The following is a 72,089-nucleotide window of genomic DNA, read 5'->3' on the forward strand; positions in this document are numbered from 1 at the left end:
CTATCCATAATAATTCCAAGGCTCTGTATCTGTGTAGGATTTGAATCCTGTTCCCAATAACAACATCACCGCACAGCTATGTTAATAAATATTTTTGTATCTGTATAATTGAATCTTGTACCTAATAACAAAAATATTGAGTATCTTCATGGTAATCACCTATCCATAATAGTTCCAAAATTTGAATCCTGTTCCCAATAATTATATCACTGGTATCTTCACTCTAAGCTCAGCAAAAATCTGTATTTGTGCGAGGTTTTGAAGCTTGTTCCCAATAATTATATCACCGCACAGTTTTGTTCATGGCATAGTTCTAAGTTTAGCAAGAATCTGTATATTTGAATCCTGTTCCAATAACAACATCACTGCACAGCTCTGTCAGGTATAGGGATATTGAGTATAGATTTATGGAAACAACAGCTCTGTTAAAATTGTTTCCCAATAACAGCATCACTGCACAGCTCTGTCAGGTATAGGGATATTATTTCATGGCAATCACCTATCCATAATAGTTCTAAGCCCAGCAAAAATCTGTTTCTGTGTAGGATTTGAATCTTGTTCCCAATAACAGCATCACCGCACAGCTGTCAGGTATAGGGATATTGAGTATAGATTTATAGAAACCACAGTTCTGTATGCATCTAGATATTATATCTGTGTCTGTGTAATTGAATTTTGTACCTAATAACAGCAGAAATATTGAGTATCTTCCATGACAATCACCTATTAAGCTCAGCAAGAATCTGTATCTGTGTAGGATTTGAATCCTGTTCCCAATAACAGCATTATTGCACAGGGATCTAGATATAATTTCATAGCAAAAATTAATTCTTCCATAAATCTGTGTAGGATTTGAATCCTGTTCCCAATAACAACATCACTGCACAGCTCTGTTAGGTTTAGGGACTAGATATTCATCATCACAACATGCAGCAGAGCTGTTCATAATTGATAAGATATAATTGTACTCAGAACAAACCTCTATACCAACAAATATTATAAACACATCACCTCTTGCTCAAATATATCATGCAGAAGCTGAGATAGACCCGCTTGTAGAATAGCTTCACTTTTATGAACTTCCAGACAGTTTGGATTCTGTTTCAAATTTAAGAAACCTGAAATACATAAGCTTTGGGAGTTTTGTTTGCAACCCGTACAATATTATTTTTCCTACATTTGTAGACAATATATTGCTGAAGCTCCAATTGCAGTATGTATGATATGGAATCGTGGAATCCATGCCATCGCTTGGAATTATGATTTTATGCGGTGCGTGCCTTGTAATAGTACTTGTGATATTAATTGTATTAGAATAGGTGTGACAGAATCCATGGACTTAACTTATAATCTGGTGGAGGTTCCATCTACAAAAAAAATATTTTGTGTAAAAACTCTAATTATTTAAGTCCATCTTGTATTGAATGAGCCAGAATTGATATTGTTTTTAAGCAGGTACATAATCAACTCATTAAAATATAAACCAGAATTTACATCCAATTTTCCTGCCTCATCAAGTATGGAAATTGTTGTGTTCCATGTTATGTCATCAACAGGCCACCTGCTGTTTGTATAAATTCTATGATCATGGAAAAATTTGTAAAACCTAAATTTTTCTAAACTTGAAGTACTTTTTGTAAAAAAAGCAACATATTTTCCCCAATAACAATGCAACAGGTATGCATCAATTCTATGCCAGTATGTATTGGATTCAAATTCATCATATTCAGAACCCAATTCTATGCTCACATACCCAAACCCAACATCACTGTCAAGTACCCATCTTGCCTCTGTTTCATTTTGCACTTTAAAAAAATCATACTCTGATAGATTTTTCCCTAAAACAATCCAACAGGTGGTCTGATTTTATATATCTTGCAATATTTCTTCTTTCAAAATATGTTTGCATGTTCAGGTATCTATATTATATAAAATTTCTTGGGGTTCAAATCAAAATTCTATGCTTAATAAAAAATATCAGTTGGGTTCAGCAGTGTGCTTTGTATATTTTGTGTGTGTGTGTGTATGTGTGTGAATATTTTTGGCTTTGGTATTTATATACAATTTCTTGGGGTTCAAATCACAACTCTATACTTAATAAACCTATGACAGGTTGTCAAAAATTCTGTATACAAATCTGCAATATTTTTGTGTTTAAAAAATATGAGCAGCACTGCAACAACACATTTTTTCTCTTCAACAACTCTCACAATACTGGCTGATATGCAATACAAAATCTCTTTATATAGCCTAAACACAGACCGCATTGAAAATGCCACAACTTGGCCACAAGTAGACCGGAAGTAGGCAAACCGGAAGTAGACCGGAAGTAGACCGGAAGTGGACCGGAAGTGGACCGGAAGTAGACCGGAAGTGGACCGGAAGTAAACCGGAAGTGGACCGGAAGTGGACCGGAAGTGGACCGGAAGTGGGACCGGAAGTGGGTGTGGGTGGCCTCTTGCAGAGGGGTAGGCATAGCCTTAAGTTGCACTTCTTAAGTGCCCGATGACAAGTTACACTTGTATAACCAGTTATAACCAGTTTAGCCCAAGATGCACTGTTCCCTACTGGGGAAATAACATGTTCTAACATGCATGTTCCAAGGGCACATGACACATCCCGACACAGGGTCACCTGATTGCACTTGTTAAGTGCCCGATGGCACATGACACTTGTATAACCGGTTATAACCGGTTTGGCTTTAAATGCCCGATGGCACATGACACTTGATGTTTTTAGCCCGATGGCACATGACACTTGTATAACCGGTTATAACCGGTTTGGCTTTAAATGCCCGATGGCACATGACACTTGATGTTTTTAGCCCGATGGCACATGACACTTGTATAACCGGTTATAACCGGTTTGGCTTTAAATGCCCGATGGCACATGACACTTGATGTTTTTAGCCCGATGGCACATGACACTTGTATAACCGGTTATAACCGGTTTGGCTTTAAATGCCCGTTTTATATCTACTTGTAGGATCGAGGACAGAGTGTTCTGGAGAGTCAGCAGGTCGCTGCGAAGTTTCTTCACTCGTTGGTCGAGTTTTAGAATTTCAGTGTTGTCGGGTGGCTCGGTATCCGTGGCGCCTCTGGAGTGACCGAAGATATTGTTTACTTACAGATTTGAATCAAATCAATGGCCTCAATGTGTATATAATAGTCTATTGCTTATCCCTGAAAAGTTGGCTTTCTCTGTTGCAGAAAAATGTCGCAGCCACAAGACACATCCACTGCGTCGTCAGTTCCGAAGACGAAACAACCCCAAGTTTCCTGCCCCTTCTGTAATATCCCTCAAACCAAGTCCAACCTAAGTCGGCATAAACAAAGATGTATTCAAGGGCCTGGTTCGTCGAAAGAACCCGCCAGCATCACCAAACCTTCCCCAACATCCAGGAAAGTGATAACAACAGATAGTTTGACCGTCAATCAGAAGAGTGGGGTAAAGCGAAAGCAGTCTTCAAACGATGACCAGTTGAGCCATGGAAAGAGAACGAAGATCATAGAATCGGCTGAAGCACGCGATCCAGAATGCATTAAGCCGAAGAGAACGGCCTTTAGGAATATGTTGGCAAATTACAGCCTCAGCAGTGAGAATAGGGGTTTGCCCTGTAGTGCCGAAATTTTCCTGGAGGAGAAGAAAGCAGAAGTGGTTAAGATTTTGGTTTCCACTCTCGACAAGGGCCCCTTCAAATTCGACATGGTTTTGGATTCATTGTTCCAGAAGCATTCGTCGGAACAAACTCACGTGTTCTCCAGTAGAACAAAGCAACAACTTCTGCTGGAAAGTGATAGGGAGGCGATAAGCGAACTTTACAACAAGCTAGTGAATGAGATCGTCCGGAAGCAGGAAGAGTTTCAAGGCAAAGGATCGGGTTGGAGTGTTTGCAACACTACACACATCATCAACATCAACATAAGCAAATACAAGCCTCTTTCGGGATCGACTTACGTGAAGCTCCCGCAGATGATCGAAAACAAGAAAGCCGTTCTTAACATTGAAAACAACGACAACCAGTGTTTCAAATGGTGTCTTCTGGCCCATTTGCATTATAAAACAAAAAAACTCTGTGCGCGTTGGAAGTTACAGCCAGTACGAGAATGAATTGGATGAATATTTCGAAGACGTTACATTTCCTGTGCAGCTGGCAAAAATCGAAAAATTCGAAAAAGCCCATCAACAAAAAAACGAGATTCCAATCGGTTTAAATGTGTACGGATATACAATCAGCAACAAAAAAGTAGATATTTTTCCGTTTCGGATCAGCAAAATTGTAGGTGATGAGGTGAATGTAGTGCTCATGTTGATGATAAAAATGTGAAACAGCATCATTATTGCCTCATCCGTGATCTTTCGAAGCTAGTCAGAAGCGGGATAACGAAACATAAACAACAAATCGAAATCTGTTATCGATGTATGGCATTTTTCAGCAATCTAGGTTCAACAACCGCCAAGGAGAGGCTGCAGGAGCACCTCAGAGAATGCCTGCAGCATCAACCATCCAGGTGCGTGTTCCCTGGTGGTTCTCATTTCTTCAGAAAGTACAAGTCCCAGCTGGAGGTCCCCGTTGTCATCGTTGCGGACTTCGAGGCATTCTTGAAGCCCATGGCGATCTGCGACCCCGATCCGACGAAATCAACAACTACTGCCTACCACGAGCACATACCTTGCAGTTTCGCATACTACGTGCACTGGATGGCAGGAGCGGACGAAGATAGCAAGGAACCGATTCTTTACCGGGGACCCGAGGCTGGAAAACGCTTCCTGGAATTCCTAGTCAAGGAAGTGGAGGAATGGGGTGATGTTTTGTTCAGGACTAAATCCATGAATGATCTTACCGAAGACGAAGAATTGAGGTTTGTTTGTGCAACACATTGTCCAAATTGCGGGTCCAAATTTGATGATTGTGTGATAAAAGTGGCACACCACAATCACGTAACGGGCCAGTACATCCGTCCGTTATGTCATATATGCAATTTGAAGCTTCAAACTGCCAAGTTTGTGCCGGTATTTTTCCACGGGCTCAGCAATTATGATCTTCATCATTTCGTCAAAGAGCTGGGCTATGACAAAAAAATCCATCCGTGTGATTGCCGAGACCGATGAGAAATACATTACTATCAGCAAGTGGGTGAATATTCCACCGGGCTATCATGGTAAGATGAGCAAAATGATCCCCTGCGACGATGAGTGCACGTTGTGCGCTGCTGGCAAGAAGCCAAAATACAGAAGAATTGAACTTAGATTCATCGATTCTTACCGCTTTTTCCAGGCTAGCCTTGAAAAATGCGTCGCCATGTTGGACGTGCCGGAAGTTACCAGAGATCATTTCCCAGATGTGTCCTTGGACGCTATTCGAAGGAAAGGAGTGTACCCATATGAGTACGACGACGGGCCTGAAATGTTCGACGAGACGGATCTTCCGTCGAAAGACGCTTTCAATTCAACTTTGAGGGACTCCTTGTGTTCCGACGAAGACTACGTGCACGCCAAACGTATGTGGAACGAGTTTCGATGCTGCTCGCTGGGTGATTTCCACGATCGATACTTGAAGCTGGACGTACTTCTCCTATTCGACGTGCTCCAAGCGTTTCGTCAAACCGCTATTCGTGATTACAAAGTCGACCCTGCGCACTTCGTGAGTCTTCCGGGATTCACCTGGAATGCCATGCTGTATTACAGTAGCATCCGATTGCAACTTTTCGCGGATGATCAATGCGACATGCAGCTTTTCATGGAGAAATGTATCAGGGGCGGCATCGTACACTTCGCAACATCTTATTTGACCGCAGCGAAAGAATTCTAAGTCCCGAAGTCGTAAACTTAGCAACATTGCACTTCAGCTCCAGCTGAGAGTAGCCAACTTTGAGTAGGTCCTTCCACTAGACGAAAAACGCTGCGGTGATAGGTTTTCAATTTAACACTTTCCATGAACTTAGAAACTATAAACCGCTATTATAATACACAATCAAACAGAAATAATAAATTGGAAAAAGAACCTTGAAGGATATTTACGATTCTGCTTGCTCGGCTTGAAATTTGGGGGGTTTGAAACAATGAATAGAGTTTTTCTCCACCTGGAAGAAATTGCCATCAAGTTTGTGCAGAAAGAAGCAAATTTGTGAGGAGTTTATGCGACATTTTATTGACAATACCTTGCATAATAACGAACAGTTCTCAAAAACATATATTTTACACGACTTGTCGAGAAAATGTGCTTGAAACACAGGAAGGTGGGAGTCTTCATAAACGTCAACATGTTTTTAAGGGTATAACGTCAGTAATTTAACGTAGAGCAGTTGGTTAGGCGCTGATATCCTTCTTTTTCATCAAGCGTGAAAGGTCGCGGGTTCAAATCCCACCCTCTCCTCTTTCTTTTTATTTTTTTTGTTTGCTGAACAGATACCGTTGATATTAGAATATTTAAAAAATGAATCCGATGCACACTAGAGGGACGTCCCTTCTGCGCATATTTCCCCTTAGAAGTTGGAGATTTCCAGGATTTAAAGTTAAAACTTTTCTTTTTAGTTATTGTTCATATGTTGTGTTAACGCACACATCATGATTAATTCACAAATCACATATATGTATTCAGGATGCAAAAATGTGTTTGTTCTGCACTGACACCTAAAATATTGATTATTTGATTTCCATATACTAAAAAATAGATATACAGTTATGTTAAGTAGTGATGTAGTGCAGTACTGTAACGAAGGAGAGCGTTTAATGAGTTCAAATTGCTAAGATTGGTAATTTTATGTCCGTTCCTTCGTAATGACTGTTGTCAATCCCTTCACCACCATCTTACCATGCGTCTAAAACTAATAGTAAATCGCTAATTAATGTAAGTAAATTGTTATTGCGACGAAGGCCGATTCGATAAGAAACTACTAATAAGTATTTATATAGTGAGTGACAAACAAAAATTTCAAAACCTCATAATGATCGTTAATTCATCACTGCTTTGTATCTAAAATGTTTGACTTCTTTGAACAGGAAGTACGAGTATCAGATATAACAAACTTTCCGCACTAACTTTGCAATATTCGAAACCAGCATTACAGACTTAGCCTACGTAACTTGATTCTGCGCATTCCACGTGGCATGTGACTTCCTCCTATCATCGAAATAACTTTCTCTTACTATTTCCTTTCCTCTCGTGAAATACAGAGACCAATGTTAACTTCTTAGCACGGTGGATAAACTTTACACCCAACGATATACTCCTGAAAAAAATCCTTCCTAGGTGGAGAATCGAACCTACGACTTCCCTCGTAAGAATCAAGCACGCTACCTCTTCTCCAGGTAGCTCATGTTAAAATTTGCTACCAGTTTGAAGAAACCAATTCACACATAATGTCATATCAATAATTTCCTCATGGCAATTTTCATGAAGAAACAAATTCAGATAAAATCGAGAAACGCTGAAAGGGAAAAATGATGAACATGTCTATTAGCGTTTTGTCATATTTTGTAAATTGTGTAAAAATTCCGTGTTTTGAACAAGCAATCGTTTAGTTACGAAGTATTTTGTTGTTTGTTTAAAGTAGGAACAGGAGAGCGAAAAGGAGTCATTTGAACCAGACCCCGTTTGACAAGAAACTTCAGCTCTTTTCCAAAGACTGTATGAAAAGAGAGAGGAACGTATGAAATATAAAATATGTGTGAAATTAAAACAATGTAAACCTTGAAAGATAATACTAACGAATTTCAAACTATGAAAAACATTTTCGTGGTGGAAAACTGCAAGTCATTTTCGAAATATGAACTTGATGTTTTTCTTTATTATGAAGTGGAGATATGGGACTATACGATCCCTCAGGAAGAAAAATTTTAAGTAAGCTACCTCCAACTTTTTCAATGGTCATAATTACTAATTAGGGTCCGGAAGTTGATGAAAAATCAACTTTTTTTTCTGACCATTAAAAACAATGCTAAACCTGATATCATGTCCGTTTCCCTTCAGTTAGAGCCAGAAAACACTTTCTATTTTACTTTTTTTTTCATTTTTCAGCCTTTTTTTGGCTTTTAGTTTATTTGTCAGTATTTTAACAGTTTTTGTTGCATTTTTTCTTATTTTTTAGGTTTATTTTTCTTCTCTCCTGTTGTTTCGTGCATTTTAAATGCATTTACTAGTAAAACTTACATATTTAGATTTCTTGACATGGTCCTTTTAGCAAATTCACCATGAATCGAAAATACGGTCAAGGGAAAAGCATAATATTATTCTTAACTGAAATGTTTGGCAATGGATTAAAGTACTTTGTGTGAAGATTTACTTTGAGGTTCTTTTTCTGGACAATATTAAAGCTTTAATCTGTAGTTTTGAAGTCAAATTAGTCACAATATTAAATGCAATTACACTCTTTTATAGGCGAAGCAGAACTGTATTTTCGGATGCTGGCCGACTACAGTATCATAGAGGGTAAACTCTGAAAGGAGATGAATTGGTTGGTTTGGTGTTTTAAATCAACTTTATGCATATTAAGGCTAATCGGGACTGGACCTACAGTTTAAAGTGGGATCCGAACCGAGTGCATAAAATAACGTGAACCGTGTGGTGTAGGGGGATCGTTTGCTTATGGAATGGAAGGTCATGGGTTCAAACCTACTTCTTTGCAAAATCATTTTCGGGAAGTAAACGGCTTTGGACGAGAATGCTTATCTACGTTTCTTGGATATTTCCGTTGATATTTATGCGATTTATGTCCAGCATTTTCGGATGCAGAAAGTTGACATGTAAGTTCTTAATATGTGTTAACTTATAACAGCTGAATGAAAGGAAAAGTATTTCCTAAAATCCTGCCAATCACTGAAAGATTAAAAACATTAGTAGAAGCATTACTTGAGGCATCCACAGCGGCAACGATTATGGAGTGTGGAGGGGCAGATGACCCAGCACTATGCTAAACATTATCTACCAAGGGAAATAAACTGTCCTTGCCCTCCCCCCTCCCTCCCTCCTTGCCCCATCAGTTTTGAAACCCAATCGCCGCCACTGAGCATGCATCGCATAAATATTGACAGTAATATCATATAATATTATATTACGTTATTAGAACACTTCGTACTCGGTAAATAAAAAGGAAAAAATAATAAGGAAAGGGTGGGATTTGAACCTACGATGTTTCGATCTTGACGAAAACAGTAAAAAAACGAAAGTGCTGTCATCTAACCAACTACTCCAGGAGATTGCTAACAAAGAGCTCATTAAATCATATTAATCTCCGTTGAAGCAACATTGCGCCGGAGTTTCGAACCATTTTTCGCCAAGAACCAAGGAAAAGACACACTTTGCAGAATCGTTTGGTGTTGTGCAAGGTATCTTTACTAAACATTTCGCATAAAATCACCATAAATTTGCCATCTTGCATTCAAATGAGACCGCAATTCTTTTCAGGTGGATGAGAACCTGTTCAGTGTTTCACAATGCACATACATTTTCCTATTTTCAAATTCAGAACGAAGAATCTCGAAATATTTTCAATATTCGTATTTCTACTTAACATTTTTTTTGTCTACTCATATATTTTATTACTGCTTTAGGGTATCTTTACTTTATGGAATGTGAAAGAATGAATAAAAAATCACGAGCGTTTTCATTCAGGAAGAAGAAATGTTGCAAAGTTGGCTACTCTTAGTTGGCTCTGAAGCGCTATGCTGCCAAATTTACGAATTCCGGACTTTGAAATTTTTCAGGGCGGTCAAATAAGATGTTGCGAAGTGTACAATGTTGTTTAAGACATACGAAAGCAAACAACAAGTACATGGGAGACGAGTACGATCCCAATCAGGAGTCCAGCTACATAATATACTTGGACGCCAACAACCTGTATGGTTATGCGATGACACAGAAGCTGCCACAGTCTAATTTCGAGTGGTCGGACATCACCGAAGAAGGACTGAAACATCTGCTTCAAGAGGATAATTTTGAAGGATCGACAGGATACTTCGCGGAGGTAGACTTGGAGTATCCTATAGAATTGCACCAGCTCCATTCGGATTTTCCTCTGGCGCCTGAGCTTAAATGTCCTCCTCGGTCCAATCAACCAAAACTGCTTCTGACGTTGGAGAGGAAGGATCATTACGTAGTGCACTGAAAACTGCTGAAATTCTATCTCCAGCAGGGCCTTGTTTTAACTAAAGTGCACAGAGTTTTGAAATTCACGCAGGGCAAATGGTTGGAACCATACATTAACATGATCACCCAGAACCGACAGGTGGCGACATCTCACGTGGATAAGGATATGTATAAATTGATGAGCAACGCCATCTACGGAAAAACAATGGAGAATGTAAGGAAATACAAGGACGTCAAGATAGTTTCGGACGAAAAAAATGCATGAAGTGGGTTGCCAACCCACGCTTCAAGAGCAGGAAAATTTTCACCGAGAACCTGACGTTGCTTCCTCTTGACAAATCCTGCACTACATTCAACAAACCGACGTACGTGGGGGCTGCAATTCTGGAACTGTCGAAACTGCAAATGTACGAGTTCCACTACAACATCATGAAGCCACGATACAAAAATCAAATCCAGATCGCTTACATGGATACTGACAGTTTCGTTTATGTGATGAAGGAAGATCCGTACAGGGGCATGGTAACCGAATTGAAGGAACATTTCGACACTTCGGGCTATCCACAGCCGAACCCCTACAACATTTTGAGTAGTATAATTGGTGATACTACTGGGGCGAGAAAGTATGAACCCCCCTCAGGCAGATTTGGCTACACTTAAAACAAGCTCAACATGCCCATATGAGCTTTTTGCTCAAGTGTGAAACCCTGTCTAATCCAAGATTTTTGTAAAAATGCCCTCGGGAATTTCCCGTGAAAGTATGACCCCCTCAGATTGATTTGCCTACACTTATAAAAGGCACTTCTGTGAGATTGTTGTCCATAAATTTGTTAAAAATATGCCCCTCTTGATATTTTTTTGGCTACACTTAAAACTAGGCCAAACGTATTAACACACACACACACACACACACACACACACACACACACATATTTACTTCCAGGTTTAAGTTCAATTGGGCACCAGGCTCAACTTGTATATCTAGTATTAAAATAATGTAATTCTTCTAGAATTGCTCTGTGACTCTCTCATTTCTTACATCATAAACATATGATTTTTCACCTATGAGAATAACACTACATATGGTGTCATCAGGGAGTGTATCGTGGAATTCACAGATAATTTTAATGTTTGTCCTGTCATTAACCACAACTTCTTTCCTTTTTGAAGTGTTGATGACAAACATGGGTCTCTGTGCTTTGAATTCATCTGGTGTGTAATACATGTCAGTATTGCCAGTAGTGACCCTTTTGTATGCTGTAAATGCTTCATATAATTTAAGGAAATCATCCTTGGACATGTCTAAATTATAATTTTCTCTGGGAAATACCTCATTTCTGCCATTTTTAAGATATATGTTCTTGATGTTGCAGTTATCAAATCTACTTGAATTTTTTTCCTGATTATTGTGTCTTCCAGTCTGAAACAGTACCACCACAAAATCCGGCATGTCATATAGTATACTGGAGAATGAATTTGTAGCATCAAACTCATAATAAGTACCAGCGGCAGGCTTCTGTACACATTGATATGTATAAAATTGTAAAGGAATCTGTGGATTTTTTATTATATCTGCTTTGTATTTAAGAGCATAACTGGCTTCATATTCAACAACTGGGATTCTTAGCTCCATAGTCTGAATAATGCATTTGCCTTCATGAGGTAGGGTATTGGGCGGAGCTTCCCCTGTAGAGTTTAATGTGCTGTACCTCATCAAAGCATTATTATCATTGGCAGCTCTTCTAAATGTGATTCTTAAACCACCCTTCCACATAATATCTTTGTAATCTGAGAAGAATCCTGGCAACAGGCGCATGGGGAACAGCACTGTGTGGCTCTTAGATATAATTTTATCACCAGCCTCAAATCCACCTATTTTGTAGTAAGAAGCCTCGGTTTTGGATAATTTTAGTGTGGCCAAAGCTGTGGAGGTAATGCCGGGATAATCCACTCTGTTTATAACAACACCATGCTTTCTGATCTCAATTTCAGAGAACAGATGCGGCACAAAATTGTCCACCAATCTTATATTTGAATTTGCCGGATAATCTGTTCCATCGAGCTTTACAACATCAAATTTGATGTATAGATCTGCTCTGTGGGGGTGTATAAAGCCATCCCCTACATCAAGATCAACCTCAATTTCTGTGTTGGGGTTGATTTAAATTTGCAAATGTCCTCTTGTTTGGGGGGAATGATTGTAGCTCATAACTCTCAATATTTTCCATTTTTTCTTGTATGTATTTTTATTTAAACATTAATCTCTATGATAGCAGTTGTTGTGGCTCCAGCAAAATCAACTAATTCTTCTTTTTCATTAGTGACCATCAGTTCAATGTTATCTATTCTATTATGGCACACAGGAAAATATAAAGTTGGGGATGGAGTGTAGATGATTGGCTCCATAAATTCAGAATTAGGTTTAAATGTTGCAATGATGCCAGTTTGTTTGTGAGTGCCTATGCCATTTGATTTGGTGATCATACCCTCAGCCACATTACAGTGAATATTTAGAGTCTCTATGGCTAAGAATTTAGGTATATTAATAGCAGTGTGTTTGATGGCTGGTTCAAGTTTTGTGTTGTTCTCAAAGCCTAACAGCTCTCCTATAGTACCCAGATCTACTGTTTCTGTAGCAGATACAATCTCTACTCTGTGAGTGACAGAATTTTGAGTTAATACTATACCTCTGGGTAATTGAGCATTTAGAGTGGACAGATTATATTGCCCTGGAGTGATGACAATTTTTTGATCCCCTACTGCAATTTTGTTGTTGTGGTGTGTAATATTAGGGATCAAATACATGCCATAAAATGCTCTGAGAGCTATTGTTTTGGGATACACTATATCATCATGTAATTTGAGTTTCAATATTGAATTTTGGCTGGTGAGATGGAATACCCCCATGATGTTTCAGATACCACAGGGCCTTTTGAAAATTTTCAATTGATGGTTTATTTATTTGAGACATATATCTAAGAACAGATAAACACAGATGTCCACAATTAACATCTTTGAAGTTTTGAACACGGGCATTATTGTAATAAAGATTAGCTGATTTTAGATATTTTATTAAATTTTCAGGTGGAACACCTCCAGATGAATCAAACACAAATGCCTCATTGTTTAAATATTTAAGATAACAAATCCAGTGAGTGCCCTGATTTTTGTACTTATCCAAATTAACAATACCACACTCTTTCTTGAGTGGTTGCTCTGGTAAAGAATCAGACATGTACACACCTCTAAAATGTTTGATGCCCAGTGGCTTGATTAAAGATTCAATATCTTGGTTTGTAAGCGGCTCTTGTTTTCTTTAAACTTATTCATGGCTCTCTTAACACCTTTGCATTGTTTCTCCATGGCCAGGTTATGGCGCTTCAATTCATCTAATTCTGCCCTATTCTTCTTGGCATCTATTACTGTTTTTGCTATGGCAGCTGATCCCCCAGCCAAGCTCCCCACAGCCCCAAGTGCTGCTAAGATGGCCGGGATAGTAAATATGAAACCCCCCACATGTGATTTTTTTCTAGATTGTTGTAATTTTTTTAATTGGGGGTACTAAGCAACAATTTCATACCATGGCCCTTTGCAAGACAAGAATTTTTTTTCTTCCGCTGCTTTTTGGTTTAAAGGATATCAATAGTTTTAAGAGATTTAAGACCTGCATAAGGTATTTGATACATAACACCCTTGGCCTTCATTGTAGGTTTATTATATACATATTCACAACCCCCACCCCAGTTTTTGTTTGGTGTTCATAGCTATGGTGGTTCCCAATGCTGATATTTTTTCACTCAAAGAAGCATCTTTGCTTACAAATCTACCAAATGCAGCCTCTTCTAATTTCTTGTCTGCAACATGTCTCTTGTCAAGATCAGTATGTGTGTTGTATGCTATGTCATGGTCTCTACAAGCAGCATCTAGGGGATTAACACCAGGATCACCTCTGTTTAATCTATAGTCCAATTTTGTACCGCGACTGATATCCAATCCCCTTAGTGTCATTCACTATAAAATTAGACAATTTTGTGCTTATCATGTCCATAATTCCAACCTTTTCATTGTAAAAACTGTGGTTGCCAGTATTTTCCTCCCCAGCTATCACCAATAACCTATCTACAAGTTTCCTGACATCATCAACCCAGACAAATTCTTTAGGCAGGGTGTTGTATTGTTTGATTCCACTGCCTGTCTTAATTTGTGACCATATGGGCTTGATTAAGTTGTTATATTTTGCTCCACTGCTAGACTTGACTCTTTATTGTGTGGGATCATTGTTCTGGTATAGAGCATCTGATTTTATTAATATTTCTTTGTAGTGCTCATAATCTTGATCTGTATAGTTGCCAGGCCTTTTCCTAGTCATCAGTTCCCACAATCCAGGTGTTCCGAGATACTTAACAAAACCACCTCTTTCTCCAAGATGAGATTCTGAATATACAATTATATCATCTCCCATAAATGTTACTCTGAAATTGCCAATTCTATGTATGATGCTACCATCACGCTCTGTGTCAGCATATAAGCCAAAGACCTCATCTTTGTTGTCTTTAGGTGTGCTTAAATATTTTTGAGCAAGAAGACCCAATTCAATAGGATCCAGAGTAGCTTCAATTCTTCGAGGAGCAACAGGACTAGGTGTATGAATACTGGAAAGTGGGGTGATTGGATAATCTAATATGTTCCTTGCAGCTACAGGTACAAGCTCTGTGATCAAATTTTGATTTTGCTCTGTAACAGTTTTGATATTTTTACCTAATTCACTAATAGCATCAATAATAGGCTGTTCTGTTTGTTTGTGTTGTTCATAAATTCCTCGCTTCTGTGATTTCCATCCCTTAAATATTTTTACAAGATAATCTCTTAATTTAAGATCATCAATAGTTGGCCTTTTCATGGTTATTTATATATGCTTCAATGTCTAGAAAATTGTTGATTTTATTTCTGTATTTGCCACTATTGGGTTTTCTTGTCATATCAATTGTGACAAACCCATAACTGTCCTGGTTCCAGCACCTACTGCAAAACTTGGAAAAATCATTGTAGCTCAAGTCCCCACCTACATATTCATCATGTATGTGTTTGAGGTTGGTATGATCTTGATGAAACACACATATAAAATTGCTGTTGTCTCGGATCAGCTGCTTCGGTATTTTTGAAAAAGTCTGTGCCAGGTAGAAGCAATCTATATTTTTGTGTCGGCCCTGTGTAAAGAAATTTCTAACCTTGTTTTGATTATCCAGTATAATGTCATCAAACACAACAACAGAGTTATCAAGACATTCATGGAGTGGCTTAACATCTGATTCAAAAGTGGCAATATCCAGCCCATCATATAGCTTCATCAGCTACTGATATTTTAATTGTTCCAAGCTCTTAGAGAAGACATACAAGTGCCCGTTTTTCCAATCTAACCAGTTGGGTGCCAATAAAAAATTATCAATCATTAGTGTAGTTTTACCACAAGCTGATGGCCCAACAATAAGACATCTAATATTATCAGGCAGCAACTTGCCATTTCTCTTAATCTGCTGTTCAGGTTCTGGCAGCCTTTTTATAACATCCCAGGTGCTCATATTATCACTTTGTCTGCATCGATCCAGCTGTGTTCTGGAAGTCCTAGCCATTTGACAAATAACTTGTTGCCTTTTCTGCGGATGATTTTTTCTGTGAGATATGTGTCAGGCTGTTTAGTTTTGTTGAGTTCTTCTTCATAGAACCGACCTTTGAGAATTTCTCCTCGGTGATCTTTTATTATATATGTGTTAAGGGTCCCAGGTTTAACTTGAACCACTGTAAATAATTCAGTGCTCCAGTTTCTTGTAAAGCCTCTTTTGAATAAGTGCTTATATTTGCTGATTCTTACTTGATCACCCACCTTGTATTTGGCCGTTCTTGTTGTTGGCTGGTATCTAGGATAATAAACAGTCCTGATCAATTTTTGCTCATCAGATGAAGTTACTTCAGAGGGTTTCATGTTGATTGTGGAATGAACCGAGTTGTTATATTTATGTAGAAGTTCTGGAAGAATATTAAGCCATTTATAATTACCTTGAAGTGTAAATTGTTTATACATAAGATTTTTTAGGGTTTTGTTGAATCTCTCTACAATTGAGGCTTTGAGATCACTGTAACTCGAATAATGTTGTATTGACTGGCTTTTAATAAATTGTTGGAACACAGAATTATAAAATTCTTTGCCATTATCTGTTTGCAAATATCGCGGTGATCTTCCACTCTGATTGATGATTGTCCTGAAGGCTTCTGTAACACATTTTCCAGTCTTGGATTTGAGTGGCACAGCCCAGGCGAATTTTAAAAATGTATCTATGACGGTGAGTAGATACTTGTAGCCCTTGTTGATTTTGTCTAAGTTTTTCAGCTGTCCACTTGCCATCTCAATCAAGTGGCTCTGCCATAAATCATCTATGCCTTTTGTGACTACTGGCAGTCTCTTATAATTATGTCTGGCTTGTCTGTGTAATTCATCAACAATAATTTCTCTAGACATAATATGAAAACAAGAATATTGCAACTATGGGGTGTTCAGCAGCTGATACTACAGGATTTTCTAAATATAATTTGTCTCCTATTTGTATATGAAATTCCAGAGAGCCATCATCTTCAGCAAAAGATGTTTCTAATGTATTGGGATCTGTAAAATCCTCTAACTCTACACTGGTGATTTTTGGTTTGTTGTCAGCATTTGTTATTGATAAGGTGGGGTAGAGGTGTGCCTGTGGTTGAAGCCAATATTTGATCTTGATTGGTCTCCGTGTGCCCCCAACAAAAAACTGTTAATAAAATTGAGCAGGGGACAGCATATATATTTTGCCACCTGGTGTAAATGGTGAATCATATTCTTTGTTGGGGATGCTGTACAATTCAAGAATTACTGTATGTTTAGGAATGTCGGTTATGCCTGTTATTTCTTTTTCTGCTGTAAGCAATCTGCTTGTTACAGATTCAAGGTGCTCATTGATGGTCTTAAAAACATCATCATGGCCTGGCTTGATTTTTATGTCCACAACAAGTTTCTTGTATTGTTGCACAATCTCTTGAAGCTGGGTGGCAAAAACAGACAGAGCATTTGCTTGATTGGATTCCATGGTCCCTAGCTGTTGCTTGATATTAGCTACAATTTGTTGCAAATTTTCAATAACTGCCAATTTTGAATTTTGAACAGTAAGATCATGGATCTGTCTTCTGATATCCTCAAACAGGGCATGCAGTTCATTAATATGTTGATTAGTTGGTAGAGTGGCCACTGTCTGAGTAATTTGTTTGATCTCTGTCTGGATATTCTTGATATCTGCCTGAGTGGGTGTTGATTGTTGTAAAATTTCAAGTTTTGTTTGGATATCATCGATCAAGTGATGAAAATGAGATAACTCAGATTCAGTGTTGAGGTTTTCAAGCTTTGTGATCTGTTGCTGGACACTGACAAGTGTGTCTACAATACCAGGCAGGCGGGATTCTAGAGATTCTTGTACATTTGTCAAATCACTTTGCACTGCTGCTATTGTACCCTCAAGATGGGTTATGGTACTTTGAATTTTTCCAAAATCTTCATATGTTTCAAGTTGCAGCTTAATGTTGGCAACACTCCGAGTTATTGCACTCAAAGCATCAGAAGATGGCAAGTTGTTCATAAAATTTCAAGTGTCTCAATTTTTTCTTTAACCTCGGCTATGGCATTGTTCAAGGGGTCCAGATTAGGTATCTGGAGTGATTGAATCTGTTCCTTTAAAGTGGAAATCACTAGATCAAAATCTTCTTGTGATTTTATGCTTTTGACAATTGTTTGGAGCTGTGTCTGGACATTATTTATCTGCTCTTGAAATTGCTGTTTCAATTGCTCAGAGTTGGTGGCCTGGGTCTTAAATTTGGCTTGAAGAGCTGCTACAGCTTCTTCTAAACTTTGAAAATTGTCCAATGTGGCCAAATCAGTATATTTCTGAAGCAATAATTTGAGTTCTGAGTCAATTTTAAGAAGAGGGTCCATGCATTGTGTTTGTAAATTTGTAATTTCTAGTTGAAGACTGGCATTTAGTGTGGTTTGTAAAGCTTGTAAATCACTTCTTAATTTCTTGACTCTGACATCAAGCATCAGAATCTCATCACTGTGATCTTCATGCCTTGTATGGCCAAATATATCATTAGGCATTTTGTTTTAGTGGTTATTTATTATTGAATATCTGATTCTTAATTCTATAAAAAAAGGTATAAGCTTGTCATATGATCCCGGGACCTCAATATATAAGCAGTCACCAGCAGAAACAGTATATACAGTGCCAGAAACCATGTTTGAGTGCTTAATTCTATAAATATTTCTCCCTACTGAAATCTTGACATTACCCTCAGGGGTTGTAATAAATTGCAATTGACCACCTACAGGTAATTGGTAATGATTTAAATTATTGTTAAATATGTACAATATTTTACCTGTTTCATCATCAATATCTGTAAGTATGCTGTTCAGATGAATAATTAACAAAGCACTTAGTTTAGATATCATATCAGAAGAGGGTTGTGGTGTTGGCAGGTCCATAATAGCCTGTTTTTTGAACCCAAATAAGTTCATAGGCATGTTTATTTATTTCAAATCATGCTCTGTAATTGGGCATTGATTACCACTTTTCAAATCACAATGACCCCATGGTAAAGTATGTATGCCACATGACAAAATGCATCTCTTATCATCATGTGGGTCCAGACCCACTTTTCTTACAATATTTGTAGTCAACAAGTGATCCACACTCTGAATTCTGGATTCTGATGTTCTGATTGTGCTACATGATTTGAGGCAATTTTTGTAATCTTCAAATTCAAGCTCTTTGTCTACAGTCACTCTGCCAATGCCCTTGGCCTTTTTGGCAACAGCGCCACTACATGTTTCAAAGCTGTTGGCTCTTAACCCAGCAAATGCCACAATAACATCACCAAGTGTCTCATCTTTTAACTTGCCAGGCACCTTTTTGTTGTGGTGTTGAATCTCTGTATGTTCACTGGTATCAAAATATTTAAACAATTCAGGCTGTGCTATATCTTGATAAACATCTTCTGTTTGAATATCATGAACAAAACTATCTGTGTCCATGTACATCAGTTTTACACGATCCTTATAAACTGGCTTCAACACATCATAATACAATTTTAACATGTGTAATTTGGCCAATTCCAATATCACAGCCCCTACATAAATAGGCTTATCAAACTTAATCTTTGTTTTTTTCATGTTGAAAAGTGCCATATTCTCATCATAAATTCTTCTGTAATTGAAGTTGGGCTTTGCAATCAATTTTTTGCTCCGGCTGGAGTCAGTAATTATTTTAACATCAATATGTTTTCTTTCATTTTCAATTGTTTTGCCATACACTGAATCGACCATCAATTTAAACAAAGTTTTATCAAATTGGCTCAATGCAGATGTTCGAAGCTCTGTGTTTGTATCAATATATGGCTTCAAACATCTTGAGTGCCTAAACCTCAAAACTTTTCCAACTTTGGTCACTTGAACACCATGATTCATCAGGAACTGGAGGTTTTTGTAATATATGACATAATCTTGTTTCGGCTCCAGAGTCATCATCAATTTCTTCTGTTTAGAGCCAGGTGAGCACTCAACCTCAGGAATTGGTGGCACATCAGGAAATGTGTTGTGTAAATCATCAGGAATTGTCAGATCAACCTCTAAGAACAGGCCATAGTTACTGTCATCAAAATCCTTAAGATCTTCAATATTGAAATCTTCGACCCACTCAAGCCCTGCATATGGCAGTTTTTTCATCATGGCATAACCATAGAGGCTGTTGGCATCTACATAAAGTATATAATTTGATGGCAGTGCTGGATCATAATCAGGAATATATTTGTTATTTGCTCTGGCATATCTCTGAGAACATTGCACCATGCCTCCTCTTATACATTGTTCCATAAACAGATACATATCTTGATCCTGGATCAGATCCAAATGCATTTTAGTGTTTAAAAACATTGCAGACCATGCTAGGCCCGGAGCACTGTAAAAATACATTGGATCCAGCTTATAATTTTCCATGGAAGATTTTCTGAATGCCTGCAGTATATCAGCTAAGAGGGTCACATCAAGTTTTAAATAAGCCTTGTGATAATCACCAAATGTCTGGCATTTTAAATTGTTCCACATCAATTGGGCATGGTGATAATCTTCATCAGTGATTCCAGATCCTCTGATTTTGCTGTAAAACTCTTGTTGTGGTGGCAGAGAACACTCATCAAATTTAGAAAAATCTGTAACATAATCATATGGATATACACCCTTCCGCCTAATTAATTTCAGGTCCTGATTTGGAAACGAAGCACATGTGATTTTGAATTGATCATCAGATAATTGAGTGGCCAGTGTAGCCAGGCTAGCCGATAAAATTCTGTAGGAATCAAGAAATCTTAAGGGAATAGGAACACCATTAACTTTAATTATTTTGCTAATGGCAATATATTTTTCATTATTTTCACCTAAAATATTTAATTTCTGCTTGTCAAACCCCTCGTACCTGATCAAATGATGAAAATCATAATTGGATGCACCATGGCAAAATATGGGGACAAATTTTGGTCTCTGGATCTTAATATTACAGCTATTACACAGGGCCATTAAGAATTTACCATCTCTATGAGAATGGTGTTTCACGTTGATATTTGCATCTGAAAATTCACAATCACATACCGGGCATTTTTCTGCATTGTTGAAATCTTCAATCTGTTTCTCTGTTAAAGGCAACATGGTTGTGATTTTAATAAGACATTAGATGCTATGTCATGGCACTCATTTTCTATTCTATCTGCAAATTCTTTGATGGTATCTGCTCCCATGTATAAATCTTCTTTACTAACAACCCCATCCTGTACAACCACATAATAAAAACTAGAAGGTTCATGTAGCTGGTATGATGTAATTGAAGATTCATCAGGATCTGGGCTACAGAATGCAAGGGGTTTGAGATTTGATTCAAAATCACAGACTATATATGCTGGGTGTTTCAACAAGGCTTCAAACTTTTTGAATTTGGCATTTTCACTTGGATTAGGCATCACCATATGAACAGGTTTATGGTTGCCACAGTATTTCAGATGCTCAATTAACTTGTTTTTAGCAATTTCTGCATTCTCTTCCCGAACCCCATTCACCATTTTTCTACCATCAAATACAGACAAACCTCTTCTGCACAACTTGAATATTCTATGAGTTTTGTCTAGTTGTGTTCTGACTAAAGCTTCAAGATTAAGTATCAGAGTATAATGGCGTGTATCATCCCCTTCAATTAAGAGCAGATCAATCGGAACAGCAGAATCATCATCAAATGTACTGATTCTGAGAGGTGCTATCAAGCAATTGCCACGGCCAGTAGAACAAATAAATACATTAATAGATAATTGTTTACCATTGATATTCATGGCCTTTTTTTCAAATTTATCAATATTCTGAACAGACATTGGATATTCTAAACCCTCCATTGCCTCATCAAAATCATTTTCATGTTGTTTATAATAAGTTATTCTCTCAGGATTCCTTGAAACTGGATACAAAGCAGCTAAAATACACCACAAAAAGCATTTCTCATCATTATTTTCTATGTTAAGCACAGCTTTTTTGTTTTTAATATTAGCAGGTAAAGGCACATTTGTGGAACCTTGTAATGGGCTGAATTCAGAAATATTAACATAGAGCTTGTGTGGAGATCCACATAGGCTCCATCCAGACTCTTTTGCTGCAAATTCAGAGTGTTTAATATTCAATTGATCTATCAAACTGCTTATTATTTTGTCTGAATTTGCATTTGAATATACCGGTACAGTTTCTGTTATGTGGGGCTGTGTAAATTTTGTGCCATTTGGCTTCTTATATTGTGTAAACAATTTGAGGGACAGCTTATAAGAGCCATTTTGTGCATTTAGAATTGCCTGCACATCAGAATTTATACTGTTCAAAAAATTCTTAATGTCACATCTTGGCTCTGATACAAACCGGTGATCCCTTAATTGGCCATTATAACTGCTATGGATAGGTGGTGCATAGCGTGGCTGCTTTGCTGGTCCAGCATTAACAGGTGCTTCATGCTTCCTTTTCAGACCAGATGTAGATGGTTGTGGGGGCAATGTTGATGACTGTGCAGAGCAAGTACCTTTATGTTTATAAGTGAAGTATTCCATGCTATATTTTCTATGGCATTTAGGGCATATTTTTGTGGGAGTTCTGCATTTGTCTGGATTACAATTCCTTTGATGCTTAGCCCAATTGGGGCTACATATATTCTTTTTGCATTGATTACAATATTTTTGATTTGGCATTTTTGTTGTTGTTTATTATATAAGATTTCCTGGGGTCCAAATCAAAACTTTATACTTAATAAAAAATATCAGTTGGGTTCAGTAGTGTGATTTGTGTGTGTGTGTGTGTGTGTGTGTGTGTGTATGTGTGTTAATATTTTTGGCTTTGCTATTTATATAAAATTTCTTGGGGTCCAAATCAAAACTTTATACTTAATAAACCTATGACAGGTTGTTAAAAATTCTGTATATTAAATCAAATAGATTTGTAATTCAATTTATACAAATCTGCAATATTTTTGTGTTTAAAAAATATGAGCAGCACTGCAACAACACACCCTTACTCTTCAACAACTCTCACAATACTGGCTGATATGCAATGCAAAATCTCTTTACATAGCCTAAGCACAGATCGCATTGAAAACATCTGAAACAATAAGCCAATCAGAATATAACACATCATCACATTATGTCATAACCAACCAATCAGAAAACAACACATGTCTAATAATTTTTTGTATAATATTAGGTAATAATTTGTTGCAAAACATGATGCAATATAAATAAACCAGAAATAGGCCACAAGTGGGCCGGAAGTAAATATGTGTGGGTGGGTGTGGGTGTGTGTGGGTGTGTATGTGGGTGGGTGTGGGTGGGTGTGTATGTGGGTGTAGGTGTGGTCAAGGTCAAGGTCAAGGTAATCTCAAGGTCAAGGTCAAGGTCAGGGTCAGGGTCAGGGTCAAGGTCAAGGTCAGGGTCAAGGTCAAGGTCATCTCAAGGTCAATGTCAAGGTCAAGGTCAAGGTCAATATGTGTGTGTGTGTGTGTGTGTTAATACGTTTGGCCTAGTTTTAAGTGTAGCCAAAAAATATCAAGAGGGGCATATTTTTAACAAATTTATGGACAACAATCTCACAGAAGTGCCTTTTATAAGTGTAGGCAAATCAATCTGAGGGGGGTCATACTTTCACGGGAAATTCCCGAGGGCATTTTTACAAAAATCTTGGATTAGACAGGGTTCCACACTTGAGCAAAAAGCTCATATGGCAATGTTGAGATTGTTTTAAGTGTAGCCAAATCTGCCTGAGGGGGTTCATACTTTCTCGCCCCAGTAGTATCACCAATTACACTACTATTTTGCCAAGAAACAAGAAAGTTCCCGGATTGATGAAGGACGAAATGAACGGTGAGATCATCAGAGAGTTCGTGCGACTCAGGGCTAAATCGTATTGTATCAGAACGACCGTCGCCACGATCAAGAAGTCCAAGGGAGTTGGGAAAAGCACTGTTCAGGGGAAGTTAAACGTCGAGGATTACATCGAATGCCTGAAGAAAGAAACTTCCCATCCTGCGGGAAGGGAGGAGGTTCCAGAGCATAGACCATGATGTGAAGACCGTGAAACTGAACAAAGTGGCGTTGGATGCAGAAGACGACAAGAGAAAAGTTTTGAACTGCGGTATTCACACCGTTCCATGGGGCTATTCACCAATCGGAGAGAAGTTCAAATCATGCAATAACTGTAATTAGACTAATTCTAATCCTGTATATAACGAATCCACTTCGCACATACACACATGCTTCTGTAAATACTTTTTCATTCACTTCATTTCCGACATTCATCTATTTTTTTTTGCTGAAATAAACGGCAGTCTCTTCCCTATCGTATCACCAAACCCTTTTCTATCCATTTATTGGTCTTTCCTACACTATCCCAATGTTGGTCTTGGGGTTGGCACAGAGAGAAAAGAAGGCAGCAGCTGAATCAGAATGTAGTTCACGGATAGCAGTAAGTCAATAGTAAATAAATAGACATAATAAAATAGGAGTTCTTCGCAATGCGTCCGAAAGGAGTGGCTTATCAAATCCCTTACTCGGAACTCAAAAAGGTTTCGGGCATTGATTATATACTCACGAAGAAGCAACGCGAGAAGAAAAACAAATGTTTAAAGAAGGGGCACGGGATGAAGCTCCTTCTCAGCAGGCCACAGCTAAGCAAGTTGCAATAGTCTAGGTTAAGAAAGCAGGGAGGTTTCATTTTCAGCATTCTCGCGATCCTCGCTGCTCTCGGAGCCGTGGGAAGTCTCGCAGGTGTCAGTGCCGCGATCGCGAAAACCGTGATCGATGCCAAGAAGAACACAAAAGAGCTCGAAGAGCAAAAAAGACACAACCTCGCCGTGGAAAACAAGATGAACGCTACTGGTTCCGGATTGAAGAGAAGAAGAACGAAGAAGCAAACCACCGCAGCAGCGTTGAAGAAATTCAACCTTAAAAAAAAGTACCCCTTTCAAACGAAGATATTGAGTCTCTAGCCGAATTGTTCAACGTTATAAACTTTAGAGGTGTGTTCATGTCCGATACATTGCCTGCTAACGGACCCCGAAGTGGCGGCGAAAGCGGAGTGGTCAACATGGATAATTCTCTCAACCCGGGAACCCACAGGGTATGTTATTGGATTGCCGAGGACGGAAGCGCTTTCGTTTTTTATTCTTTCGGTGGCGTTCCGCTTCTCGCGCTTGTGAACTACCTGAAATCGACGTCCGAAATATTTTACAACGATGAAAGGATGCAGGGCTTCGACGAAGTGGTCTGTGGTCATCTCTGCGTTGTATTGCTGGTCATTCTTTCGCAACTAACCGGCAGCGGCGACTCGACATTGTTGGAAATGTTTCAGAGAGCAACGGATTTGATAAAACAATAGCGATAAAAGAAAAATGCTAGTCCTGCATTTGTCCAGCGAGACTTCAATCCTCAAACTGAAACTGCATTACGATGTAATCAGGAGCACTCTGCAACAAGAGTCGTTAGGGCTCGTGGCTTTCTACAGCATGTACTTGATTCGCAACGTCACCGAATACAACAACACCCTCCACGTGGGAAGCAAGAAGATCACCGTTTCGCCTGGACAATATAACCTGACTACGCTACAAGCCCAATTGCCTTCGAACGTCATCCTGTCCGAGAGTTCGGTCACTCATCGCGTGGAGATCACCTCCGCCACAGAAGAAATAAACTTCGGATCCATCGGGGAGCTCTTTGGTTTCCCTAACAACAGCAGGTTGGCGCCGGGAATCAATCACGTCGGGTCCTCTATTCCCAAATTCCTGTCCATAGAAACTTTGAACGTACATTGCAACCTGGCTCAGGGCATGGTTGTATCGACGGACGCCAATCGGGACCAAACACACAAGGAAACCGGTATAATTGCGACGTTCGAGCCCAGTTCGGAATTCCTGGAGCCGATTCTTTACGAACCAGTCCAACCGATGTTTTTTCCCATCCAGCACGACAAGTTCAGTGAAGTAGAACTGACGAGAAAGGCGAATTGGTGGATTTCGCCGGAGCCATGAGCACGGCCGTACTGGCTATCTTGTAATAAAATAGACGGTTAATCGAAAGCACACGATGGATCACGTAGAAAGTTACGAACTGCAGTCCTTCCCTCCCAATAGAAGGACGTTTGGCAACCTCAACGAACCGAACAAGGACATCGAATTTGATGTGGACGTTGGTGACGGGTTTGTGCATCCTCATCGCGCTGACCTCTACATCAGATTCGAAATTGTCACCAAGGACGAAAATGCAGCTTACCCCGTAGGAGCCAACATCAGGCTGATAGACAATTTCGTCCCTCACCTCTTCTGAGGATCACTTTCAAAAGAGCGTCCAACGACAACAACTTGTTTCTGCGATGGAAATCTGCGCCCGTCCGAGGGTAAGTGCGTGATAAAATCCATGGAACTTCGCATGCCGATCATTGAATACGAAGCTATCCACGCCATGAAGATCAAAGCAGAAATCCTGAAGAACCCGAACATCCCGCTCGAGTTTCAGATGTACCAATTCTTGCAGAGGACAGTGTCCGGGCGATATTTCGTGTTCGACGTGACGACACAGTCCAACAGCATCCAGTACGACATGCCCGACTTCGTGGTGGTTGTGTTTCAAACCGGTCGCGACGGCAGTCAGAATGCGGATTCGAGTATGTTCGACTACTGCAAAGTTAGAAACATTTACCTTAAGATCGGACGTAACGAGATTTTCCCCAGAGAGAACTACAACCTCGCGGAAGATGATTACCTGAAGCTGTACGAAGCTTACACAGCGTTCAAGAGGATCACCATGGAAGGATCTACCGACATGTACTACACGCCAGCGGAGTTTATCCAGAAACGTCCGATGTACGTGATCAACACATCGAAACGCAAGCAGGTGGTGATCAGCGATCGCACGAGCATCAAGGTTGTCGTGGATTTCCAAGAGGTGATCCCAGACAATACAGTATGCAGCGTGATCCTGATTGCATGGGAAAAGTTTGTTTACGATGTAAAGAACGAGAGAATCATTGAACAGTTTTGATATTTTTTATTGAAATGAAATAAATACAAATTTGTTACAAACCCCAACCGAGTTTTCTTTTCGTGTGCATTGCCATTGTCGTTCCTAGAGCGGCCAGTCTTTCACTTATGCCGGCGTCTCTGCTGACTACCCTCCGGAAAGCCTGGTGTTCCAACTGCATGTCGGCATCGTGCCTTGCTGCGAGATCCCTGTTGTCCCGGTACACAATATCATGGTCTTTGCAGGCAGCGTCCAAGGGATTAACCCCCGGATCACCGCGATCCAGTCGCGCGTCCAATTTAGTGCCGGGACCGCAGTATTGGTAGCCGGGAATATGCATCTCGAAAGGCAATTTGTTGATGATGTCGTTGATGAGTCCCTTCTCTTCCGCCAGCTTCCAGAATCGCGGGGGCAAGATGTTGATGATGTTGATCAGATACCCGATGCCTTTCGGTTCGTTGACGATGAAGGGGCTTAGTTTGGAAACGATCATGTCCACGATGCCAACCTTTTCGTTGTGAAAGTTTCGGTTTCCGGCCCTTTCTTCTCCGGCGATGACCAGCAGCCGGTCCACGAGTTTACGAACGTCGTCCAGCCACACGAATTCCACGGGCAAATTGGAGTAGCACTTGATACCGCTGCCGGTAGGCAGGCGAGTGGTGCCAGGTTGCTGCTTGATTTCGTTCCAAAACGGTTTGATGATGTTCCTGTACTTCTCGCTGCTACTCGACTTGACCCTGTTCTGAGATGGGTCGTTGTTCTGATACAAAGCATCGGTCATCTTGAGAATTTCCTTGTAATTGTCGTAATCCTCTTCGGAATACACGTTGGCGTCGGGGCGTTTTCTAGTGATCAGTTCCCATAGTCCCGGTGTGCCTGCGTAATTCTTCAAGAAACCTCTACGTCCCGCTCGGCTCTCGTTGTACATGATGATATCGTCCTTGTAGAACGTGACGTGCCAACTGCCTATCTTCCACACGACGCTCCCAGAAGGGTCGGGTGATGGATACAAACCGAAAACTTCGTCTCTGTCATCGCCTTTAGTGCTCAGATATTTGGCTACGGTCGGTCCTAATCGTATTCCCTCGACGGAAGACGAACTGCTGCTGCTGCTGGGCGACGGAAACCTAGTGGGAAGCGACGGCAGTTGGAAGTGTTGGAGAGTTGTGGTGGGTGAAGGAGGAGTGGGAGGATAGTCCGTAATGTTGCGAACTGCCACCGGCACCAACTCTGTGATCAAGTCCTTGTTATGTTCGGCAACATCTTTGATTTCTTTGCCCAGGTCACCGATCGCATCGATGAGCGGTTGCTCCTGTCGCTTCTTCTGCTCATAATATCCACGATTCTCTTCCTTCCACCCTTTGAATCGTTTAGCAAGGTACTCGGTCAACTTGATGTTTTCTTCGGCTTTCCTTTTGGACATTGCAAAATGAAGTTTTGGACCTATCTGTTTTCTTACAATTTTGTTATTTTATTTCGACGGAAGAAACAAGACAGAGCTGTCAAATGAAATGATATTGTTGATAATCTTATCTTTTTCGTTGTTCATCTCGTACCATGCATCTGAAAATTTTGTAACACTCTGCTTATGATATCCATCAAGCATGTCTTCCATTTCGTCTGTTATTGCGTGAAGATCTTCGGTATTCACGATCTTTTTCTCCGTGATTTTAAATATGTGATCCTTCATGATCATCTGGCACGGCACGGCGAACGCTGGTGAACTCTCTGCGATATCAATTATTCTGTGGATGTTATCTTCTTCTTTACCCGACACAATCCTGAAGATCTGATAGAGCAGCTCCACAGGAAGATTGATTACATTAGCAGATCGTGATGTATTCATTTTTTCTTTTTGTTCGCATCGTACTATTATATTACATTTTCTATCACGATAAACTCGTTGATCTTGTTACGATACTTCCCCTGGTTCGGTTTGCGAGTCATGTCTATCGTGGCGAAGCCGTAGTCGTCAGCATTCCAGCAATGCGTGCAGAGGTTGCGAAACGATTCGTACGTCATATCCCCTCCGACGAACTCATCGTAAACGTGCTTGAGGTTGGTGGCATCCTGCCGAAACAAGCAAATGAAGTTTGCGTTGTCCCTGATCAGCTGCTTGGGGATCTTCGAGAAGGTCTGAGCCAAGTAAAAGCAGTCCATGCCCTTGTGGCGGCTTCGAGTGAAGTAGTTGCGAACCTCTTCCTGATTCTTGAGGATGACGTCGTCGAAGACAACCACCGAATTCTCACGACTATCGTCCAAAGGTACCATCTGCGAGGCAAAGGTGGCTATTTCCAGATCGTCGTAGATTGCAATCAGCTGCCGGTATTTCGATTGCTCGAGGCTCTTGGAAAAGACGTACAGGTGTCTGCTCTCTCAATCGAGCCAGTGGGGAGCCAGGATGAAATTGTCTACCATCAATGTGGTTTTGTCACAACCCGAGGGCCCCACGATGAGGCATCTGATACTTTCGGGGAGCAATTCGCCATTTTTCTTTCTTCCTTTACCTTCGCCAACGTCCGGGAGCCTCTTGGTCACCTAACAGCTCATACGATATCGATGGCATCAATCCAAGAATTCTGCGAAGAGGGAAGACTGAGCCACTTGACGTAAAGTTTGCCCTTGCTGCGTCGGAGCATTTTCTCCACAAGGTAAGCGTCTGGGAACCTAGTGGCGGACAGTTCCTGTTCGTAGAATCGACCCTCGATGTCCTCACCGTCCGCGGTGCTCTTCAGCTAGTAGGTGGGGATGTAGGGAGGTGATAAAGGCAGGAGAACATCGGTCACGGTGAAAATTTCTGTAGACCAGTTTTGAGTGAAACATTTGTCTAACACTCCGGGGCGCTTGAACTTGCTCACTCTCACCTTGTCTCCTATGTTATACTTTGGTTTCTTGATGTTTTCGCCAGTGTTTCGTTTGCAGTACACTTCGGAGAGCAGCCACCTTTCGTTTCGCTTGGTCACTTCCAAGGGTTTCATCCCGATCGTCCTGTGAATTCGGTTGTTGTATTTCTCCACCAGTTCGGGCACCAGATCCACCCACTTGTAGTTCCCGCGGAGGGTGAACCGTTTCCACGTGAGCCCCTTGAGGGTCCTGTTGAATCGCTCCACGATGCTTGCTTTCAGCTCGCTGTAGGTTGAATAGTGAAGAATACCGTTTTCCTTGAGCATCCTCCCGAAGGCAGAGTTGTAGAATTCCCTGCCTCGATCGGTCTACAGGAAACAAGGGGATCTCTGTTTGAGAACAGAAGCGAAAGCTTTGCCGACCTCGACCCCGGTCTTGTTTTTAACGGGTATCGCCCAAGCGTACTTGCTGAAAGTGTCGATCACGGTGAGGAGGTATCTGAACCCCTTGTTGATCTTGTGAAGCCCCTTGAGATTCCCCGTGCTCATCTCCACGAGGTTGGCCTGCCAGAGGTCGTCTATCCCTTTGGTGACCACGGGCAGTCGAGGATAATACCTGCGGGCAGGTTTGTGCAGTTCGCTTACGATAGCTGCTCTCATGACAATGGAGGTTGTTTGATACTTATAGACAACAAAGGCTCCGATGCAAAAATATGGAGCAAGATCTATTATCTTCATTGCTTTCTTGCATTTTTTTTCTTTGCTTACTTGCTTGCTTACGATAGACGACTGACACTGGCGACGGGTTAGGAGAGCACCAACTCCAAAAAAAGCGGTATCGGATGCTCCATATTCGTCTCGATAGATTCGGCGTACAGACGATCTCCGACGGAAACGTTGTCGTACGATACTCCGACTTTCATGTTGTCGTGCTTAATCCTGAACAAACTCTCCCCGTGATGCAGACTTATCGCGACACCGCTCGGGGGATGTAAGTTCACAATCCGGAGACTTCCGCCACCTAGCGAGAGTTCGTAGAAGATACTATTGTTGTTGAAGACGAAGAAGATCTTGCAAGTGTTCTCTTCGAACTGCTTCACAATACCGTTCAAGTGGACGATTGTAGCTGCCAACAGGTCGGTTCGGAAAGCAAGCAAGGCACCGTCAAGCATGTCTCGAGCTTTGACGACCTCTTCGCTGGATATATTGACGTACTTGGGAAGCGTGGCGCCAGGTTTCCTCCTGTTGTAGCCGGACACGTTGGTTGGCATGTTATAGAGCATTTCTTTCTTTTTCACTGCTCAGACTATTTTATTAATTTTTCCTCTTCTTGCTTCGAGAAAAGGTCTCGCAGATATTTTTACTGGTAAAGATTTTCTTTCGAAGCCAACGCCCTTTTTTCCCTTGCGTAATTAACCAGAACAGAGCCGCCCGAACGGTGAAAAGATGATCATCGGTAGAGGAAATTCTGGAATTTGTATTGTTTCTTTGTTTTCGAAAGCATACTCCCCCCTTGAAGAGCGCTCGTTTTGATTTGTTAGTTAAATTTAGCTTGCGGCTCAAACAACAGTAACACCAAGCAAAAAGCGGTTTTTTTTTTGGGTTTTTTTTTGTTTTTTCTCGGTTAAAGAGCCAAAAGTGCCACTTATCATCGCTAGAAACAATATTGAAATTTTATGTTCACTTTTGTGTTGCACAGTCACCATAAAAATATGAAATATACGGACTCACAAAAGACTTCGAGGCTCACGCGCACAAAATTGATCACAAAAGACGTTATGAAATGTTCGGAGGGGACACGCTGTCTGAGGTGACCTGACCAATCAGAGCCATTCGCCATTGGGAGAGGTTAGGTTAGTTCGTGCATGATAGAATAAATGTTGCCAACTCATTAGGTTAGTTTAACTCGTAAAATATTGTGGTGAAATGTTGATGGCAGAGTTGCCAACGCTGACAGTGAGGTTAACGTACACCGTGAACGATCTTAAAATATACAGCGTAAACAACATGTTGTCAACTCACTAGTTTAGTTTAACTCGTAAAATATTGTGGTGAAATGTTGATGGCAGAGTTGGCAACGCTGACAGTGAGGTTAACCTACACCGTGAACTCTTGTAATATACAGCGTCAACGGCTACGCAGAGTTGGCAACGCTGACAGTTACCTGCGTTAGGTTTTGAAAAAACCGTGAAAGGGGGTTATTATTTTGGGCAGTTTGGAAAATAACCGTGAAGGTACTGGGTTAACCGTGCCCTATAGGTGCTTTCCGGTGAAGGTACTGGGTTAACCGTGAAGGTACTGCCGTTTGAAAAAATTTCAGCTTTTTTGGGTTAACCGTTAGGTGCTTTCCCTACCCTATAGGTGCTTTGCGTTTGAAAAAATTTCAGCGTTTTTGGCTTTTGGGCTGTTTGCATTTGAAAAAATTTCAGCGATTTTGGCCAGGTACCTTCGCGGTGAAAGCACCTATAGGGTACCCCAATTCTTCCGGATAATTCAGCTTCCCCATTTACCTACTACTAACTAACTAACTAACCACTTAGCCTTCTTAAACCCGAAGGTTTATGGCTGCAGCAACACAAGCCTTCCATCTGTGTCTCTCCTGGGTAAGATCAATCCAATCTTTTCCATCCTTTTCGATTTCCTTTGTGTCGATCTCAGCGTTACCCCCCACCTTCGTCTTGCTCTTCCTACAGGTCTCTTACCATCAGGTTTCCCAACAACAAGAATCCTGTAAACCAATTAAGTCAAATTGTTGGCCTTATGGCTGCAACAATGGAATCACCTGGCAGATGAAGGTACTACTTCCTACAGACAAATAACACTGTACAACACGAAATTTGACCTTTGCTTAAAAATATGTTTTTCTAATGTAATTTTGCATGCTAAACACGAATCTGCAATTAATTTCTTCGTATCACGTACAGTTTCTTGAAAAACGCCATCTCTATACATTATCTATATTAATTACGTTTAAACAATTATAAATTCCTTTAACTGTTTTTAACTGTTTTTTTCAGTGCTTGATAAAAATGATATCGCTATCAGTTCGCATTGTTACATAAAGAAACGTTTTGATGGATCTTCTAGTGATAAATTTGTTACTTAACAATAACCGTGCTGGCACCACTGAAGAACAAGGGCTGCCATCTGTTTTGTCTTATCCAACGTGAAGGTTGGGCTTTGCAAATGCATGTGTTTGTGTAAAGTTTTAACGTTTGTGGCGGGTTTCTTTTAGTGAGGTGTGTATGAAAAGGAGGCTTCGTTCAGTGGATCATAATGTCCCGTCAGTGTAAGAATAACCTTGATTCATTTTGTTATAAAGTATGTGGTGAACTGACGTTGAAAAGTCAAATAAGTAGCTTTACTCCGGTTGTCAAAAAAGCATATGAACTGTATTTTGGATGCCGAGTAGGCGATCAAGATAAGCGATGGGCACCACATATCTGCTGTAATTATTGTTCCAGGAACTTGCGAAACTAGATGCAAGGAAAGCGAAATGGGCTAAAATTTACCGTACCAATGGTTTGGAGAGAGCCCAAAGACCACGTAAGTGACTGTTACTTTTGTTTGACAGATGTAATGGTCTTCTCTTCAAAATCAAAACATCACATCCGATATCCTAATTTGGAATCAGCAAGGCGCCTAGTGGCTCATAGTGAAGAGCTACCTGTGCCGAAAGCTCCAGAAAATTGTACATTTGACACATCAATTGAAGAAGGAAGTTCAGGCAACGAGGACGTCGACTTCGCGCCACCAACCCTCTCAAGTGCACCACATCTCATCACACAAGAGTTAAACGATCTGGTACGGGACTTAAATCTATCGAAAACAAAAGCAGAAATCTTGGGCTCTCGACTTCAAGAATGGAATCTATTGGATAAAAATGTCAAAATCAGCACGTTCCGAACGCGACAGAGTAACTTTTCATCTTGCTTTTCGGAGACTGGAGGAATTGCGTTTTGTAAGAATATTAATGCTTAATTTCAGGAGTTGGGCCATGAACACAATCCAGCAGAATGGCGATTGTTCATTGATTCGTGTAAGATAAGTCTGAAGGCAGTATTGCTCCATATCTTATTTGTAATGCTTATCCATTAGTGCCAGTGGCGGCGTATACTGTTCACAAAAAGGAAACATATGAGGTAATGAGTGACATGTCGCAGTACATTGAATATAATACATTCAAGTGGCGAATCTGTGGAGACCTGAAAGTAATTGGAATTTTTACTGGCATGCAAGAAGAGTATACCAAATTTTGTTGCTTTCTGTGTGAATGGGACAGCCGGGACCGAGTTAACCATTACATGAGAAAATATGGCCACCACGACAGGAATATGTACCAGGAATCAAGAACGTATCACATCAACAACTCGTGAACCCTAAAGATGTTTTTCTTCTCCCATTACACATCAAACTAGGTGCACTGCTTCCAAATCATGGGATGCCACATGTCCCTGAAATTACAGTTTTTGGATTCTCATTTTGATTTCTTTCCACAAAATTTAGGGGCTGTTAGTGATGAACATGGGAAACGGTTCCACCAAGACATTGCAACATTTGAAAAGCGGATCAGTGGACGATGGAACAGCAGTATGCTTGCTGAATATTGCTGGTCTATCATCAGAGGGACTCCTTCAGATAGATACAAGAGAAGAAGATCACAATTATCATTTCCGTAGAAGTTTGTACTGTCTTTGGTTTGTATACGTAAAATGCCTGTCTAATGTCTGTGCAACATGTCATGTCATGTGGCTGTACAATACACAAACTGACTTCACATATCGATTTAGTACCTTTAACTCATTTAAACTCACATGTTTTCAACTAAAGGACATTTTCGTAGACATTTTTTTAGTCTTTTGTTTGTATACGTTGATTTACCTGTCTAATGTCTGTGTAACAAAATGTCATGTGACTACAATAAAAATGGTACGTGTTAGGAGAAAACGGATTTTACATATCGATTCAGCATCTCCAATTTAGTCAAAATCACCTGTTTTCATCTAAAGGACAGAACATGACCTCAAATTTGTTGTACAGTGTAATTTGTTCCATTTTTTGAAAGAAAAGGGGACCTGACTCTGTGTCTTTGCTTCAATGAATATATCACATAAGACCGAGGACTGGAGACTTTTTATTCATTCCTCCAAGTTCTGTCTTACAGCAGATTTGTTGCACAACGCTAATGTTCTAACTTCAATTCCTGTTGTCCATGTAGTTGACATCAAGGAAACTTATGAAAACAACATGAACGAAATTATTTTGTGATGGTGGGCGAACTGCATGGAATGCATTTCGACAAGTATGTCATAGTTTTCTGGTGAACAGGGAAGCAAAGAACTATGAAGAACTCGTGAAAAATCCTCTGACGTCTTACGAGATGACTGGGTGGGAATTCACCAAATTTTTCTTACTGCTTTGCTGTTAGTGGTTTTTACTGCTCAAGGGATCTATTTCACTAAAGAGAAGGTACTTTCTCCTATGCAAAGGAATAACATTTTGTCGAGGATTCAGTAATCATTTATCTCAAGGCCTTCCCCACGAGGGAGGGGTGTTTAAAGTGGAGGGAACGTAGAGTTATGTTTTCCCCACTTCAGAGAATTATCATAAAGCATCACCAGCATTAAGTTATTTGCATGGACGCTTAATATGTCTTTCACGGCATATGTTATCTATGTTTTCACGTTATAATTTCAAAATTTGAATTATATTAATTCTTCCCACATATCTCGGGAAGTGACCCCCTTCCCTCCTTTTGCGGGCGCTCTTAATATATTTATTAAGTTATGGCCACATTGCTTATCATTAATTGTTATGTAACATGAATTATGCTTATCTTGAAATTAAGAGCCAATGCATTTCTTATGGGTAACATAAATGATGCTGTAAAGTAGTGGTAGTGTCCGGGTTCTAAGCCCGAAAAGTGAGGCTCGGTGAGGCTCGCCTTAATGGTTTGCTCTCGTAAGGCACCGAGCCTCATTTTCTCGCAGTGTTGCCAACATCTTACTCGAAAAAATCACCAAGGTTTTTGTCTTGGTCTAACCTAACCTAAAGCAAGGAGCTGGCAACCTTGCTTGAGGCTTGTTTTACAGTGCATAAAGCAAGGTTGCCAACCTACTGGTATTTTTGCCATAGCCTTTTACAAAAAAGAGAGAGGAGAGAGAGAGGGGGAAGAGTTAAACAACCGAAGTAGACCTAGTGGCCGGGGGTTCTAAGCCCTCATTTGAGCCTCGAATTATTATTTGAGGCTCGTCGTAGCCTTTTATGATGTATATTTTGAGGGGTAGAGTTGGCAACACTGTGGGTTTTTACTGTAGCTTTTTATGAGGGGGTCTATTGCCCTTTGTTTACATCTGGCAACACTACCGTAGATTTTTTGACAGTGTTGTTAACCTACTGGGTTTTTTCAATGTAAATTTTCATCAAAGGACCTGAGGGGCCTATGTATTTTTTATGTCTGGCAATACTGTTGGGGGCCTAGTGTTGGCGACACTGTGGGTTTTTACTGTAGCCTTTTATGAGGGGGGTCTATTGTCCTCTTTTTATATATGGCAATTTTATTGGATGTTTTGTTTCAGGCTTGGGTTTTGCCAACCCATCCGAAGAAAATTCCACTATATGATCTTTCACTGGCTAAGCTAACCTACAAATAGGAATTGGCAACACTGACGAGTCTTGAATTATTATTTGAGACTCGTCGGTGTTGCCTACCCACTCTACAAAAATTCTACTATATGATATTTTGAAACTTTTGAATGCCACTTATCGTAATTTTCCAACTGTGGGACCAAATGTTCATATATCGTGACTTTTGTAAACCTCTTTCGGGAACAATGTGTCGCACACACACACGTGCGCGCGCGTGCCTGTATTGTGACGCAAGCAAACAAAAAAAAACTTTGCGTGTCATTACAAAAAAAAAACTTTGACCGTATTCTTAAATAACTAACAAAGACAATGAATCTTTTTGGCTTCCGCAAACAGATCAACATGGAGACTGCACCGCCAAATTCCAATAACCTCTTACCTTCCGTATTATCTAAACTCAATGGTTTACTGATTGTTCATCTCAACAGCATTTGGACGAAACTGAATGACGATGTGGGCAAGATGTTTTATGTTTTTAATAACAATTTACATTTTTACGAAATTCCGATCGACGGGAAACTTCAAATCACCGTGAATCCGGAAAACGCAGGCGAAATCAAAATTTCTACCGGCAAGAATATTTTTCGAATCAAGCACGACAAGATGCTTTCTAACATTACGTACGATGTTTCTGCAGGAGATTATCTTTACATGGAACTTCTCGGAGATTACGACAAACTCATTCCTCTCTTTGTAGAATTACGAATCGTCTATCCTATTATAAATAACCGTTAACCAAAAATGCCTAACGACATTTTCGGCAACACCAAGCGTGTAGACCACGCAGAAGAGATTCTCATGTTGGACATTCGAGTTAAGAAGTTGAGGACCGATTTGATCGCTTTGCAGGAGACCTTAAACAAAAGTTTAGAGTCGGAAATCGCTACGCTCCAAACGCAATGTCTCGACCCCATTCTGAAAATCGATTCCGAACTGAAAACGCTCATAAAAAATTATGTCGACGTACCTTCTTACGACAGCGTTCAAAATATACAGTTGACCGTGGATTCGCTTCAAAATGATTTGGCCAAATTACAGCAATTTCAATCGAAAAATGAAGATTTGGAAAAACTGAAACTCGAAATCGAAGAACGAACTTCCGCAATAGAAAAGAATTTCTCCGAACTTCAAACCGTGGTGAACGATATAGACGCAGAACGCTTGCACGTCGTCGTTTCCAAATTACAAGAAGAATTCACCGGCACGTTGGAAGAAATTAAATCCAAGTTGCAGACTTTGGAAGATACCATGACGAACCTACCATCGTCGGACGAACCGCAGGTCATCGGTAAAAGCGTCGCGAACATAAAAATTCAATTGGAGGCCTATCAAGATTTCGAACACATTCAAACCACCATCGCCACGTTTCAGGCGTCCTTGGAATTGATCAACGAAGAAATTAAAAATATTCACGCCGAAGCGAGAGCGTTGACGAGCATTCAAGACACGTTAAGCACGGTTCAGCATAAAATCGAATATTTAGAAAATTTAAACGTCGAATCCAATCTTGCTCATTTTCATCACGTACTGGACAACATACAGGGTGACTTGGAATCGTTACGGACGAGCGTGCCTTCGAGCGAAGATTTGGAAAAATTGAAAACGGCGGTGACGGCACTATCCGAATCGAGCGACATCAAAAGTTCTTTGAGCGATCTCGAGAGTAGGGTGGCCAATCTCCCCACCTCCAAAGAATTGCACGCTTTGAAAAGAAACATATCTCGAATGCTGAAACGACTAGAAACGGAAACGGCGAACGTGGAACAGATTCGAGACGAAATTAGTTCGCTGGTGTCGACGCTGCCCACTTCGCAGAGCGTCGCCGACCTTCACACGCAGTTTACAGAGATGCGAAGCATCGTGAACGATCTTACCGAGAAGAGCTCGAAATTGAATCAAGTCGAGAACCTTCAGAACATCGTCGTCAACATCAGAGATCAAGTCGGAGTGCTGGAATCCACGCAGGAATCGACGCTGGCTTCTTTCGGTGCCAAGTTGCAAGAACTCAACGAAAACTACAAGCAGTTGAACGTGGAAGTTAAAATCAAACCGTCGTTTTCTGCCGTAACGGATACCATAATCGAGCATTTGCTGCCCATCGAAAATAAACTCGGACAAGTTCACAGTAATCTGCTCGGCGTCGACACTAAATTCGCCAAATTGTTCACCCTGCAAGCCATCGAAATCAACAGCGTACCCAATCAACAGAGAATCTCCACGTTCGTCGAAGGTAACAAACTGTACATGTTGCATCCTTATCATCCGTACTACAAGTTTCTCCTCGATGGCACGATTCAGATAAACGAATTTTCGTACTGGTCTCACGGTAGAAAAGCTAGCGTTCCCACCATGACTTTGATATCGAATCGTGGTGTCCAGAAAGCAGGAAACATTCCTCTGGCACGTTGGAACGAAACGCGCAACATATATGAAATACACGAAGACGAAGATCTCACCGTTTTCGACGTGAGTGCCGGCGATAAGCTGATCATTCAAAACACGAGCGAAGTGCCACCCTCTTTGAATCCCATCACGCTTGTGCTTCTCTTGAAACGTAATCTCTAAGAAAAAATGTCTAGGCAAGCCATCGTCGAAGAATTGCATAAACCTGCACGCCGCAACTACGAACGTTTGGCTGTGGTAACCAAGGGCATCGACGACCTCTGGCAAAGCGACCTCGTGGAGATGAGTAGCGGCAATTTGAAAAACGTACATAAATTGAACAAGGGCAACAAGTACCTTCTCACCGTCATAGACACGTTTTCGAAATTCGCATGGGCTCTACCTTTGAAGGCGAAAACGGGAACGTGCGTCACGGAAGCATTCAAGACAATTTTTCGCGAAAGCGGTGGCAGACGACCACGGTTTCTGCAAACGGACAACGGTAAAGAATTTTACAACGCCGTATTCCAAAAGTTTATTCAAAAACACAAGATTCGACATTATTCGAGCTTCAGTCACATCAAAGCCAGCATCGTGGAAAGATTTAATCGAACCTTGAAAACTCACATGTGGAAACGATTCACGCTTCGGGGAAATTACAAATGGGTCGACATCCTGCCGGAACTCGTCGACACCTATAATGATACGGTACACAGAACGATAGGCATGAAGCCAGCCGACGTTACCAAGTCCGACGAGCAGCGTTTAATTTCTACCGTTTACTGTCCAAAGTACACTCCCACGACAAAAAAAGCTAAATACAAAATTGGAGACCAGGTGAGGATCAGCAAATTCAAACGCACCTTCGAGAAGGGATTCACAAAAAATTGGAGCACGGAACTCTTTACGGTGGTTCGAGTTTTACCTGGAAACCGACACACGTATATAATAAAAGATAGTAGCGGCGAGATTTTGAAAGGAAGATTTTACGAAGTGGAACTCTCTAAAACAAAACACCCCGACACGTACCTCATCGAGAAAGTATTGCGTAGGAAAGGTGACAAACTGTTTGTCAAATGGCTGGGACTTCCGGAAAAGAGTTGGATCGACGCGAACGAAGTGATCTTGTGAGTACGTGGAACGTGGTGAAGCGTCTACCGGATCTGGAAAGTCAAACGAGAAAAAAAAAGAACGGCGAGTTGCTTCCCGACAGCATCCGCTGTCTGATCGTAGGTCCTTCGGGATGTGGGAAAACGACACTGCTCGTGGACAATTTTCTCCTCGCACCGAATTGGTTAGATTGGAAGAACAGGCACCTGTACGTGTTCTCGAAAAGTTTGGAGCAATCCAAATACCAGCAACTGATGAAACTGTACGATGGTCTGGACATTGCAACGTTCGCCTCGGAAATAAAACCACTCGACGATTGTCGTGAAAATTCAGTCGTTGTGTTCGACGACGCCATCCTGGAAAATCAAAATGAAATTCGCAACTTTTTCACGCAAGGTCGTCACAAAGAAATGGATTGCTTTTACCTAGCTCAAACGTTTTCCAAAATTCCAAAACAGTTAGTGCGCGACAACGCTAATTTCATATGTTTGTTTCGTCAAGATCACACCAACCTCAAGCACGCGTACGATGACTACGTAGGCGGAGACATGAACTACAATCAATTTTCGGAACGCTGCTGCTCTACTTGCTGGAACGGTGACGATTTCGGATTTGTGACGATCGACATGACGAGGAAACCCAACGACGGAAAATACAGAAACAAAAATCAACGACTTTCTAAACGTTGCAACGTTGTGAGAAACGACGTGTATAAATAACGTCATGACGAAACGAAAAATCGAAGACGAAAATCTCAAGCTTCGCGATTACCTCGCGAAACGCTTCAAAGGTTGGAAATCCGAGAATCGCGGATTCTACGAAGAGAAGAAACGTCAGGATCAACCCGTGATCGATGCCATCAGCAGTCTAGGTAAAGAAATTAAAAGTGTCACGGAACAAAATAAAAATTTGATCAACGAACTCGTACCGCTCGCAGCTAAAAGTTACGCCGTACCCACGCCCATTTCGAGCATTCCTTCGACGCCGTTCGAACTGAAGGATGCACCTGCACGACGTCGAGCCATAGGCAGCACGTCTTCGGATAAAATCGAGTTGGGACCTTTGGCACGAGACTACCTGAGCACGGGGAAATTCGACAAGGATGAAGTGTTCGGATTGTATCCCAGCATGGAAACCAGCGAAGGCGGCGGTGTGGTGTGGAAGATCGGGAAATCGAAGGTGACCTTCGAAGGCAACGACATTAAAGTCAATTTAGGCGACAAGGATAGTTGGAACAGGTATCCGGGTACGGTGGGACTGTGGGAACTCGTCGCCAAAAAGCAGCCGAAAGATTACACCGACGAAGATTACCAAAGTTACAAGGAAATTCTGATCATGACGGATGCCTTGTACCAGAACAACGACGCCTCGCAGAATAGGGTGAAATCGAGCAGCGGCGAGAAGTACAGGAATCTCATCAAACCGATTTGGAACCAGGTCAAAACAGGCAGCGGCGTCAAACGCTACAACACGTTACCCAAAGAATTCGTTTGGGTGGACGACGTTAGGAAACTCGTGGACCGATTGTTGGTGATAGCCGGCGAAGAGAATGCAGGCAACCGTAATTTCTACAACGAGAAGGTTGGCATCGTGGACATGATCAGCACGAAACTTTCCAACTTCATCGTGAACGACGACAAGGGCATAGGTTACCTGATCAAAATCATCAACACGCTGCCTCCGAAATTCTGGAACGTGGCCGAAGGAAAAGGACTCGTGAACGACATCATCAACAAGTTACCTTTCGAGATGCATCTACCTGGCTACCAGTACTGCGGACCGGGCACCAAACTCGAGAAAAGATTGGAGAGAGGAGACAAGGGTGTGAATCCGTTGGACGCGGCATGCAAAGATCACGACATAGCCTACAACACCACGCAGACGGATCTGGACGCACGTCACGAAGCAGACAAAAAATTGGAACATGCAGCTTTCGAAAGGTTCGTGAGCAGAGACGCATCGTTGGGTGAACGGGTCGCCGCACTGGGTACCACCATCGCCATGAACACGAAACAAAAATTGGGGTGGGGTATATAAATAACATACCGTAAAAAAAACTACACAAGAAAAAATCTCAGAATATATATATAAATAACATACCGTGAAAATAACACATAGAGCATCAACATGAAGCCCAAGGGTGTCGTGTACCAGATACCATACTCCAATCTTAAAAATCTAGGTGCCCTCGATGGGTTACTCACCAAGAAACAACGCGAGAAGAAACGTTCTTGCTTGTCGAAAGGACACGGAATGAAATTGCTGCTCAGCACACCTCAATTGAAAAGATTGCAGCGTTCGCGGAAACAGCAAAAGATCGGAGGTTTCATATTCAGCATCCCGGCCATCCTGGCAGCATTGGGGGCCGTTGGAAGTTTGGCCGGCGGAAGTGCCGCCATCGCGAAAACCGTCATCGACTCGAAGAAGAACAAGGCCGAGTTGGAAGAACAGAAACGTCACAACCTGGCCATGGAGAAGAAAGGAGGAAAGGGCGTGATGAAGAAGTTTAAAAAAAAGAAACAGAAGCACTCACCAACCGAGACATTGAATCTCTGATCGAACCGTTACAAATCAAACACTTCAGAGGAGTTTTCATGTCCGACTCGTTACCTTCAAGCGTTAAAAAAAGAGAATGCGGAGTAGTCAACTTGGACGGTCAAGAAAATCCAGGCACGCATTGGATATGTTACCACAAAAACGACAATGATAAAGCATTCGTTTTCGATTCTTTCGGAGGTGTCCCACCTACAAATTTAATTCATTATCTGAAAACGAACAAAACCTCTATATACTACAACGACGAACGCATTCAAAATTTCGGAGACGTGAACTGCGGTCATCTCTGCCTCTCCGTGCTCGCGTTTCTCTCTAAAATAAATAACCCTACGATCGAGGATTTCCAGAAAGCATTGTGGAACCTCAAACAGCATCACTAGGATGGGCGTGTTCCATCTCACGAGCGAATCTTCAATCTTGAAACTCACGCTGCACGACGACATCGTCTATCCTAAATCCGTGGCTCTGCGTGCATTCTACAGCATGTACCTCATACCTAATGTTACGCAGCACAACAACAAAATTAGCGTCGGAAGCGAACACATCGTCGTCACGCCAGGACAATACAATCTTTCCACTTTGCAAGCTCAATTACCCAAAGGCACATACCTTTCTCAAAATTCGGTCACGCACAGAGTGGAAATCCTATCCGCGACGGAGACCGTGGACCTGGGCACCATGGGAGAACTTTTAGGTTTCGAGAACGACACCAAACTCGAAGCTGGCATCAAGCACGTAGCAACCAACATTCCTAAATTCTTGGCCATAGAGACTCTGAACGTACACTGTAACGTGGCCGAAGGTATGATCACGAAATCTTCGGACGGATTGTTAGGAAGTCACAAGCAGACGGGAATCATAGCCACTTTCAAACCAAGTTCCGAGTTCATGGAACCGATCATCTACACGCCCTCTTCGCCGATCTATTTTCCAGTATGTCGCAACCGCATAGACGACATAGAGTTGGTGGTGACGAACGAGAAAGGAGACGTGGTGGATTTCGCAGGTGCCACTACGACGGCCATCGTGGAGATCAACATATAATAAATAACCATACATGTAAAATGGAGCAAATCGAAAGTTACGAATTGCAATCTTTCCCTCCCAACCGTCGCACGTTCGCCAATCTGAACGAAGCGAACAGGGAGATCGAATACGACGTGGACGTAGGCGACGGGTTTATTCATCCTCACAGAGCGGACCTCTACCTTCAATTCGACGTGGTGAAGAAAGAAAGCGGAGACGCGTTTCCCGCAGCAGCAAACTTGATACTCGTGGACAACTTCGTGCCTCACCTGTTCTCGCAGGTGGAGGTGAGGAAACACAACACCGTCATCGACAGAATAGATTATCCAGGCATCACGTCGACGGCAGTGGGAACGTTGAAATTATCCAAAACGGACGCAGCGTACTACCAGGCCGGGGGATTCGAAGCCGGGGTCAAAATATCGACGAAAAGTCACACGGTGCTCTTTCCCATGCGTCTGCTGCCTGGTTTCTTCTCGGACTACAAGGAGATCATGTGGAAGGGAGGACTGAGGATCACGTTTCGAAGAGCGGCCAACGACAACGACGCACTGATGCGATACGCTACTTTGGGTCCGGATGGCACCACGCCGATAGCCAACACTTTACCCGAAGCAGCGAAATGTGTCATCCGGAGCATGGAATTGAGAATGCCGGTGGTGGAATACGAAACGAACTACGCCCTCAAGTACAAAGCGGAGATCTTGAAAAGTCCGCAGGTGCCGATTCACTTTCACGGTTACCAGTGCGTGCAGAAGATGGCGTCGGGAAGTCACATGGAATTCGACGTGACGACACAGTTCAACAACATACAGTTCGACATGCCAGATTTCGTCGTAGTGCTTTTTCAGACCGGACGCGATAACGATCAGGAAAAAGATTCCAGCAAGTTCGACGACTGCAAGATCAAGAACGTTTATCTGAAGAACGGTAGGAACGAAGTGTTCCCGCGCGAGAATTACAACCTCGACATGACCAAAGACGATTACCTCAAACTTTACGAAGCTTACACGGCTTACAAACGCGTGACCGAAGGAAGCGTGGACGTGTACTACACGCCCAGCGAATTCAAAGCACGGAGACCCATGACCGTCATCAACACATCTAAGAGGAAGCAAGTGGTGGTCAACGATCGTACCAACATCAAGATTGTATGCGAGTTCCACGATGCCTTGCCTGCAGATACTCTGTGCAGTGTCATTCTTATTGCAGAGAAAACATTTGTGTATGACGTCAAGAATGAAAGAGTGACTGAACAGTTTTAAATAAATAAAAAAAAAATAGCACACAATAAGAAATGTGGAATTTTATATATATAAGTACAAATTGCAATTAGCAGTTTCCAGAAGTTTAATTTTGCTGTGCCATGCATGCATGTAATCGAGGAAGTGGAAGTAAATTAAAATTGTTTTTTTTTCGCATTGCCTATTACTTTTTGTTACACTCTGGGCAGGTCTTACTAGTTTGGAGGCGATAGTGGCCCCACGGAAGTGTATGGACCCCACATTCAAGAATACACCTCTTGTCGTCGTGTGCATCCAGAGCAACTTTCCTGACAATATTAGTTGTAAGCACATGATCGACGCTTTGGATACGATGCTCTTTTTGTAGAATGGGCGATTTTGTTCTGAGGCACTCGAGGTAATCCTCAAACTTGAAGTGCTCCCGAACCACTTGCCTGCTTACACCCTTTGCCTTTTTTGTTACAGAACCCTCAGCCCGGATCGCATAGGCTTTGGCACGAAGTCCAGCAAACTCCACAATCACATCCCCGTCTTTCTCGTCCTTGAGTTTGCCGGGTATTTTTTTGTTCCGGGGCAGAATTCCATACCGGTTTAGCTGGGGATAGCCCGATGTGTCGAAGAGCTTGACAAGAGCTGGAACTTTGGCTATATCACCATACGCATCGGCCGTGCGAACATGGTACACCAAGCTGTCTGTGTCTGTGTAGAGGAGCGAGATATTGTGGTTGTAGTGTGCACGTAGTATGCCGTAATATGTCTCGAACATGCACAACTTGCTCAGATCCAAAACTGCAGCTCCCACATAGATGGGCTTGTTGAGTAGCACCTTGCCCCGGTTCATGTGAATCAGAGACATCTGTTCGTTGTAAATTGTTCGAGACCTGAACAGCGGGCTTGCAACAAGTCGACGACACTGTGTTTTCTTCGTCACCAACCTCACATCAACGCGATTTCGCACATTCTCCATGGTCTTCCCAAATACCGCATTGTTCATTAATTTGAAAAAATCGCGATCAAGTTCCGAAGTGGCATCAGTGCGATGTTTGGTGTTCAGTTCGATGTACGGCTTCAACCATGGAGACTGCCTGAACAAGAGCACGTGGTAAACTGCTTTGACCGAGACCCCTTGCTGCATTAACCACTGGAGGTTCCGGTAGTATAGCACATAACGCTTTTTGGGCTCCAAGTCCATGACGAGCTTCGGTTGATCCGAGCCAGGTGGGCACTTCAATTCCGGAGCAGGCGAAAGGTCACAGAATGTATCCTGCAGCTTCTCGGGGAAGTCAAGGTCCACCTCGGCAAAAAACCCAAACTCGTCGCACTCTTTTTCGATGTCGTGGTATAAAGGATCAACCCACTTAAACTGTCCTGTTGGGAGTGGCTGCATCATGGAGTGCCCGTAAAGATTATTCACGTCAGTGTACATGATGTAGCTTGATGGTTGGGAGGGGTCGTAACCAGTGGCCATGTGGTGATTGTTGGCGTGTGCGAAGCGTTGCGACACTTGGACCATGCCGCCCCGGATAGCTCTCTCGATGAAAAGCATGATATCATTATCGGAGATAAGTGAAAGTTTAACTTTAGTCAGCAGGAGCATGGCCGACCATGCCAGTCCAGGAAGGCTGTAAAAATATACAGGGTCCAGGTTGTAAATATTTATCGCAGTCGCCCGAAACGCCTGGAACACATCGGCAAGAAGCGTCACATCAAGCTTCAGGTATGCATCGTGGTAATCACCGAAAGTTCGGCAACCCAACTTGACCCACATAGACTGAGCATGCTTGTGCTCCTCGTCGGTAATACCTGAACCTCTCAGCTGGCTGTAGAACTTATCCTGGGGAGGCAGCAACTCTTCTTCGAACTTGGAAGGGTCTGTGACGTATTCGTAGGGGTAGACCCCTTTACGTCTGATGAGTGCGACATCTAAGTTCGGGAAACTTGATGTAGTAATGGCTAGTTGGTCGTCTCTGAGCTTCCCAGCAAGAGCATCGAGGCTTGCCTGGAGGAACCTCAGAGAGTCGAGGAACCGAAGCTCGATGCTGCTGCTTGAGTTGGGGATCGGCACCCACTTGCTGATGCTAATATAACGCTCCTCGTTCTGTGCCAGGACATTGATTCTCGCATTGTCGTACCCTAGATGTGTGACCAAGTGATGGAAATCATATCCCGAGCCATTGTGAAAAAAGACCGGTATGAAGCGCGGGTCCCTGGCTCTCAAGTTACATCTGTTGCACCACGGGCCAATGTAGCTTCCGGTCCCATAATGGTCATGGTGGTGGACCTTTTTGTTATCGTCAGTGAAGACCGAGTTGCAAACAGGACAATTTAGAGCTATTTCGTGCTGATGCTTGTCTTCCGGAGACAGAGGCAGCATGGGCTTGGGGGCCAACAGCACCTTCCCTATCTTGATGGCTTCCTGTTGCATTCTCTCCAGGAAGTGTTTGACCGGGTCGGGACCGCGATACACATAGGGCTCGGAGGCAATATGTTGGTCTCGCCACACCACAAGATAGGAGTAACTCGAGGCCTCGTGGATTTGGAAAGGAATGGTAGAGGATGTTTCGGGGTTGGGCTCGCAGTTAGACAGAGGTTGAAGAAAGGTCTCGAAGTCTGCTACAATATAGGCAGGATGCTTCACCATAGCACTGTGCATGCGAAAGCACTCTACTGCACCAGGTTCGGGCAGGATAATTCGTGCAGGCTTGTTGGTACCACAATAGAGCATGTGGCGAGCTAGCTTCTCAGCAGCAATGTTGGGTCCTCTGATGTACCGGTAAACCTGCTGTTCTCGATTATAAAATATAGCCAAGCACCTGCGACACACCTCGACGTGGGTTTTGTCTTTGCTCCGTTGGCTCGAAACAAGCCGAGAGAGGGAACGGATAAGGGTGTAATGGTGATGGGTTTCGTCCTTGATGAGCAGGAGGTTGATTTCTCGTACCTCGTTGTTGTTGCTCACGTTGCTCACCCGGATGGGGTGGACCTCATTTTTGTTCTCGGTGAGACCGTAAACATTGATGGCTAATTGCAGGCCCAACAAGTCACGAGCACGAACCTCAAACTTGCGAATATGCGAGACTTCTACAGGGTAGGCAATCCCGGCCATTGCATCCTCCAGTTCCGACTCATACTGCTTGTAGTGGTTAACACGGTACGAGTGGTTTTTCCAGTGAACAGGGTGCAATGCTGCCAGTACCGACCAGAGGAAGCATTTAGTGTCTTTGTTCTGAATATTGAGAACAGCTTTTTTTGCTTCAACCTCGGGTGGCAGGGCAATATAGCTAGACCCTGCCAGTGGCAGGGACTTGCTAAGTTTCAGACGAAGTTCGTGGGGGTCGCCACACAGCGAACCGCCCGAGCCTTTAGCCTGATGCTCCTCATGCTTTGCCACAAACTCCTCGACAAACTTGTCGTAGATGCTGTCGAGGTCAGTGACATCTGCCTGATGCAGCGTTTTTGCTTTTGTCGCATGGAAGAATTTATATATTTCATCAGACGGTTTCTTATACTTGCAGCATAGCACAGCATAGAATTTAGTGGAGTATGTAGCCAATGCATCGTTGAGGATGGATATTATCTTAGCTCGCTCGCTCTCCAGAAAACTACGCACATCGCAGAAGCTGTCTGATGTTATGTTAAAGTCTTCTAATAAATGCTCAAACGCAAATCGGTCTGCTTTCTTCGCCAGCTTGACGCGTTTGGCAGGTGGCGATGCATCAAGGGAGGTTACTTCTACCTTTCGCTTGGAAGGTTGCGGTAGAGATGTTCCAGTGCTCTTGCAAGTAGGCTGGTGTTGCTTGAAGTTGGCAATAGAAATATTTTTTCCACACTTAGAGTACAATTTGGTTGCACATATTCGCTTTCCCGGCACACAAGTACGACAGTGTCTTTGAAAATTTTTACTTGACATACCAATTTGGCACGTAGGGCAATTTTTTTCAGAACGCATAATGCAGAGATTTTTGGGGGTATGTTATTTAATACCTAATGCTGTGCAATGCAAAATATAATTGTTTATTTTTTTAACTATTTTCTATGACCTTACTTGGGTTTTTTTTCGCCAAATTATATGCTTTTAGTCTCCTATACAATACCATATACGTACAATATTGTCAACAAGTAGTGGGGTTTGTGGTATTATAAACCCACGAAAGTATGAACCCCCCTCAAGCAGATTTGCTTACACTTAAAACAGGCTCAACATGCCCATATGAGCTTTTTGCTCAAGTGTGGAACCCCGTCTAATCCAAGATTTTTGTAAAAAAGCCCTCATGGATTCCATTAGAAAGTATGACCCTCCTCAGATTGATTTGCCTACACTTATAAAAGGCACTTCTGTGAGATTGTTGTCCATAAACCTGTCAAAAATATGCCCCCCTTCATATTTTTTTTGACCACACCTAAAACTAGGCCAAACGTATTAACACACCCACCCACACCCACCCACACCCACCCACGCCACCCACACCCACCCACACCACCCACACCCACCCACGCCACCCACGCCACCCACGCCACCCACACCACCCACACCCACCCACACCACCCACACCCACCCACGCCACCCACGCCACCCACGCCACCCACACCCACCCACGCCACCCACACCCACCCACGCCACCCACGCCACCCACACCCACCCACGCCACCCACGCCACCCACACCCACCCACACCACCCACACCCACCCACGCCACCCACACCACCTACACCCACCCACACCACCCACACCCACCCACGCCACCCACGCCACCCACGCCACCCACACCCACCCACGCCACCCACACCCACCCACGCCACCCACGCCACCCACGCCACCCACGCCACCCACACCCACCCACACCTACACCCACCCACACCACCCACGCCACCCACACCCACCCACGCCACCCACACCCACCCACGCCACCCACGCCACCCACGCCACCCACACCCACCCACGCCACCCACGCATATTTACTTCCGGTCCACTTCCGGTTTACTTCCGGTCCACTTCCGGTTTACTTCCGGTCCACTTCCGGTCCACTTCCGGTTTACTTCCGGTTTACTTCCGGTTTGCCTACTTCCGGTCCACTTGTGGCCAAGTTGTGGCCTATTTCTGTTTTTTTATCCAGCATAGAATTTTGATTTGAATCCCAAGAAATTGTATATAAATACCAAAGCCAAAAATATTAAGTGTGTACACACATACACATACACACACACACACACACACACACACACACATACACATACACATACACATACACACATACACACATACACATACACATACATACACACATACACACGTACACACACATACACAGTACAGTGTTGAACCCAGCTGATATTTTTATCCACCATAGAGTTTTGATTTGAATCCCAGGAAATTGTATATAAATACCAAAGCCAAAAATATTAAGTGTGTACACACATACACACGTACACACACATACACAGCACAGTGTTGAACCCAACTGATATTTTTATCCAGCATAGAGTTTTGATTTGAATCCCAGGAAATTGTATATAAATACCAAAGCCAAAAATATTAAGTGTGTACACACATACACACGTACACACACATACACAGCACAGTGTTGAACCCAACTGATATTTTTATCCACCATAGAGTTTTGATTTGAATCCCAAGAAATTGTATATAAATACCAAAGCCAAAAATATTAAGTGTGTACACACATACACACGTACACACACATACACAGCACAGTGTTGAACCCAACTGATATTTTTATCCACCATAGAGTTTTGATTTGAATCCCAAGAAATTGTATATAAATACCAAAGCCAAAAATATTAAGTGTGTACACACATACACACGTACACACACATACACAGCACAGTGTTGAACCCAACTGATATTTTTATCCAGCATAGAATTTTGATTTAAACCCCAAGAAATTGTATATAATAAACAACAACAAAAATGCCGAATCAAAAATATTGTAATCAATGCAATAAGAATATATCCAGCCCCAATTGGGCCAAGCACCAAAAGATTTGTAACCCAGACAAATACAGAACTCCCACAAAAACATGTCCTAAATGCCATAACAAATATAGCATCCAATACTTCACATATACACATAAAGATACTTGCTCTGCACAGTCATCAACACAACCATCCACATCTGGTCTGAAAAGAAGGCATGAAGCACCTGTTAATGCTGGACCAGCAAAACAGCCACGCTATGAACCCATCCGTAGCAGTTTTAACGGCCAATTAAGGGATCACCGGTTTGTATCAGAGCCAAGATGTGGTATTGAGAATTTCTTGAACACTATAAATTCTGATCTCCAGGCAATTCTCAATGCACAAAATAGCTCTTATAAGCTGTCTCTTAAATTGTTTGTACAATATAAGAAACCAAATGACACAAAATGTACACAGCGCCACTTAACAGAAACTGTACCTGTATATTCAAATGCAAATTCGGACAAAATAATAAGCAGGTTGATAAATCAATTGAATATCAAACACTCTGAATTTGCGGCAAAAGAGTCCGGATGGAGCCTATGTGGCTCTCCGCACAAGTTATATGTTAATATTTCTGAATTCTGCCCATTGCAAGGTTCCACATATTTGCCATTACCTACCAATATCAAAAACAAAAGAGCCGTGGTCAATATACAAAACACCGACCAGAAATGCTTTTTGTGGTGTATTTTAGCTGCTTTGTATCCAGTTTCAAGGCATCCTGAGAGAATAACTTATTACAAACAACATGAACATGATTTTGATGAAGCAATGGAGGATTTGAAATATCCGATGTCTGTTCAGAATATTGATAAATTTGAAAAAAGGGCCAGGCTCATCAATGGCAAACAATTATCTATTAATGTTTTTATTTGTTCCACTGGCAATTGCTTGATAGCACCTCTCAGAATCAGTACACTTGATGATGAATCTGCTATTCCGATTGATCTGCTCTTAATTGAAGGGAATAATACATACCATTATACTCTGATACACAGTCTTGAAGCTTTAGTCAGAAAACAACAAGGCAAATCCAATACAATATTCAAGTCGTGCAGAAGATGTTTAACTGAATTTGATGGTAGAAAAATGGTGAATGGTGTTTGTGAAGAGAATGCAGAAATTGCCAAAAACAAGTTAATTGAGCATCAGAAATACTGTGGGAACCATAAACCTGTTCATATGGTGATGCCCAATCCAAGTGAAAATTGCAAATTCAAAAAGTATGAAGCCTTGTTGGAACACCCAGCATATATTGTCTGTGATTTTGAATCGAACCTCAAACCTCTTGCATTCTGTAGCCCAGATCCTGAAGAATCTTCAACTACACCATACCAGCTACATGAACCTTCCAGTTTTTGTTATATAGTTATTCGGGATGGTGTAGCTAGTGAGCCACGCTTATACATGGGACCAAATGCCATCAAAATATTTGAACATAGAATAGAAAATGAGAGCCGTGACATAGCATCCAACATCTTATTAAAATCAAAGCCTATGTTGCCTTTAACAGAGAAACAGATTGAGGATTTCAACAATGCAGAAAAATGCCCGGTATGTGATTCTGAATTTTCAGATATAAATATCAAGGTACATCACCATTCTCATGCAGATGGTCGATATAAACAGGCCCTGTGTAATAGCTGTAATATTCAGATCAAGAGACCAAGATTTGTCCCCGTATTTTTCCATGGAGCATCCAATTATGATTTCCATCATCTGATCAGGTACGGGGGGTTTGACAAGCAGAATTTAAATATTTTAGCTGAAAATGATGAGAAATATATATCCATTAGCAAGATAATTAAAGTTGATGGTGTTCCTATTCACATAAGATTTCTTGATTCTTACAGATTTTTATCGGCTAGCCTGGCCACACTGGCCACTCAATTACCTGATGATCACTTGAAAATCACACGTGCAATGTTTCCAAATCAGGACCTGAAATTAATTAGGCGGAAGGGTGTATATCCATATGACTATGTTACAGATTTTTCTAAATTTGATGAGTGTTCCCTGCCACCACAAGAAGAGTTTTACAGCAGAATCAGAGGATCTGGAATCACTGATGATGATTATCACCATGCTCAGTTGATGTGGAACAATTTAAAATGCAAGACATTTGGTGATTATCACATGGCATATTTGAAACTTGATGTCACCCTCTTAGCTGATATATTGCAAGCATTCAGAAAATCTTCCATGAAAAATTATAAACTGGACCCAGTGTATTTTTTCAGTGCCCCGGGCCTAGCATGGGCCGCAATGTTTTTCAACACCAAAAAGCAATTGGATCTGATCCACAATCAAGATATGTATCTGTTTATGGAGAAATGTATAAGAGGAGGGATGGTGCAATGTTCCCAGAGATATGCCAGAGCAAATAACAAGCATATTATGCTGCCTGATTATGATCCAGCACGGCCATCAAATTATATAGTGTATGTAGATGCAAACAGCCTCTATGGTCATGCCATGATGCAAAAACTGCCATATGCAGGGCTTGAGTGGGTTGAAGATTTTAATATTGAAGATCTTCAGAACTTTGATGACAGTAATTATGGCCTTTTCTTAGAGGTTGATCTGACAATTCCTGATGATTTGCACAATAAATTTTCTGATCTGCCCCCAATTCCCGAGGTTCAGTGCTCACCTGGCTCTAAACAGAAGAAGCTCATGATGACACTGGAGCCGAAACAGGATTATGTCATATATTACAAAAACCTCCAGTTCCTGATGAAACATGGTGTTCAAGTGACCAAACTTGGCAAAGTCTTAAGGTTCAGGCACTCAAGATGGTTGAAGCCATATATTGATACAAACACAGAGCTTCGAACATCTGCAAAGAGCCAATTTGATAAGAGCTTGTTTAAATTGATGGTGAATTCTGTATATGGCAAAACAATTGAAAATGTCAGAAAACATACCGATGTTAAAATAATTACTGACCCCAGCCTGAGCAAAAAATTGGTTGCAAAGCCCAACTTCAATTATAGAAGAATTTATGATGAGCACATGGCACTTTTCAACATGAAGAAAACAAAGATTAAGTTTGATAAACCTATTTATGTAGGGGCTGTGATATTGGAATCGTCCAAATTACATATGTTAACATTGTATTATGACGTGCTGAAACCTTTTTATGGTGATCGTGTAAAATTATTGTACATGGACACGGATAGTTTTATTCTTGATATTCAAACAGAAGATGTTTATCAAGATATTGCACAGTCTGAATTGTTTCAATATTTTGATACCAGTGAACATACAATAATTCAACCCCACAACAAAAAGGTGCCTGGCAAGTTAAAAGATGAGACACTTGGTGATGTTATTGTGGCATTTGCTGGGTTAAGTGCCAAGATGTACACTTTTAAAACATGTAGTGCTGTTGTCAAAAAAGCCAAGGGCATTGGCAAAGTAACTGTTGACAAAGATCTCCAATTTGAAGATTATGAAAATTGCATCAAATCCCAGAATTCAATCAAAACATCGGAAAATAGAATTCAGAGTGAGGATCACTTGTTGACTAGCAATATTGTAAGAAAAGTGGCTCTGGACCCACATGATGACAAGAGATGCATTTTATCATGTGGCATTCATACTTTACCATGGGGTCATTGTGATTTGAGAAGTGGCAAACAATGCCCAATTACAGAGCATGATTTGAAATAAATAAACATGCCTATGAACTTATTTGGGTTCAAAAAACAGGCTATTATGGACCTGCCCACACCACAACCCTCTTCTGATATCATATCTAAACTGAGTGGCTTGTTAATTATTCATCTGAACAGCATACTTACAGATGTTGATGATGAAACAGGTAAAATATTGTACATATTTAACAATAATTTAAACTATTACCAATTACCTGTAGGTGGGCAATTGCAATTTATTACAACTCCCGAGGGTGATGTCAAGATTTCAATAGGGAGAAATATTTATAGAATTAAGCACTCAAACATGATTTCTGGCACTGTATATACTGTTTCTGCTGGTGACTGCTTATATATTGAGGTTCCTGGATCTTATGACAAGCTTATACCCTTTTTTATAGAATTAAGAATCAGATACTCTATAATAAATAACCAATAAAACAAAAATGCCTAATGATATATTTGGCCATACAAGACATGAAGATCACAGTGATGAGATTCTGATGCTTGATGTCAGAGTCAAGAAATTAAGAAGTGATTTACAAGCTTTACAAACCACACTCAATGCCAGTCTTCAATTAGAAATTACAAATTTACAATCACAATGCATGGACCCTCTTCTTAAAATTGACTCAGAACTCAAAGTGCTGCTTCAGAAATATACTGATTTGGCAACATTAGATAATTTTCAAAGTTTGGAAGAAGCTGTTGCAGCTCTTCAAGCCAAATTTAAGACCCAGGCCACCAATTCTGAGCAATTGAAACAACAATTGGAAGAGCAGATAAATAATGTCCAGGCACAGCTCCAAACAATTGTCAAAAGCATAAAATCACAAGAAGATTTTGATCTAGTGATTTCCACTCTAAAAGAACAGATTCAATCACTCCAAATACCTAATCTGGATCCTCTGCACAATGCCATAGCCGAGGTTAAAGAAAAAATTGAGACACTTGAAAATTTTATGAACAATTTGCCATCTTCTGATGCTTTGAATGCAATAACTCGGAGTGTTGCAAACATTAAGCTGCAACTTGAAACATATGAAGATTTTGGAAAAATTCAAAGTACCATAACCCATCTTGAAGGCACAATAGCAGCAGTGCAAAGTGATTTGACAAATCTACAAGAAACTCGCCTGCCCGGTATTGTAGATACTCTTGTTAGTGTGCAGCACCAAATCACAAAGCTTGAAAACCTCAACACTGAATCTGAACTATCTCATTTTCATCACTTGATCGATGATATCCAAACAAAACTTGAAATTTTACAACAATCAACACCCTCTCAGGCAGATATAGCCCTGCTCCAAAATGCTATGCAAAATGTGGCTGATGCATCTGAATTAAACAATGTAAAATTGGCACTTGAATCTTTGCAAAATACAGTATCAAATCTTCCTACATCACAGGAACTTAAAAATATTAAGAGGGCAGTGAATCGCATATTGAAATCAGAAGATATCAAGAATATCCAGACAGAGATCAAACAACTCACTCAGACAGTGGCCACTCTTCCAACCAATCAACATATTAATGAACTGCATGCCCTGTTTGAGGATATCAGAAGACAGGTACATGATCTTACTGCTCAAAATTCAAAATTGGCAGTTGTTGAAAATTTACAACAAATTGTAGCTAATATCAAGCAACAGCTAGGGACCATGGAATCCAATCAAGCAAATGCCCTGTCTGTTTTTGCCACCCAGCTTCAAGAGATTGTGCAACAATACAAGAAACTTATTGTGGACATAAAAATCAAGCCAGGCCACGATGATGTTGTTAGGACCATCAATGAGCACCTTGAATCTGTAACAAGCAGATTGCTTACAGCCGAAAAAGAAATAACAGGCATAATCGAGAATCCAAAACATACAGTAATTCTTGAATTGTACAGCATCCCCAACAAAGAATATGATTCTCCATTTACACCAGGTGGCAAAATATATATGCTGTCCCCTGCACAATTTTATTACCAGTTTTTTGTTGGGGGCACACTGAGACCAATCAAAATCAAATATTGGCATCAGCCACAGGCACACCACTACCCTACCTTATCAATAACAAATGCTGACAACAAACCAAAAATCACCAGTGTGGAGTTAGAGGATTTTACAGATCCCAATACATTAGAAACATCTTATGCTGAAGATGATGGCTCTCTGGAATTTAAAATACAAATAGGGGACAAATTATATTTAGAAAATCCTGTAGTATCAGCTGCTGAACACCCCATAGTTGCAATATTCTTGTTTTCATATTATGTCTAGAGAAATTATTGTTGATGAACTACACAGACAAGCCAGGCATAATTATAAGAGACTCCCAGTAGTCACAAAGGGCATAGATGATTTATGGCAGAGCGACTTGATTGAGTTGTCAAGTGGACAGTTGAAAAACTTAGATAAAATCAACAAGGGCTACAAGTATCTACTCACTGTGATAGACACATTTTCAAAATTTGCCTGGGCTGTGCCACTCAAATCCAAGACTGGAACATGTGTTACAGAAGCCATCAGAACAATCATCAATCAGAGTGGAAGATCACCGCGCTATTTGCAAACAGATAATGGCAAAGAATTTTATAATTCAGTGTTCCAACAATTTATTAAAAGCCAGTCAATAAAACATTACTCGAGTTACAGTGACCTCAAGGCCTCAATTGTAGAGAGATTCAACAGAACCTTAAAAAATCTTATGTATAAACAATTTACACTTCAAGGTAATTATAAATGGATTAATATTCTTCCAGAACTTCTACATAAATATAACAACTCGGTCCATTCCACAATCAACATGAAACCCTCTGAAGTAACTTCATCTGATGAGCAAAAATTGATCAGGACTGTTTATTATCCTAGATACCAGCCAACAACAAGAAGGGCCAAATTCAGGGTGGGTGATCAAGTAAGAATCAGCAAATATAAGCACTTATTCAAAAGAGGCTTTACAAGAAACTGGAGCACCGAATTATTTACAGTGATTCAAGTTAAACCTGGGACCCTTAACACATATATAATAAAAGATCACCGAGGAGAAATTCTCAAAGGCAGGTTCTATGAACAAGAACTCAGCAAAACTAAACAGCCTGACACATATCTCATAGAAAAAATTATCCGTAGAAAAGGCAACAAGTTACTTGTCAAATGGCTGGGTCATCCGGAAAACAGCTGGATCGATGCAGACAAAGTGATAATATGAGCACCTGGAATGTTATAAAAAGACTGCCAGAACCTGAACAGCAGAATAAGAGAAATGGCAACTTGCTGCCTGATAATATTAGGTGTCTTATTGTTGGGCCATCTGCTTGTGGTAAAACTACACTAATGGTTGATAATTTTTTATTGGCACCCAACTGGTTAGACTGGAAAAACAGGCACTTGTATGTTTTTTCTAAGAGCTTGGAACAATTAAAATATCAGCAGCTGCTGAAGCTATATGATGGATTGGATATAGCCACTTTTGAACCAGATGTTAAGCCACTTCATGAATGTCTCGATAATTCTGTTGTTGTGTTTGATGACATTATACTGGATAATCAAAACAAGGTTAGAAATTTCTTTACACAGGGCCGACACAAAAACATTGATTGCTTCTACCTGGCACAGACTTTTTCTAAAATTCCGAAGCAGCTGATCCGAGACAACAGCAATTTTATATGTGTGTTTCATCAAGATCATACCAACCTCAAACACATACACGATGAATATGTAGGTGGGGACTTGAGCTACAATGATTTTTCCAAGTTTTGCAGTAGGTGCTGGAACCAGGACAGTTATGGGTTTGTCACAATTGATATGACAAGAAAACCTAATAGTGGCAAATACAGAAATAAAATCAACGATTTTCTAGACGTTGAGACGTATATAAATAACCATGAAACGACCAATTGTTGACGATCTTAAGTTAAGAGATTATCTTGTAAAAAGATTTAAGGGATGGAAATCAGAGAACCGGGGAATCTATGAAAAACACAAACAAACAGAACAGCCCGTAATTGATGCTATTAATAATTTAGGTAAGAATATCAAAACTGTTACAGAGCAAAATCAAGATTTGATCACGGAGCTTGTACCTGTAGCTGCAAGAAACATATTAGATTATCCATTCACCCCACTTTCCAGTATTCATACACCTAGTCCTGTTGCTCCTCGAAGAATTGAAGCTACTCAGGATCCTATTGAATTGGGTCTTCTTGCTCAAAAATATTTAACCACACCTAAAGACAACAAAGATGAGGTGTTTGGCTTATATGCTGACACAGAGCTTGATGGTAGCATCATACATAGAATTGGCAATTTCAGAGTAACATTTATGGGAGATGATCTGATTGTTTATTCAGAATCTCGTCTCGGAGAAAAAGGTGGTTTTGTTAAGTACCCCGGAACACCTGGGTTGTGGGAACTGATGACTAGGAAAAGGCCTGGCAGCTATACAGATCAAGATTATGAACATTACAAAGAAATATTAATAAAATCAGATGCTCTATACCAGAACAATGATCCCACACAAAAAAGAGTCAAGTCTAGCAGTGGGGCAAAATACAACAATTTAATCAAGCCCATATGGACACAGATCAAGACAGGTAGTGGAATCAAACAATACAACACCCTGCCCAAAGAATTTGTGTGGGTTGATGATGTCAGGAAACTTGTAGACAGGTTATTGGTGATAGCTGGGGAGGAAAATGCTGGGAACCACAATTTTTACAATGAAAAGGTTGGAATTATGGACATGATAAGCACCAAATTGTCTAATTTTATAGTGAATGACCCTAAGGGGATTGGATATCTCATAAAAATTATTAATACTCTACCACCTAAATTTTGGAATATTTCTGAGGGTCGGGGCCTGGTTAATGACATTATAAACAAGCTCCCATTTGAACTACATATTCCAGGCTATCAGTATTGTGGTCCAGGCACAAAATTGGAGCATAGATTAAACAGAGGGGATCCTGGTGTAAATCCCCTAGATGCTGCTTGTAGAGACCATGACATAGCATACAACACACATTCTGATCTTGACAAGAGACATGTTGCAGACAAGAAATTAGAAGAGGCTGCATTTGGTAGATTTGTAAGCAAAGATGCTTCTTTAAGTGAGAGAATATCAGCATTGGGGACCACCATAGCTATGAGCACCAAACAAAAACTGGGGTGGGGGCTGTGAATATGTATATAATAAACCTACAATGAAGGCCAAGGGTGTTATGTATCAAATACCTTATGCAGGTCTCAAATCTCTTAAAACTATTGATAGTCTTTTGACCAAAAAGCAGCGCAAGAAAAAAAGCTCTTGTATTGCAAAGGGACATGGTATGAAATTGTTGCTTAGTACCCCCCAATTAAAAAAATTACAGCAATCAAGAAAAAAATTGCATACAGGGGGTTTCATATTTACTATCCCGGCCATCTTAGCTGCTCTCGGGGCTGTGGGGAGCTTGGCTGGGGGATCAGCTGCCATAGCAAAAACAGTAATAGATGCCAAGAAAAATAGGGCGGAATTAGATGAGCAGAGGCGCCATAACCTGGCCATGGAGAAAAAAGGCAAAGGTGTTAAGAGAGCCATGAATAAGTTTAAAAAAAACAAGAGCCGCTTACAAACCAAGATATTGAAGCTTTAATCAAGCCACTGGGCATCAAACATTTTAGAGGTGTGTACATGTCTGATTCTTTACCAGAACAACCACTCAACAAAGAGTGTGGCATTGTTAATTTGGATGAGAACAAAAATCAGGGCACTCACTGGATCTGCTATCTTAAATATTTAAACAATAAGGCATTTGTGTTTGATTCATTTGGAGGTGTTCCACCTGAAAATTTAGTAAAATATCTAAATTCAGCTAATCTTTATTACAATAATGCCCGTGTTCAAAACTTCAAAGATGTTAATTGCGGACATTTGTGTTTATCTGTTCTCAGATATATGTCTCAAATAAATAAACCATCAATTGAAAATTTTCAAAAAGCCTTGTGGTATCTGAAACATCATGGGGGTATTCCATCTCACCAGCCAAAATTCAATATTGAAACTCAAATTGCATGATGACATAGTGTATCCCAAAACAATAGCTCTCAGAGCATTTTATGGCATGTACTTGATACCTAATATTACGCACCACAACAACAAAATTGCAGTAGGGGATCAAAAAATTGTCATCACTCCAGGGCAGTATAATTTGTCCACTCTAAATGCTCAATTACCCAGAGGTGTAGTGTTAAGTCAAAATTCTGTCACTCACAGAGTAGAGATTGTATCTGCTACAGAGACGGTGGATCTGGGTACTATAGGAGAGCTGTTAGGCTTTGAGAACAACACAAAACTTGAACCGGCCATCAAACACACTGCTATGAATATACCTAAATTCTTAGCCATAGAGACTCTGAATATTCACTGTAATGTGGCCGAGGGTATGATCACCAAATCAAATGGCATAGGCACTCACAAACAAACTGGCATCATTGCAACATTCAAACCTAATTCTGAATTCATGGAGCCAATCATCTACAATCCATCCCCAACATTATATTTTCCTGTGTGCCATAATAGAATAGATTATATTGAATTGATGGTCACTAATGAAAAAAAAGAATTAGTTGATTTTGCTGGAGCCACAACAACTGCTATCATAGAGATTAACATTTAAATAAAAATACATACAATGGAAAATATTGAGAGTTATGAGCTACAATCATTCCCCCCAAACAGGAGGACATTTGCAAATTTAAATCAACCCAACACAGAGATTGAGGTTGATCTTGATGTAGGGGATGGATTTATACACCCTCACAGAGCAGATCTATACATCAAATTTGATGTTGTAAAGCTCGATGGAACAGATTATCCGGCAAATTCAAATATAAGACTTGTAGACAATTTTGTACCGCATCTGTTCTCTGAAATTGAGATCAGAAAGCATGGCGTTGTTATAAACAGAGTGGATTATCCCGGCATTACCTCCACAGCTTTGGCCACTCTAAAATTATCCAAAACAGAAGCTTCATACTACCAAATCGGCGGATTTGAGGCTGGTGATAAGATATTAACCAAGAGCCACACAGTGCTGTTCCCCATGCGCCTGTTGCCAGGATTCTTCTCAGATTACAAAGATATTATGTGGAAGGGCGGTTTAAGAATTACATTTAGAAGAGCTGCAAATGATAGCAATGCTTTGATGAGGTACAGCACATTAAACCCTACAGGAGAAGCTTTGCCCAATACCCTACCAGATGAAGGCAAATGCATTATTCAGACTATGGAGCTAAGAATCCCGGTTGTTGAATATGAAGCCAGTTATGCTCTTAAATACAAAGCTGATATAATAAAAAATCCACAGATTCCTCTGCAATTTTATACATATCAATGTGTACAGAAGCCCGCCGCTGGTACTTATTATGAGTTTGATGCCACAAATTCATTCTCCAGTATACAATATGACATGCCGGATTTTGTGGTAGTATTGTTTCAGACTGGAAGACACAACAATCAGGAAAAAAATTCGAGTAAATTTGATAGCTGCAACATCAAGAACATTTATCTTAAAAATGGCAGAAATGAGGTATTTCCTAGAGAAAATTACAATTTAGACATTTCCAAGGATGATTTTCTTAAATTATATGAAGCATTTTCGGCTTTCAAGAGGGTCACTACTGGCAATACTGACATGTATTACACACCAGATGAATTCAAAGCACAGAGACCCATGTTTGTAATCAACACTTCAAAAAGAAAACAAGTTGTGGTGAATGACAGGACAAACATTAAAATTATCTGTGAATTCCACGAGGCATTACCTGAAGACACCATATGTAGTGTTATTCTCATAGGTGAAAAATCATATGTTTATGATGTAAGAAATGAGAGGGTCACAGAGCAATTCTAGAAGAGCTCTGCACAATATATTGTTTTAATAATAGATATGCAAGATGAGCCTGGTGTCCAATTGAACTTAAACCGGAAGTAGGTAAACCGGAAGTGGACCGGAAGTGGACCGGAAGTGGACCGGAAGTGGACCGGAAGTAAACCGGAAGTGGACCGGAAGTAAATATGCGTGGGTGGCGTGGGTGGGTGTGGGTGGCGTGGGTGGCGTGGGTGGCGTGGGTGGGTGTGGGTGGCGTGGGTGGGTGTGGGTGGCGTGGGTGGTGTGGGTGGCGTGGGTGGGTGTGGGTGGCGTGGGTGGCGTGGGTGGTGTGGGTGGCGTGGGTGGGTGTGGGTGGCGTGGGTGGCGTGGGTGGCGTGGGTGGGTGTGGGTGGCGTGGGTGGCGTGGGTGGGTGTGGGTGGGTGTGGGTGGCGTGGGTGGGTGTGGGTGGCGTGGGTGGCGTGGGTGGCGTGGGTGGCGTGGGTGGGTGTGGGTGGTGTGGGTGGGTGTGGGTGGCGTGGGTGGGTGTGGGTGGCGTGGGTGGCGTGGGTGGCGTGGGTGGGTGTGGGTGGTGTGGGTGGGTGTGGGTGGTGTGGGTGGCGTGGGTGGCGTGGGTGGCGTGGGTGGGTGTGGGTGGTGTGGGTGTGTGTGGGTGGCGTGGGTGGGTGTGGGTGGGTGTGGGTGGGTGTGTTAATACGTTTGGCCTAGTTTTAGGTGTGGTCAAAAAAAATATGAAGGGGGGCATATTTTTGACAGGTTTATGGACAACAATCTCACAGAAGTGCCTTTTATAAGTGTAGGCAAATCAATCTGAGGAGGGTCATACTTTCTAATGGAATCCATGAGGGCTTTTTTACAAAAATCTTGGATTAGACGGGGTTCCACACTTGAGCAAAAAGCTCATATGGGCATGTTGAGCCTGTTTTAAGTGTAAGCAAATCTGCTTGAGGGGGGTTCATACTTTCGTGGGTTTATAATACCACAAACCCCACTACTTCAACAGTATCATATTTGAGCAGGCCGCTTGTCACCTAAACACTACAGCTCACAGGTTGGCAAAATCTGACATGAAAGCAGATAATACGCTTATGCCTTATTTATATGTAATTTTCACGGGCGTACAATATTGTCAACAGTATCATATTTGAGCGGGTCGCTTGTCACCTAAACACTACAGCTCACAGGTTGGTAAAATCTGACATGAAAGTAGATAATACGCTTATGCCTTATTTATATATAATTTTCACGGGGCGTACAATATTGTCAACAGTATTATATTTGAGCAGGTCGCTTGTCACCTAAACACTACAGCTCACAGGTTGGGAAAATCTGAGATGAAAGCAGATAATACGCTTATGCCTTATTTATATGTAATTTTCACGGGGCGTTCAATATTGTCAACAGTATCATATTTGAGCGGGTCGCTTGTCACCTAAACACTACAGCTCACAGGTTGGGAAAATCTGACATGAAAGCAGATAATACGCTTATGCCTTATTTATATGTAATTTTCACGGGGCGTTCAATATTGTCAACAGTATCATATTTGAGCGGGTCGCTTGTCACCTAAACACTACAGCTCACAGGTTGGTAAAATCTGACATGAAAGCAGATAATACGCTTATGCCTTATTTATATATAATTTTCACGGGCGTACAATATTGTTAAGAGCGTCAGTTTCCGTAGAGCTCTCTTTTTCCATCTTCCCTCTATACAGTGAAGCTGTAGAAGACACAATTAGCTAACCTAGCATACAACATACTTTCCTAATTAATATGGATATTGTCACACATTCCTCTTATTTTATACTGTTGTAAATGGAAAAGATTATGTACGGTAAATGTTTTGTACATTATAGGGAAAAAATGCAAAATATCCCCAACTTTAATTCGATCCACCTCTGAATCGAATTTTTTACATATTTTCACGCCGCCATATGTTGTTCTATTTTGCTTCTTTTACTTGCCTTGCTTAATTAACTCTCGCTAATTAGCATTTTGTACACGCAAACATTCACATGTGCTTTTTATTATTTTGTGTTCGGTAAGTACAAGTATATTCTTACATAAATTATTGTTTAATTTAATAAATTGTAAACTCGGAGCCTGCTATACTAACATTCCTTCTGTCTATTGAAAGCAAATGTTGCATACATGCGGAAATAACATAGAAAAAAAAGCGGATGGAAGCAATTTAAAATCACTGGGGCAAGGTCAGTATTACGAGAGCGTAAAAACACGTGCTTTCATTCAACTTCGAAAAATAAGAATAAATGTGTGCATACAGAACACATATGCTTTCTTTTCACAGTTGTAAAATCATATAAATTGTACATGAAGTAAGTTACGGGAAGGCTCTCTCTTTTATGTCTGTGTATATGTTGTACAATTAGGTACAAGTTGTTGTACAATTAGGTACAAATTGTTGTACAATTATTTTCCCCAGTTGGAGTTGGGGGCACAACACTGGTACTATTTGTAATCACAGTGCTTACTCATGTATTTTGTTTAATATTTTATTTCAAATTCACTGTCAGAAACTAGTGTTGCCAGTTCCTGGATGTAGGTTTACCTACTCTGTTGGTTGTCACTGTCAAGCTTCCAGTATTCGTACAGCATAAAAAAGCTATAACCCCCCTCTCAAAATATATACATTGTATACGCCAAGATGCTCAATAGCCTAGCAACACATCATGAAAAAACATGCCAAGAGAACCCAATGGGTTTATAAGTCAGTGCTGCCAACTCATATTTGAGCAGGTCGCTTGTCACCTAAACACTACAGCTCACAGGTTGGTAAAATCTGACATGAAAGCAGATAATACGCTTAACTCTTCCCTCTCTTTCTCTCCTCTCTCTTTTTTTATGTAAAAAGCTGTAGGTAGGCTGTCGGTTGTTTAACTCTTCCCTCTCTCTCTCCTCTCTCTTTTTTTTGTAAAAAGCCATGGCAAAAGTACCAGTAGGTTGGCAACCTTGCTTTAGGTTAGGTTAGGTTAGGTTAGGTTAGGTTAGAGTAGGTTAGGTTAGGTTAGGTTAGGTTAGAGTAGGTTAGGTTAGGTTAGGTTAGGTTAGGTTAGAGTAGGTTAGGTTAGGTTAGGTTAGAGTAGGTTAGGTTAGGTTAGGTTAGGTTAGGTTAGGGTGGGTTAGGTTAGAGTAGGTTAGGTTAGGTTAGGTTAGGTTAGGTTAGGTTAGGTTAGGGTGGGTTAGGTTAGGTTAGGTTAGGTTAGGTTAGCTTAGCCAGTGAAAGATCATATAGTAAAATTTTTGTAGAGTGGGTTGGCAACACCGACGAGCATCAAATAATGATTTCAAGCCTCAAATAATAATTTCGAGCCTCAAAAAAAGGAACATCCAATAAAATTGCCAAATATAAAAAGGGGGCAATAAACCCCCCCCTCATAAAAAGCTACAGTAAAAACCCACAGTGTCGCCAACACTAGGCCCCCAACAGTATTGCCAGACATAAAAATACATGGACCCCTCAGGTCCTTTTATGAAAATTTACAGTGAAAAAGCTTTCATTTTTCATGATGTCAAGAGCATCTACCTCTAGCGCAGGTTGCTTGTTGCTGACTTACAGACTGATAAGAGCTTATGCAAGAGCACCCTGCTTGGCGAGCTGTAGAAGCCACAATTACCTAACCTATTTTTTTAAAAATATATTTGTAAAATCCATCTAATGTCTGAATTTAAAAAAAATATATATTATATTTGTTAACTGTTTAAGGAAAATTTTTTGCAAAATACCCCGACAACGTTTCAGCTACTAGGACCTCATTACCATGAGCCTAATCCTAGTAAGCCACATACACACCTGTTCTTCGTATCGCATATACTAGTAAGTCAGATGACATGATGGGAGAATCACATTTCCCCCAAGAAGCCCACCACAACAAACGTCGCACATGCTAGAAGAAACAGGATCAGGATATTTTATGCTAAATTTACGGCTGCCTGTATGCAGTTATAGGCAAATCATTAAAAGAGCGCTCTAATATACAATGATTTCTCCTACCATGTACCCTAACATACAATTTAACATAACAAATAAAATTTCGATTCGTCTATATATACCCAACAAAACAAAACTCAAAAACTGTCATACGCGAGAGCTAATATTTTGCAACAACTGTAATTACCCAACACTAGCAACAAGAACAAAAAAAAATATATCAATTATTTGTATAATATTAATTAGTAACTTTAGATAATATTAATTATTAGTTTTTAGTTGTAATTAATTTTAAAAAACAATTAATAACATCTTAGGTGATGATAACCAAGTGCAAAAAGCATTGCATTTTTTTTACACACAAACAAAACACCACATAGTTCAAAAAACCTCTAACAGATGGCAGATAGTTACATGGTTCTAGTTAGGATGATTTTTGGGTTGTTGGATTGGGGTTGAAGAAGACTATTTGTTGTAGTGACCACAGTATTGTTTTTTTTTTGTGTGTGTGTGTTTTCTGTTCTCTTACGAGAATTAATATAGGTTGTCATAGAACCCTCCAATTCATGACTTAGGAAAAATCTGTTTGGTGATTCATCACGTACACCTATATGTGAGAAAAAGTATGAAAAGTGGTAGTGTTGCCAGATGTAAACAGAGGGCAATAGACCCCCCTCATAAAAGGCTACAGTAAAAACCCACAGTGTCGCCAACACTAGGCCCCCAACAGTATTGCCAGACATAAAAAATACATAGGCCCCTCAGGTCCTTTGATGAAAATTTACATTGAAAAAACCCAGTAGGTTAACAACACTGTCAAAAAATCTACGGTAGTGTTGCCAGATGTAAACAAAGGGCAATAGACCCCCCTCATAAAAAGCTACAGTAAAAACCCACAGTGTTGCCAACTCTACCCCTCAAAATATACATCATAAAAGGCTACGACGAGCCTCAAATAATAATTCGAGGCTCAAATGAGGGCTTAGAACCCCCGGCCACTAGGTCTACTTCGGTTGTTTAACTCTTCCCCCTCTCTCTCTCCTCTCTCTTTTTTGTAAAAGGCTATGGCAAAAGTACCAGTAGGTTGGCAACCTTGCTTTATGCACTGTAAAACAAGCCTCAAGCAAGGTTGCCAGCTCCTTGCTTTAGGTTAGGTTAGACCAAGACAAAAACCTTGGTGATTTTTTCGAGTAAGATGTTGGCAACACTGCGAGAAAATGAGGCTCGGTGCCTTACGAGAGCAAACCATTAAGGCGAGCCTCACCGAGCCTCACTTTTCGGGCTTAGAACCCGGACACTACCACTACTCTGTAACTTCAAATTGCCAGCCAATCTTAGAAAATGAAGTGCATATTCGTGTTCAGAAGGTAAATTTCAGTAAGAAATAGCCTCCTTTCTGTAACAGAAACAAAGTGAAAATTTGTAGAACAGTGTCATTTATCGTGGAGTGGGGAAATTAAGTATCAACTACGAAAACACTTTTCAAAATTTCTCAATAAACTCAGTATATAGCCGACAATACACCGACCTTTCATCCAAATGTGAAACGAATGACCTCGAGAGACCATATAACAAAGAAGAAGTGTACAAAGCAGTAGTGCAGGGAGCAAAGGGATCAGCACCAGAGGAAGTTAGCATAACTAGTGCATACAAAATATTATGTGATATCATATGTGACACACTAACAAAATGGGTCAACACAGAATTAACGACAAACAGGAGAGAGCCTTATAGAACAACGGCCATAGTTATTTTACTTCCAACAAACCGCCATCCAAGACGAATGAAAGATTGCCAATCTATAACATTATTTAATACCGATTATATGATCCTGACTAGATGTGAAGCAAATAGATTAAAACTACTTTGAACAAGCTAGCCACACTCTATCAATATGGTTAGCGTACAGAACTTTCATCAGCAAGACCTAAGAAAAAAAAACGATACGCGACAAACGATACGAGGATTTCACACCAAAGCGACACGGGTCCTTGGGTCCAAGGCAACTTTCATGCCGAAGCGACACATGTTGCTTGGAAACGAGCCAATCAAGAGCAACATTTCACATCGTAGCGGCATGACGAAAAACACAGGCCAGCGTTCAGTTGGTGAAATCCTCAAGCGATATGTGTCGCGTGCCGCTTGTCGCTTTGGTGCGCAATCTCCCTAAATCAAGACACGCATTGCATCGCGCATGCGCGAACAATAAACCACGGCAACATGTTGCAAGCTATTGAGGAAATATCCCAGTTTGAGCGACGCACAAGCGACATTATCGTGTCGCCTAGATCTGTTGTTGTAATGTGCGTTTTATCGTGTCGCCTATCTGGTGTTCGCACAATTGGCAGTAAACGCTTGCTAAGATACTGAAGACACCGTGTCGCTTTTCCCATTGGTTTGAAAGTTTCCTTACACTCATGCAGTGGCGCAGGAACGTTTTTCATTTGGGGAGGTACAAAATTCAGCCTCCCATATATATATATATATATATATATATATATATATATATATATATATATAAACTTAAAACACCAAATCAAACCAATCAATCATATATATATATATATATATATATATATATATATATATATATATATACATATATATATTACTTCACAGGTTTCCATTCCTAGGTATAATGTGAAGGCATGGGAAATATTCCATTTTAGAACCGTAAATGCTAAATTTGAACAAAAATTTTAATTTCTTTCTTTTTCTTAGAATTTATGATAATTTTAAAAACATTATTTAAGGTCAGATAATAATTCCGAAACATATAAAGCCCTGTACCTTGTTCTGGGCTCATTTTGAATTTAATGGAACGGAAAATCAGGAGTTCGAAATGTAAAAATTGCGAACAAAGATAGGGTAAAGGAGGGGAAGTTCGCCACCAAAATGCTTTTCATTTTATTTCTTCTAAACGAATTGGGGGAGGACAAAATTTACAGGATATAAAAGGTACTCATTGTGGATTATGAGGAATATAACATAAACACTGTGTTACTTATACTTATGACGTAATATTAAAAATACTAAAATGAGAAAAAGTAGCGCAATTCCCGCCATATCCTGGGAAATTCGCATACTTATTTATCTTAACTTATTTATCATTTTATCCTCAGTTATGTGTATGAAATACCAAGTTGTTGCCAATAACTCAGACAACAAAGTGTAAAAGACCTACAAATGACAATAAAAAACTGCTTAAAAAATACAATACAAACTAATTTGGAGAGTCTGTCAATGAGCATTGTTCTCCAGAAGAATACAGAACTTGGATTGGTTATTGGCTGTGAATCGGAACGTTGTCTGTTACTCTGGCGAATTTACCAGCAAATGCATAGTCGGAAAAAAAACAACTTATGTTTACTTACATGCACACTTTCCAAAGCAAATCTATTCATGACATTCTTACGGTTTGAGGTTACGATATCAATAATTAAAAGGAAGAAAAATAATTTTTTCCTGCCACGAAATGACAATTTCCAACATAGTATTGAAATTCGGCACCTTTCTTTGTCTTCTGTGTAGGCGGAACTGCCCATTCCAAACTGTACTGCTTGTTTGCTTGTCCCCTCACCACACTGCAGATGTCAGTGGAAACAAGGCACGTTACTTGATTTTTTATAGGCATCAGTGAGTGTTTCCAACCTATAATTTTTATCTACGATTACAAAAACCACAAGTACGGCGAAATTCCCAGCATGGCGAACATCCCTTCTTTTACCCTACATCTATTCATTTTTATGCAGGTTGCGATTTAAAGGGTGTGAGGAAGATTCCCACCCCACTCCTCTATCTTGAGCCATTACAACCAGGAATAATCATCTCCCGCCTACTGGATATAGAAACCATATTATTGAATATATCATACTTATAGAGTTCCACTTCAGTTCAGATCATTTTAATGTCCCATGCCTACATATAAACATAAGTAAAAGTAAAGTGTTCCCCTGTGCTTTGCACCACGCCATGAAGGCGTATAGGGGTGTGGGATTAGAGCCCCACACTTTATTCATGTCGGCCGAGCTCGGTGTGATGTGATCAGCAGCACGCCCCTGGCCGCGTTTAGCCCCCAGTGTCCTCCAGGTACCCATTTTATGCGACACTGGGTCGGCGCCGGAGTAGCTTGAACAGGTTTAAAAAAGTCCTGGTTCTTCCCCGGCGGGGATCGAACCCAGGTTTAACGACTGAGCTACCGCATCTTTAAAAAATTCATGGCAAAGTATTTATTTGTAATATAATTAGCTGTACCTAATGACGCTGTTCAAGCACTGAAAGTACTATTATTACACATACGAAATCGAAATCCTTCAAATCTCAGAGCAAGCAAGGAAAACCATATGCTCGAAAGTTTCTTTCATTTCGATCTTTGGTGGACAATATGAAGAGCCAGCCAAGTTTTTTTTTCCATATATATATAGTGGTATTAAATGTAGAATGTAGGTACATGCATGTGTTTTAGGGTGACATGCCAATTCTTCGTCCTCCGTGGCAGAGTGGTTATCATAGCACGCGGTACGATGACAGAGGTCCCGGGTTTGAATCCCGGCCTAGACATGGGTGTTATTTGTGAGTGTCCCTTCATCAATTTCATCACTCATCCTCATCTTCGTAATTAGCCAAAAGTGGCAGAAATGCGAAGTAAAATAAACCAAATCAATCAATCAAACATTCCCATTCCCATCTCACTCAAAGACCTTGTGAATCCTATCCAAAATCAACTGAATGTGAAAGCGGGTTCAATGCCATAAACCTAACTTAACTGATTAGAGAAATTATTTAGAAGTTTTAAACCTACTTTTCCTTTCAATAAATAGACCCCCAGTGCATTGTTTTCATGCAGAAAAATTGCAAACGTTGGATCAAGTCTAAGCATCACAGTGCCCTTGGCAAGCCAACTGGCAAACCATAGAACTTGCAGTGATTCTGATTTCTCTCGTACGTTCATCTGGTTTTCTTACAGTTTGACTTTAGGGTTTAACTTAAAATGGCGTTGTGTTTGTGTTTCATTGGATATCAAATTTAATTTTAAGCAATTCGTGTCTAATTCTAAGTATACCTGATACGTTGGTAAAAATACGTCCTCCTCCCTCTGATAAAATCACAAATGTCTTAATGTCTAGGAAACATTTCATTTCACCTAGGAATGATATCGCAATGAGACGAATCGAGAATTGTCACAGCCTCATCTCGTCTCCTGTGTGGTGAGGTCCTTCTCGTTCTTGTTTGTGCTTATTCTTGTCTCGGTTTCGGATCAGAAGTTACTAATTTTTTTTCTAGATTCACTTCATGCTCAGATAGGCTAATCGGGACTGGATCTACAGTTTAAAGTGGAATTCAAAGCACTGTGCATGTGGGGCCCCTTAATTACCAGGCGAGGTGTCTCGTCCTGATCCACGAAATGTTTAGTATAAGCAACATGTACATTGTGTCACCACTCTCACAATGTACAATATCTCATGGAAGCAAAAACTTTAGTTAATAACGTTTTTCTGCTTTACATCTTGTCTCGACAGTGCGGACCATCGAAATACGGAATTTTATCCTGAATAGATTGAAACGGACAGCACAGGCTTGCAATTGTCACTACTGGATTTACTTTGCAATTACAATAAATAAAATACACGGCTAGTTTGAAAAATAAATTAGTATGTCTGAAAAAGACATAGTATTTTAAATTTATTTTAAGCAATTTCTTCAAACATGATAACCAGAGTTTCCAAAGAGATCGTATCTTACATCAAGTATCGTCTCGCTTTGATTTTGCAGAGATTTATTTCATTCTCATCTTGAAATTTGAGAGAAAACAGATTTCTCTTGTCTTAGTAACATCTGTATTTTCAACAAATCTCTTAATACGAGGTATATAGGTTTAAGTATAGTTTTCCGAATACGCTCTTACAAAGTTATGAAAATTATGGGTGAGGTACAGCAGTACATTGTACTCCCCAAGTTGGTCAGTCGTGTCTAGTCTCGTTTGTGTGAGTATTTCGTTTCGGAAAATTCCATTTGAAAAATTCAAAAGAAAAGGAGGTCAGTCATATACTCTTCTGACTATGATTTATATCGTATCTTTGAATAGACGCGACCGTTTC

This window comes from Lepisma saccharinum, chromosome 10, assembly GCF_977018435.1.
Source record: "Lepisma saccharinum chromosome 10, izLepSacc3.1, whole genome shotgun sequence".
Lineage (NCBI taxonomy): Eukaryota > Metazoa > Arthropoda > Insecta > Zygentoma > Lepismatidae > Lepisma > Lepisma saccharinum.